This window comes from Callithrix jacchus, chromosome 5 (genome assembly GCF_049354715.1).
Source record: "Callithrix jacchus isolate 240 chromosome 5, calJac240_pri, whole genome shotgun sequence".
NCBI classification, from domain to species: domain Eukaryota; kingdom Metazoa; phylum Chordata; class Mammalia; order Primates; family Cebidae; genus Callithrix; species Callithrix jacchus.
This window is the reverse complement of record NC_133506.1, coordinates 66,907,783-66,967,842: the sequence shown is the minus strand read 5'-3', so window position 1 is coordinate 66,967,842 and position 60,060 is coordinate 66,907,783. Positions and strand designations below refer to the sequence as shown.

The following is a 60,060-nucleotide window of genomic DNA, read 5'->3' as shown; positions in this document are numbered from 1 at the left end:
TCAGCCTCCCGAGTAGCTGGGACTACAGGCATGAGCCACCACACCCGGAGAGACTGTGTTTCACCATGTTGGCCAGGCTGATCTCGAACTCCTGACCTCAAGTGATCTGCCCACCTTGGCCTCCCAAGGTGCTGGGATTACAAGTGTGAGCCACCACGCCCAGCCCATTTATTAATATGTTCAAAGAACAAGACATTTTTTTCTCTCTTCTTTTTCTTTAATTGTAAGAGAACAACACTTATTTCATAGACTATGTGGCGCTTTTTTTTTAATGGAGTTTGCTCGTGTTGCCCACACTGGAATGCAGTGGCAGCAACCTTGGCTTACCACAGCTTCTGACTCCCAGGTTCAGGCGGTTCTCCTGCTTCGGCCTCCCAAGTTGCTGGGATTGTAGGCATGCACCACCATGCCCCACTAATTTTTGTATTTTTAGTAGAGACGGGGTTTTGCCATGTTGGTTGGGCTGGTCTCGAACTCCTAACCTCAAGTGATCCAAAGTACTGGGATTACAGACGTGAGCCGTGGTGTCTGGCCATAGGCCATGTTATTATTCCCAAGTGACAGATAAGTCAGAGACATTAAGAAACTTGTCCAAGGTTACACAGGTACTCTGAGCCTGCTCTTCTTTTTTTTTTTAATTGAGACAGGGTCTCGCTTGTCACCTAGGCTGGAGTGCAGTGGCGTGATCTCCACTCACTGCAACCTCTGCCTCCCGGCTTCCAGCAATTCTCCTGCCTCAGCATCTCGAGTAGCTGGAACTATAGGTGCCCACCACCATGCCTGGCTACTTTTTCTTTTTAGTAGTAGAGATGGGGTTTCACCATATTGGCCAGGCTGGTCTCAAACTGAGCCTGCTCTTCTAACCACTGAACACTGTCTCACCCAGGAAACACACAAGCAATGCTACTTCTAAATGTACGTAGAATCACATATGCACATGCAAATTGGTGTAAAGATAAAATAAATTTATACTGAGTTTACCTGCAGAAAGGGCACTAGGTTAAAGAGTATAGAACGTCACATGAAAATCAGCATTCTCAGGCTGGACATGGTGGCTCAGGCCTGTGGCCCCGGCACTTCGGGAGGCCGAGGCGGGTGGATCACTAGAGGTCAGGAGTTTGAGACCAGCCTGGCTGGCATGGTGAAACCCTGTTTCTACTAAAAGTACCAAGGATTGGCTGGGCGTGATGGTGTGCGCCTGTGGTCCCGGCTGCTTGGGAGGCTGAGGCAGGAGAGTTGCTAGGGCCTGAGAGGCAGAGGTTGTGGTGAGCCGGGATTGCGCCACTGCAGCCTGGGCGACAGAGAGACTCCATCTTGGAAAAAAAAAAAAGTTTTAGTTTAACCTAATATTTATTAATGACAGGTAAACAAATTTTTTGAAAATGTTATAGACCTATTAAATTGTTGAAGATGTTTTTAATTTAAAAATTCTGTTTTTCGGCCAGGCGTGGTGGCTCACGCCTGTAATCCAAGCACTTTGGAGGCCAAGGCGGGCAGATCACCTGAGGTCAGGAGTTCGAGACCAGCCTGACCAACATGGTGAAACCCCGTCTTTACGAAAAAAAAATTTTTACAAAATTTTTGTTTTTCAATGTTGTTTACAGAAATTTAGGTCTCGCCTAATCTGCTAAATGTGTTAATCAGTGTCAGATGCTGGATTCCAATTCATTTTTAGTGTGCCTGTATGACTTACTCCACATCCTTTAATTAAATGTATATTGTTAAAAATAAATAAATAAAAACCAATAAAAATGGATTTAATTCTTAATAGCAATTAAAAGCAGATAAAAAAACTAAGGAAGAAACCTTTACAAGTTTAATAAAAGATATAAAAAATACTACAGAAATGAACATATATAATGACTCTGGAAAGGATACCTCAGTTTTAACAGTCTTTTGAAGATTAATTTTATGCAATAAAATCAGTCTAATTGAAACTGTACCATTTAATATGTTTTGAAACCTCAATACTTTTACAAAAGGAACTCTACTCAAATACATTCAATGTAATCCAAATAAAATTCCCAGTAGAATTCTTTTTGTGGAGATGGACGAGTTTGTCCTCAATTTCTCTTGAAAGACAAAATAGGTAAAATGTGTAAGAAGTATTTGAAAAATAGAAACCATAAATTGGTCCTTTGTCTACCACGTATCAATACATACTTGAAAAACACAATAATTAAAATAGTATGCATTTATGCAGGAATCGACAAAAAAGATCAATTGAGTGAAAACAACTTTAAGATAGTCCTGTGTACATGAAGATTTATTCTGTGATCAAGAAAATCAATGGGAGAAAGGGCATACTACCAGGAAAATTGACATGGAAAAATATTAAATGAAATTTTTACAGTACGAGTAAAATTATATTTTAAATGGCTTAAAAACCTAAACAAATTACAACCTATAAAAATACTCTAACATAAAATAATATTTGTAATTTATGCAAAACTCAGAAACGCTATAAAAATGTTGACAATTTTGACCAGCTAGAAATAGGAAAGTTTTCTGGCACAAAAGGTAACAGAAACTTGAAAAAGAAGTGACAGGCTATAACACGTCTAATAAACACGATATTAAAATTGAAAATTTAAAACTGACAAAGAGCTCCTATAATCGGATCAAAATAAAACATAATAAAAATGTACAAAGAGTATTAACAGAAAATTCATAAAGAATAAACAATATGAGAAGATGTTAACCGGGAAAAAACTTTAAAAAGGCTGGGCATGGTGACTCACACCTGTAATCCCAGCACTTTGGGAGGCTGAGATGGGTGGGTCACTTGTGGTCAGGAGTTCAAGACCAGCCCCACCAGTATGGTGAAACCCCTTCTCTATTAAAAGTACAAAAATTAGCCAGGTGTGGTGGTGGGTGCCTGTAGTTCTAGCTGCTCAGAAGGCTGAGGCAGGAGAATCACTTGAACCCAGGCCACAGAGATTGCAGTGAGCAGAGATTGAGCCACTGCACTCCAGCCTGGGCGTCACGGAGAGACTTTATCTCAAAAAATAAAAAAAAAATGTTGAAAAACTCTAAGAGATTATTGAATGACCACATACTTGGAAAATTTAGAAATGATTGACCTTCTATGGTAATGGCAAGGATGAGGGAATAGGGGACTTTTATATCATGTAACCCCTACCCCAATCCAAATCTAGAATAATTCCATCACTTAATAATTCAATGTGAACCCTTGCAATCAAGCCCTTCCTACCACTAATCTGATTGTTATCTATCTGATTTCTATTACTACAAATGAGATTTGCCCGCTTTTGAACTTCACATAAGTGGAATCATTTAGTATGTGCTCTTGTATCTGGCTACTTCAGCTCCACATAATGTTTTATAGATTTCATTATGTAATTGCGTAGATCAGCAGGGTTTTTAAATTACTGAGTAGTATCTCATTGTATAAATATACCACGATTTGTTCATTCTTTTACTTTTTCATAGTTTTGGGGTATGTTCAGTTTTAGATTATGAATTGTTGAAAAATGCTATCCTTTTCCCCATTGAATTATCTGGGTAACTTGTAGAAAGTCAATTGACCCCATATAGTTGGATCTATTTTTTTTTAACTTTTAAGTTCAGGGGTACATGTGCAGGTTTGTTATACAGCCAAACTTGCATCACAGGAGTCTGTTTTACAGATTGTTTCATCACCCAGATGTTAATCCTGGTACCATTAGTTATTTTTCCTGATCCTCCCCCTTCTCCCATCCTCTACCTTCTGATAGGCCCCAGTGTATGTTGTTCCCCTCTATGTGTACAGGCGTTCTCCTGTACACCAACAATGGTCAAGCAGAGAGCCAAATCAGGAGTGTACTTCCAAATCAGGAATTCACAATTGCCACAAAAAGAATAAAATACCTATGAATACAGCTTACTAGGGAGGTGAATGGTCTCTGCAAGGAGAACTACAAACCACTGCTCAGAGAAATCAGATTACACAAGTAAATGGAAAAACATTCCATGTTTATGGATGGGAAGAATCAATATTATTAAAATGGCCATATTGCCCAAAGCAATTTATAGATTCAGTGCTATTCCTATTGAACTAAACGAAACTAAACATTGACATTCTTCACAGAACTAGAGAAAATGATTTTAAAATTCATATGGAGCCAGAAAAGAGCCCTAATAGTCAAGGCAATCCTAAGCAAAAAGAGCAAAGCTGGAGGCATCACTTCAAACCATACAACAGGGATACAGTAACCAAAACAGCATGGTACAAAAACAGACACATGGACCAATGGAAGAGAAAGAAGAGCCCAGAAATAAGATTGCATATGTACAACTATCTAATCTTCAACAAAACTGACAAAAACAAGCAATGGGGAAAGGATTCCCTATTCAAGCAATGGTGCTGGGATAACTGGTTAGCTAAATGCTGAAGATCAAGACTGGACACCTTCCTTATGCCATAGACAAAAATTAACTCAAGATGGTTGGGTCTGTTTCTGGACTCTATTCTGTTCTATTGATCTATATGTCTCCTACTTAACCTACTCTTCCTAAAATGTTAGAATCATTCTATTTCGGTCACATCATTTTTTCCTGATATATTTTTATAGCTGTATTGTCTTTTCCAACCCGTCCATACCTGAAAGCAATCTTTTTATCTACTTTATTATAGCAGTGAACTTTGGTCTCTGCAATGCTGTTTGCCTTAAATTCAACTTTGTTATTAAAATATAAAGCACGTGGAAAAGGGGAATCTCAATCTTGACGGGGAAGCCAGGTGGGAGGCGCAGGGTGATGAAAGTCATGCAGCTTGGCAAAGTGAGCTTTGCTGATGGCCATTAGGTTGATGATGGGTGTCACCTGGTCACCCGGGGAGAGCGGGTGCTCCTCACTCAGTCAGAGTGTTGCCTTGAACCTCTGGACTTTGTTGGACATCTCGAGGGGGAGGCCAATGTTCCGTGACTCCAGGATGAAGCTGGGGTCGAAGTACTCCTCAGAGGAGATTGCTGTGGGGTTGGTGGGGCTGGCTGCCTTCTGCATGGGGGCCCCAGTGTGGGAGGAGTGCTGCTGGGCCATCCCCAGGAAGGACTGCAACGGAGTCTTCCCCCCTTTGCTCCTCGACTTGTCCTGGTCAGAGAGGTGCTCCATGTATGTGCGTGTCACCAGCTCCACGTTGGTGGCACTGTATACCTTGGCCTCGTAGCTGCTAACAGTTTCCATCTTCTCAGATCGCCAGCCCCAGATACCACATTTATTCCTCTGGAAGGCCACATTCCGAGTGTCCAGGTGGGTGGAGACGATAGAAGTGAGGCAACTGGCCACGTCCTCCTCGCTCGGCCGCATGGCCGCCAGCAGTGCTTCAGGCTCCTGCAAAGTGAGCCCCAGCGTCTCTGCGTGCACCACCTGCTGGTCATGGTCCACTTCCATCACCACGGCTCCTGCCTCCTTCCTGGCCCTTGAAGATGAAGCTCCTCCGGCCCCGCTGCCAGGTCATGTGCTCAAAGCCCAGGAGACTGGTGTCCACTCGCAGGCTCTCACCCCGCTTCCACACGCGGTACACATCGCTCAGGCACCTCTTGGACACAAGGGGCACCCAGCTGGTGAACTTCCACTTCATCTCCACATAGAAATCAGGGGCCTGGCGAAGTTTGCTGAGCAGTTCTGGAATGCCCGCCAGCCTCTGCGTGGCACTCTAGTAGTCCCGATACTGGAGCACCGGCTGCACCATCTCGGGGTCTCCAGTGCTGACTGCCTCCTGCAGGACTGCCCAGCCCTTGCGGTTCTCTTTGCCCACGTTAGCATTGTGCCGAAGGAGCACTCGCACGGACTCCAGGTTTCCCAGAGACACGGCCAGCTCCAAGGGGGCCCGCCCGCGGGGATCTTCCTGTTCAATGTCGTGCTGGCGGCTGTGCACTGCGGCCTTAGTTCGCGGTGCCGGTTCGCCCAGACGAGCGGGTGCAGCGGGAAGGTGGGGCCCGGGCCGGCCATGCTGGGCTTCAGCGCCTCATCCCGGCCCCGCCTCGGCTTCGGGCCTGGGGCGACTCCCTCGCCTCCCCTAGGGGCCGCGCCCCAGCTGCGACCCCCGCGGCCCCCGCAGCAGTGGCGGCGGTGGAGGCGGCGGCGGCAGCAGCGGCGGCGCGGGCGGCGGGGCCTGTAATCCCAGCTACTCGGGAGGCTGAGGCAGGAGAATTGCCTGAACCTAGAAGGCGGAGGTTGCGGTGAGCCGAGATCGCGCCATTGCACTCCAGCCTGGGTAACAACAGCAAAACTCCGTCTTAAAAAAAAAAAAAAAAAAAAAAGAATTTTAAATAGCAAATGAGTAAACTGGTAAACAACAGAAAGGACCCCAGTGTCTCTAAACCTCTTCCAAGAAATAGGCTTCATATTTATGAGGTAGGAGACTGTGAAGTAATTGCAAATCCCTGTTCAAAGTCCCTTAGGTTTAGAAATAATGCTTGCTTGTGATTTGTCGTATCAGTGTCCTAATCAAGATAAAAGGAAAAGCTGTTCAGATGTTCCTATGACCTGTCCCGAGCGAAGCTGTTAAAAATAGAACAGGCCAGGTGCAGTGGCTCACGCCTGTAATCTCAGCACTTTGGGAGGCCGAGGAGGGTGGATCACCTGAGGCCAGGAGTTCGAGACCAGCCTGGCCAACATGGTGAAACTCCTGTTTCTACTAAAAATATAAAAATTAGCCAGATGTGTTGGCACATGCCTGTAATTCCAGCGGCTCGCGAGGCCGACATTCTTATCGCTCGAACCTGAGCGGCGGAGGTTGCGGTGAGCTGAGATTGCTTCATTGCACTCCAGTCTGGTTGCCGGAGCAAGATCTCACAAAACAAAACAAAACAACCTGTTCCATTGCAGCAGTCATCCAGTGCTGCTAGCAGAGACTTAGACGGTAAGTCCAGGGCAAGCAACCCACTGCTGAGTTCAGAGGCACTGAAGCTGTTTGAAGAGGTGAAGAATCTTGGCTGGAAGCGGTGTACATTATACCTGATATTATTGTTGATAAAGAATGAAGGGAGAGCAAAATCTTTTAATAGGATTGTCTAGGGGGGTCCTATAATTTCCATTTTATTGCAATATAGAGAATTAAAGAATGCTTTCATCCAGCGAGAGGATAAGGTACAACCTTGGCTGAGTCTAACACATTATGTTAAGGAAGTAGCCTTTTATTTTATTCTGAACTTTGATCAGGAATTTGATTTTTAAAGATGTCTTTTGCCTCTGATGAGGTAATCCTAAATTTTTAAATCGAACATATTAGCATGAATTTAAATATGAAAAGATGGTTTATTGGTGTTTTAGACAACATTTTGATATCTGTTTTCACAGATAGAATGGGTCTATAATTTTATTCATGTCTTTCGTTTTTATTCTTCAGTAAATCAGGTAGCTATTTTAATTTGACTTAATTTTAGGTTCTGGAATACTGTATAGAGCCTGGGGATTATTCCTTGAAAGTTCAAAAAGGGAATAAGCTTCCCCACCCAAGGACTTCTAAAATTGTAATATAGTGCACAAATCCTTAAGCATACAGCTTGCTGAATTTGACACCTGTCAAATTCGGATTAAGGTATAGAGGATTTATGTCACTTCAGAAATCTTCCTTGTGCCCCCTCCTTGTCAGTCCCTATCCACATCCAGAGGTAGCAACTACTCTGGTTTCTATTACCAGAGATGAGATTTGCCAGCTCATGAACTTTAAATAGATGGAATCATACAACATTTTTTTGAGTCTGGATTCTTTTGCTCAACATAATGTTTTAAAGATTTATCTATGTTGTGTGAATCGGCAGAGTTCAGTCTTTTTCACTGCTACATAGTATACCATTGAAATGATTATGCCATGCTTTATTTATTCCTTCTGCTGATGAACATTTGGATTTCTCAGTTTTAGCTGCTATGACTAAAGCTTCTGTGAAAATTCTAATGCACACCTTCTGCTGGACACTTGTTTTCATTTATTTTGGATACCTCAGGAGCAAAATTTCTGGACTGTAGATTGGGCAAATATTAAAACGTTGGGAACCACAAACAGTTCACAAAGCAGTTTTATTCTTTTTTTTTTTTTTTTGAGACAAAGTTTCACTCTCGTTGCCTATGCTGGAATGCCATACTGCAATCTTGGCAGGGTGCAATGGTGCAATCTTGGCTCACTGAACCTCTACCTCCTGGGTTCAAGCAACTCTCCTGCCTCAGCCTCCTGAGTAGCTGGAATTACAGGCACCTGCCACCATGCCCAGCTAATTTTTGTGTTTTTAGTAGAGACAGGGTTTCACCATGTTAGCCAGGGTGGTCTCAGACTCCTGATCTCAGGTGATCCACCTGCCTTGGCCTCCCAAATTGCTGGGATGACAGCCGTGTCCAGCCAGTTTTATTCTTTTACATTCTTACTAGCAATATATGAGGGTGTTAATTGCTCCACATCCTGACTAACATCTGATATTATCAATCTTTGATTTCTAGCCATCTGGTGGGTATGTAGTAGTACCTTATTATGATTTTAATTTGTATTTTCCTGATGAATAATAATGTTGAGCATGTTTTCATATGCTTATGGTCAGCTTCAAGACTTTCATTAGAGATGATTTTTTTTCAGTTTATTTTATATTGCTCTTTATTTTCCCTTCTTAAATACTTATTTTAATGGTCTATTCAGACATTGTATATATTATTGAGCCAGCTTTTGCTGTTTGTCTTTGCTTAGAAAAGTCTTATTTTGATTTTTAAATTTACTTGAGTTTTAGAAAGATTAAAAATACCTTCTTTTGTTGATTATATTCTTTTTTTAAAACAATTCTGAATGTTGTATCTTTGCCTCGATTTTTTAAAAAATTGGGTTTCCCAATTTTGTCTATTTTGCTGATCTTTGGAGAAAAAACTTTCAAATTATTTTATTAACTTTACTGTTTTTCTGGTTCCATTTTGTTAATATATGTTTTGTTAATCACTTAATCCTATTTATTTGAGTTTTCGCCACTCTTTTTCTCTCCTTTTCAGCTTATACTTTATTGATTTATTTTCCTGTTTAGTTTTTAAGTAAGTCAAGCATTAATTTTTCTTCTGTGATGAATACTATATGTAGTATTTGTAGTTTTTTTTTTTAATTTCTTTTCTTTTTTTTTTTTTTTTTGAGATGGAGTTTCTCTCTTGTTACCCAGGCTGGAGTGCAATGGCGCGATCTCGGCTCACCGCAACCTCCGCCTCCTGGGTTCAGGCAATTCTCCTGCCTCAGCCTCCTGAGTAGCTGGGATTACAGGCACGCACCACCGTGCCCAGCTAATTTTTTGTATTTTTAGTAGAGACGGGGTTTCACCATGTTGACCAAGATAGTCTCGATCTCTTGACCTCGTGATCCACCCGCTTCGGCCTCCCAAAGTGCTGGGATTACAGGCGTAAGCCACCGCGCCCGGCCCTTTTTAAATTTCTTAATGGAGCATTGTTACTTTATTGATTGCTTCTTGGACACAAAGGCTGTTTAGGAGAGTCTTAATATAATTTCACAGCATTATGTTCAGGTAATGTGGTCTTTACAATTTCTATTTTTGGGCTGTAACCTTATAAGAAGTTGTGGTACTTTATTATCCATCATATGTTATGTGGAATAAAGAAGGATGATGATATCATTAAGTGAAGACCAAATGACGTGCAGACAAGCGACTCTCAAGGTGAGGGAGATAGACATGGTCCTTGCCCTCATGAAGGTTCCTCTCTAGAGGCTGCCTTATGTTAAGCAGCCCAGTGAGATTTGAGCTCACAAATTGCTCATTTAGAAGACTGGGGCTGTAATTTCCTGGCTAGAGAAAAAGTGAATGCCAGACCACTGGGAGAAGCCCAGCATTGATCATCTCTTTGGTTTCTTGAGTAAATATAGGTAATTTATGTTATTTTTATCTCTATGAAAATAAATCATTTCATTAAAGTCATCAGATTTATTGGCAGTGTTTTAAGGAAGTTTTACTCTCCTCTGAGTCAATGGTTGTATCTTGTCTTCATGCCTTCCTAGTGGCATTGACGGGTCTTTCCTGTTCTTGGGACCCATTGACCATTCTTCATCCTCCCTCTTCCTGCCTAGGTCAAGAAAATCTCTTTCGCATTTGCTATAAAGAAACTTCACTTCACCTCCCAATTCTGGCCAAGATATTATTTATCTATACCATCAAATTCTGTCTTCCCTCTAGGGCTCAGCCTTTTGGAAATAAAAGCCGGGAGAACGTGTGGACTTTTTTTACATCTTTATCTTATGGCAATGAACATGGAGCTGACTACCTACCTGAACAGGGAGGAAGGAACAGTGGAAAAAAATAAAACAAAATCTTCAACGATTAATGTCTCACAAACGAGTCTGTCTGTAACTCTTTCAAGGTAATCACAAATTGAGAGTTTAAGGACTATGTTTAATTTCCCAATCTGTAAATTGATTTATATGCACCATGTATTTCACAGTATCCAATGCTTTGGGTTTTTTTGTTTTTGGTTTTTTGGTTTTTTTTTTTTGAGATGGAGTTTTGCCCTTGTCACCCAGGCTGGAGGGCAGTGGCACGATCTCGGCTCACTGCAACCTCTGCCTACTGGGCTGAAGCGATTCTCCTGCCTCAGCCTCCCGAGTAGCTGGGATTACAGGTGTGTGCGACCACGCCTGGTTATTTTGTATTTTTAGTAGTGACGGGGTTTAACCATGTTGCCCAGGCTAGGCTTGAACTCTTGACCTCAGGTGATCCTCCTGCCTCGGCCTCCCAAAGTGCTGGGATTACAGGTATCCAGCACCCGGCCTGTTTGTTGTTGTTTTCTCTTTCCTTCTTTTTAGTATTTTATTTATTTATTTGCCACCTTTATTTTAGATATGGGGTACATAGGCAGTTTCGTTACAAAGGCATATTGGGTGATGTTGAGTTTTGAAGCACAATTGAGCCCATCGCTCAGATAATGAGTGTAGTCCCCAACAGGTAGTTTTTCAGCCCTTGCCCCACACTCCTTTCTGCACTGTGACACTAGCAGTCCCCAGCATCCAGTGCTCTTGTGCGCTTCCACCAAAGAAGGATCTTTTGCTTGCCCTCCGGCTATGTTCTCTGACCAAGACACCCTGTAGGTATCTCTCTTTAATCATCAGAGGTGTCGATAAAAAACATTTCCTACTCCTTCCCCGGAGTGCTTCACTCTCAGTACTCATTTTGTCTATGCTACCATCTGTAAGACTCTCTCCTAATAATACATACTAACCTGCAATGTGTAATCAGCCCTAGAATCCCTCCTGGGTAAAAGCAAAGGTCTGAAGTTAGACCATCTGGGCTTAAGTCTAGATTCTTTGCTTCACAGATGGGAGATGTCAGACAAGTTACTTACTGAATATAAATATCGTTTGAAAGATGAAGATAATAGTACCTATCTCATAAGATTGCTATGAAGAGTAAACCTCTGCATGTTAAGCTTTTATCTCACTGTTTGGCAAGAGTAAGCACTGACAAATGTTGCCATCGTCTTATCATCATCTTCATCATGATAGTTATCACCTCCATCACCATCATCATTATTCTGGAGTGCTAAGGATGGTGACTGGTTTTCTAGCTGGTATGCTATTTGCATCCCTAAGCTAGCAGCAAACCAAAGTGTTTTCTTAGATTACTTCTTACCTACTTTCAGACCATAATTATCTAATCCCACCCATGGCACGGTTATGGAACATCCTTATAGAATCCTGGAATACTGTTACATTTGATTCATAACTTTATATGCTCTTGTAGTTTTTCTTTATATAAATATTTATTTGTATACTTGAGAGAGAACAAATAAAGTACTGAAATTAACTCCTGACTTACGGGAATTTAATTAAAAGATCTTTCAGAAAGCTCTGCAATGTATACATGCATGTGTTAGTATATAGGTTTCTACTTTTTTTTTTTTTTTTTTGAGACGGTGTTTCACTCTTGTTACCCAGGCTGGAGAGCAATGGCACGATCTCGGCTCACCGCAACCTCTGCCTCCTGGGTTCAGGCAATTCTCCTGCCTCAGCCTCCTAGGTTTCAACTTTTATATAAATTATTATTAATTCACTTTTCTCTGGGATAGTGACTCTAAAGGCTAAAGTATGTTTTGAAACAGTAGGTGCAATATTGAAGATTAGTAGTGAAGTATTAACAGCACTTAAGCTTGGCACTGCCAATGCAGCCCCCACAGCACGTGCAGGGGGAGTTTTCTCAAGTTTTGCCAGGGGAGAGTCCATTGTGCCTCTTGGCCTTACCGCTGTAACTCAGGTGTGATCTAGCCTAAGGCTTGACATGTCATGGGTGTTCCACGATTATTATTCAAGGTGGAATAACTCACTCTTACCTTGGAGTTTATTGTACTCAAAGAATGTGCAGTCATCCTTAGTTCCCGGAGAAATAAATCCAAAGTCCACAGCCACTTCAGTGTTTTGCTTCCGCCAAATGTATCGGTTCAATGAGGAATATACTCTAATTTATTATGTACATGTTCTTATGGTTTTTTACTCTCCAGGATCATTATTTCTCATCTTAGCAACCTATTCAGCTCTTAGTCTTCTTTTCATGTTTTGACTCTTCACTTAATAATCATATTCTGAAATTATCTCTTCTTTCTGAAGTAAGTGTACAAACCATTTGTTAGATAATAATGAATTACTTGTTTTGATAATGTTCATATTTTGGATGAGAATTCCTCTTTTGAATTAAAAACACACATTATGGAATGAATGAGAGTTCTGTTATACACTGTTTAATTTATAGGCAGTAAAATGGTGGCCCAGAGGATAGATTAAGGTAACATAACAGAATGACTAGAATATATCTGTGACTCCCAGGTAGGTGTTTTTTCCCCTTGGAATATTCTGCTAAAATAATTTGAAGCTTTGTTTATTTCTTTTCTTACCATGTATAAGTGTCTTAAAAACAGGTGCTCTCTAATCTCTGTAATGCCTGGGTCAGTGCCTTGCATCTGTTAAATGTAAAATGAATATATTTCTGTGATCAATGAACAAGATGAAAACCCCTACTATGCTAAAAAATAATAAAAATAAAAATTTATGGATTTAAATACATTTTCATGTTTTAAAAATCAATTTACACATTTAAAAAATCCCATCTTAAAAAATCTTCCTAATAATGCAAATGTTGACTTCATTTCTTCAAAATATTTTTACTGATTACTAAAGTAATACTGGAAAACATCCAAACAACAAAGAAATAAAGCAGAATGTAAGGGGCCCCCACAGTTCCGCTCCTCTCCCTCATAAAGGCAGTCAGAAGTTGAGGAGTATTACTCCAGATATTGCCCATGAACAGACTACCATCACATATAATCAGTAAGTAGGGCTAAGTTATACATGAAATTTTAAAATTGTTTTCATTTAAAATGAATTCTGATTTCATCAATATAAAGAGATGTAACTTCTTTAGAAGCTATACAGTATTTTGTTGAATCAGTGCATTTATCATAATTTATTTAAATCATCTGCTTTTGATAAACATTTGGGTTGTTTTCAGTTTTTAATTATTTTGAACAATGTTCAATTTTATATTTTGGTCCATATATTTTTTGGGGTTTTTTTCTGTGTTTCTATGACACATTCTTAGAAATGGGCGTGTTAGATCAGAGGACACCAACATTTTATACTGAGATCGAAATTGCCAGATTGCCTCCACAAAAGTTCTACTATAAACTCCCTCCAAAAGTAAATGACAGTGGCTGTTTCTTTACAATGTCCCCAACGTGGATATTTTGCTTTCAAAATTTTTGTCACTCTCATATCCAAAATATCAGATTTTCCTATTTTTAAATTGGATATCCGTATGTATCAGTGAAGTCAAATATCTCTTTATATTCATTAGCCACATTTTCTTTCATGTATTATTTGTGCATGTTGCTTTGATATAATGTTTTTCTTATAATGGATGGTGTCACTTTGTCTGACTTATACATGACATTTCTCTCAGCTTGTTATTCATGCATTGGTAGGGTGTATTTTCTCCTTATTAGAGGTTTTAAATTTCAATGTAGATGAATGTTTATTTTTACTCTCTGATTTTTTAAACATGTTTAAAAATGACTTTTTAGATGTTTTTCTATCTAAATTATGTCATCCCGTTTTTTCTCTAGTTCTTGTACAGTTTTAGTTTCTACACCTCTTATTTTTGATTCCCTTGAAATTTGGTTTAATGAAAATTGTCATATTTCTCTTCTCCTCTTCCCCAGCAAGTCAGTTGTCCAAACCTTCACTAATTAAAAAATATTATATTTATATTAAGCATTCATATATATTTATATATACATGTATACTTATATACACACACATATATACATAGGTACGGCTGACACACCGCTGCTGCAGTCATAACACATGGTTCCCAGGAGGTAGCTCTCAGTGATGCCCAGAGCCACTTAACTATCCACCTTACTAAATTCTCATGGTTTTTAATAAGGATTTTCAGTGAAATGTTTTGGGTATCAGAGATTTACAATTCAAAGCTAACAAATTTCTGATAAGTATGCTTACTCCTTTCGAATATTTAGTTATATTCTTTCTCCTTTTCTAATTCCACTAAACACTACTTCAAGAATAATGTCAAGTTTACCTCTGAACTCTATTTGATTGATGTAATTTTATTTTTGTACTAGTACTATGTAAGGTATTTCATAATAGCACATTTTAAGTATCTGTGTGACGAGCCCAGCTCAAAATTCTCTTTCAAAACTTTCTTGACATGTTTATTCTTTCAAATATGCTTAAGATCTATTTTGTTAAATTTCAGTGAAAATGTTTTGGAGAAATTACATTGTATTTTCATCACACTACTGGTACCACACGGAGTTATACATTTATTATGGAAAATTGGCTATTTGTTAAGAAGCATTTGCTATTTATACAGTTGTCTTACAAATTATAAATAAGAAATATTTTGGCACTTACTCAAGCTTTCTTAACTTAGTTGAATTCTGTAAATTTCTTAATTTGGTATGTGTGCATTACGTTCTACTGTTACTCCTCAGTGTCTTACATGTTTAAAGTATGTTAGAAGGGGTTCACTCTTGTGTTTTCTGACAGGTCATTTTTTGTACATAGAAAAGTTACTGTTTTGTATATCACTTTGCAACAATCCACCTTACTAAATTATCGCAGTTTTTAATAAGGATTTTCAGTTAAATGTCTTGGGTATCAGAGATTTACAATTTAAAGCTAACAAAATTCTGATAAGTATGCTTACTCCTTTCAAATATTCAGTTATATTCTTTCTCCTTTTTTAATTCCACTAAACACTACTTCAAGAATAATGTCAAGTGACAGTGTTTCTGACAAGAGTTTAGATGTTGGTGTGGGGCCCTGCCCTTTGTTCTCCCACTCCCAGGTGAGAAGATGATAGAATCTTCCCAACAGTTCTGGTTATTGGAGGATATGGTAGACTTACTCAGCTTGTTTGTGGTACTTTGAGAGGAGAAAGCTTTTCAGAGGAGCTGCCACCACATGGAGCAGCCACGTAATGGCAGCACTTAAGTGTAGACAAGTGTCTAAAATACCACCTCTACCCGCACACACACACAAACGTGACTCTTCTCAACCATCTTGGGCCACGGAGAGCTGAAACATTCTTACACACACTGGTGTAGCCTAGACAGTAGCTAGGAGTCGAGAGCCAGTGTGTCTCCAAAAGCTGTCATGATATGGAATGAGGGGACCTGTGGCAGAGGCTAAGATCAGAGCCCAGGGCCAGAGGGAAGACATGGCTGGGTCTAAGAAGATCAGCAGGACTGGTAAGACTGGGGAAGATCGTCAGCTTTCTCGCCAAAAGAATAGTCGTGTATGGTGCGTGGTAATATAAGAGATGTTCAGTTGTATTAATAGTGGTAATCAGCAAGACAACCCTTTCCCAAAGTCAAGATGAGATATAAGCCTCACGAATCTAGAAAAAGGGCTAGTCTGAGTCCAGTTGTGTTTTACAACCAGTTATAGATTCATTTGTAGTAGAATTACCATTAATTAAGCTAAATGTTGGTTCTTTGGAAATATTAATATAATAGGTAAAACTCTGGCATGTAAAACAAAACAAAAAAGAACAAAGGAACAAGCAGAACTCTAGCAAAGAAAAAGGAACAAAAATGGATACCTAAGAGGCAATTTAAAAATGGAAAGAAAATGTGGGCAAAATTATGTTCTAGGGACTTACGTAATATTAAAACTTAGTAAGATGCAAAAGATTGCATAGACTACAAATCATTGCAGATAAATTTCGTAGACTTACAACTTTGGGACAGTGACCTGGTTTCTCTAAGTCTGTCTTCTCTCCCGTATAATGAGAAAAATGGAACTTTCTGGTGTTCAATTGAGGCATATGAATAGAACACTTAGGACAGGGCCTGCCATGTAACAGTTCATCACTAAATGTTAGCTTTTATCATTTTTGTTGCAAGAATTTCCATTACAACCTTGCAATAGTGAAAAATTAGAAAACCATTAATATTTGTCAATAAGGGAATGATTAAACTGTGGAAAATCCACAGTATAGGACTGTATAGCATGAAGTTAAGAATGAGGGCATTCTATTTTCATCATAAGCAAGGTCTTCTAGATGTATTGTTTCATGAAAAAAGAAAATTGCAGAATAAGATATACATAGAATGATACTGTTTATGTTTCAAAACCAGAGGGAGAGAGCAAGAATGCAAGAGAGCAAGACAGAAATTGAACCGATAATGGGGATGGTGGTGGAGGTTGATTTGGGTGATAAAGAGAATTTTATTTTTAACTATGAATTTTTACAATAAAAATGGTGGATATAGTATCTAGGAAAAGAATTGAAAATTTTTTAAGCCACTTATTTTAAATAACTAGGATCTTGAAGTTTCTCCGAGTCTGCAGGGGCATTCGACAATACCTCTTTAACATCTCTTTCAGATCCTCCCCTGGGCCGGGCGTGGTGACTCACACCTGCAATCCCAGCACTTTGGGAGGCTGAGGTGGGCAGATCACTTGAGGCCAGGAGTTTGGGACCAGCCTGGCCAACATGGCAAAACCCTGTTTCTAGTAAAGAATATACAAAACAATTAGCTGGGTGTGGTGGCGGGCGCCTGCAATCCTGGCTACTCAGGAAACTGAGGCAGGAGAGTCACTTGAACCAGGGAGGTAGAGGTTGTAGTGAGTGGAGATCAGGCCACTGCACTCCAGACTGGGCAACAGAGTGAGACACTGTCTTAAAAAACAAAAATTCTTCCACTGCTTCTCAAGCTTCCTGTCTATGCACCGGGTTGCTGCTAGTCAAACTCTTCCTTCTCCTTCTTTTCTTTTTTTTCTTTTTGCTTCCAGCCCAATTGCTGAAGGGGTTTCTGATAGGTTTGGGCATAGCAAATATAAACAAAGAATATTATGTGGCTTTTTCATCAGTTAGAACAGGTCATTTCATTTCTTTTTTTTTTTTTCTTTAAGAAAGAAAGAAAGAGGAAGAGAAAGAGGGAGAGAGAACAGAAGTCTTCCTCTATTGCCCAGGCTAGAAGGCAGTCTGAAAATGGGTATTAAAAACTTCTTTTATGCCAATAATTGTGCTTGATAATAGAGACAGGAAGGAATAAGGGAGGAAGATAACAAACAAGCAGCCAACCAATATTTCATTTAAACCTCTGAAATGCTTTGCATTTGCTGAGAAGTGCTTTACTTCCAATTATGTGGTCACTTTTAGAGTAGGTGTGATGTGGTGCTGAGCAGAATGTATATTCTGTGGATTTGGGGTGGCGAGTTCTGTAAATGTCTATCAGGTTTGCTTGTTCCAGGTCTGAGTTCAAATCCTGGATATCCTTGTTAATTTTCTGTCTCGTTGATCGGTCTAATATTGACTATGGAGTGTAAAGTCTCCCACTATTATTGTGTGGGAGTCTAAGTCTCTTTGTAAGTCGTTAAGAACTTGCCTTACGTATCTGGGTGCTCCTGTATTGGGTCCATATATATTTAGGATCGTTAGCTCTTCTTGTTGTATCGATCCTTTTACTATTATGTAATGACCTTCTTTGTCTCTTTTGCTCTTTGTTGCTTTAAAGTCTATTTTATCAGAGACGAAAGTTGCAACTCCTGCTTTTTTTTGCTCTCCATTTGGTTAATAAATCTTCCTCTATCCCTTTATTTTGAGCCTTTGTGTATCCTTGCATGTGAGATAGGTCTGGATACAGCATACCAATGGGTTTTGGCTTTTTATCCGATTTGCCTATCTGTGTCTTTTGATTGGGGCATTTAGTCCATTTACATTTAGGGTTAATATTGTTATGTGTGAATTTTATACTGCCATTTAATGCTAGCTGGCTGTTTTGCCCATTAGTTGGTGCAGATTCTTTATTATGTCTATGCTCTTTACCTTTTGGTAAGTTTTTGGGATGACTGATACTGGTTGTTCCTTTCTGTGTGTAGTGCTTCCTTCAGAAGCTTTTGTAAAGCAGGCCTGGTGGTGATGAAATCTCTGAGTACTTGCTTGTTGACAAAAAAATTTCACTTTTCCTTCACTTATGAAGCTTAGTTTGGCTGGATATGAAATCCTGGGTTGAAAGTTCTTTTATTTAAGGATGTTGAATATTGGCCCCCACTCTCTGCTGGCTTGTAGGGTTTCTGCTGAGAGATCTGCTGTGAGTCTGATGGGCTTCCCTTTGTGGGTAACCTGACCTTTCTCTCCGGCTGCCCTTAGCATTTTCTCCTTCATTTCAACCCTGGTGAATCTGACGATTAAGTGCCTTGGGGTTGCTCTTCCTGAGGAATATCTTTGTGGTGTTCTCTCTATTTCCTGGACTTGAATATTGGCCTGCCTTGCTAGGTTGGGGAAGTTTTCCTGAATAGTATCCTGAAGAGTGTTTTCCAGCTTGGATTCATTCTCTCTGTAACATTCAGGTCCACCTATCAAACGTAGATTAGGTCTTTTCACATAATCCCATAATTCTTGGAGTCTTTGTTTCTTTTTACTCTTTTTTTTCTCTAATCTTGTCTTCTCATTTTGTTTCATTGAGTTGATCTTTGAACTCTGATATCCTTTCTTCTGCTTGGTAAATTGACTATTGAAACTTGTGTATGCTTCACGTAGTTCTTGTGTTGTGTTTTTCAGCTCCATCAATTCATTTATGTTCCTCTCTAAGCTGTTTATTCTCATTAGCATTTCGTCAGATCTTTTTTCAAGGTTCTTAGTTTCTTTGCATTGGGCTAGAGCATGTTCTTTTAGCTCAGAGAAGTTTGTTATTACCCACTTTCTGAAGCCTGTTTCTGTCAATTCATCAGACTCATTCTCCATCCAGCTTTGTTCCCTTGCTGGTGAAGAGTTGTGATCCCTTGGAGGAGGAGAGGCATCTGGTTTTGGGTGTTTCCATCCCTTTTGCACTGGTTTCGTCCCATCGTGTGGATTTATCTACCTGTGGTCTCTATAGTTGGTGACTTTCAGATGGGGTCTCTGAGTGGGTGTTCTTTTTGTTGATGTTGAAGTTATTTCTTTCTGTGTTTTTAGTTTTCCTTCTAATAGTCTGGCCCCTCTGCTGTAGGGCTGCTGGAGGTCCACTCCTGCTTGCCTGGGGATCACCTGCAGTGGCTGCCCAACAGTAAGGGTTGCTGCCAGTTTCTTCTTCTGCTATCTTTGTCCCAGAAGGAATCCGCCAGATGTCAGTTTCAGCTCTCCTTTATGAGGTGACTCTTTGGATATATGGAGATTGGGGAGCTGCTTGTAGAGACAGTCTATCCTTTATAGGAGCTCAAGTGCTGAGCTCTGAGCTCCGTTTTTCCATTCAGAGCTGCTGAGCAGGTACATTTAAGTCTGTTGCAGCAGAACTCATAACTGCCTTTTTTTCCCCAGGTGCCCTGTCCCAGAAAGGTAGGGCTTTATTTATAAGTTTCTGTCATGCTGCTGCCTTTTTCCAGTGATGCCCTGCCCAGCGATGAGGTAGCCTAGTCACAGTCTGCCAGCAGAGGCATTGCTGAGCTGCCGTGGGCTCTGCCCAGCTGCCGTGAGAACTTCCTTGCAGTTTTGTTTATAGGGGTATAGTTAGAACAATGGCAGTGCCCCCCTGTAATGGCGGACTCTCTGTGTAATGGCGGACTGCCTCAGTAATGGCAGACTGCCTTGGCAATGCTGGACCACCTTGACAATGGCAGACCGCCTCGGCAATAGCAGACTACCTTGGTAGTGGTGGACTGCCTCAGTAATGGCATATGCCCCTCCTCCACCTAGTTGGACTGTCCCAGGTTCAGCTGTGCTTGATGTAAACTCTCAATCCAAAGTGTTTCAGATTGCTGGTCTTTGTCGGGGTGGGACCGATCGTGCCTGATCACCTGGCTCTGTGCCTCAGACCCGTTTTTTCAGGTGAATGGGCGACTCTGTCTCCTAGACGTTCCAGTCAGCAGTTGAAATGGCACCCAGATTTGTGTGAGATTTTGTACAGAGACCTGCTGCACTGGCTGTACTGGAAGCACTTTTCCACCAGGGAATCTCTTGGCCTGGCTCCTGATTTCAGTCTCCTTTTTTTCCATTGAACAGGCAACTCTGTCTCACAGGTGTTCGAGTCACCTGTTGAAAAGGCACCCAGATTTGTGTGAGATTTTGTGTGGAGACATACTGCACTGGCTAAAACAGCCACACTGGAGACTGGTGGTACTTTTTCACCTGGGAATCTCATGGCCTGACTCCCTGTTTGAGGGGTTTCACAGTGTTGACCAGGATGGTCTCGATCTCTTGACCTCATGATCCACCCACCTCGGCCTCCCAAAGTGCTGGGATTACAGGCTTTAGCCACCGCGCCCGGCCTATACTTGATCTTAACCAAAAGGCCAAGATGTTATGCCTCAACTTTTAAAAAGAGGCTTGATTAGAAAAATAAAATAAAGTTACAGTTATTGAAACACTGTGGTACTAACAAAGACTGATGTAACAGAAGATACAAGTATATATATTTCATTTTTTTTTGGAGGAGGGAAGGAGGAAGGGAGAAAGGCAGGAAGGGAGGTAAGGAGGAAGGGAGGGAGGAAGGAAGGCAAGGAAGGAAGGAAGGGAGGAAAAAGGGAGGGAGGGAGGGGGAGGGAGGGAGGGAGGGAAGGGAAGGAAATAATTCAAGCAATGAGAGAGACATTGCCGACCTGGATCTAGAGGTTTACAAGTTGATTTCTTTTTTTGAGAGAAGGAAAGAAAAAAAATGAGTAAAGGAGAGAAAGAAAGAGGAAGAGAGAGAGAGAGGGTGAATGGAAATATTGCTTTATTCTGAAAAAAAAAAAAGGGTATTTATAATGGCCAATCAATGTTTCATTTAAACCTATGAGTAGGTGTGATGTGGTATTGACAAGAACGTATATTTTGTGTATTTGAAGTGGAGAGCCCTATAAATATTTATTAAGTTTACTTTTTCCGGATCTGAGTTCAAGTCCTTGATATCCTTATTATTTTTCTGTCTCATTTAATCTAAGTCTCTATGTATCTGGGTGTTAGGATCGTTAGCTCTTGTTGTTGTATTGATCCTTTTACCACTATATCTTTGTTGCTTTAAAATCTATTTTATCCTTTACGAGAATTGCAACTCCTTTTTATTTATTTATTTATTTATTTATTTATTTATTTATTTATTTTTGCTCTCCATTTAGTTGGTAAATCTTTCTCCATTCCTTTGTTTTGAGTCTTTGTGTATCCTTGCATGTGAAACAGGTCTGGATGTAACATGCCGTTGGGTTTTGGCTATGTCTTTTGATTGGGGGATTTAGTCGATTTAAATTTAGGGTTACTGCCATTTGATGTTAACTGGCTGTTTTATCCATTCGTTGATGAAAATTCTTCTTTATGTTGGTGCTCTTTGCTTTTTGGTATATTTTTAGTAAGGCTAATACTGGTTGTTTCTTTCTGTGTGTAATGCCTCTTTCAGAAGCTCTTGTAAAGCAGACCTGGTGGTAATAAAATCTCTGAGTACTTGCTTGTTCATAAATGATTTTATTTTTCCTTCAGTTGTGAAGCTTAGTTTGGCTGGATATGAAATTCTGGGCTGAAGGTTCTGTTCTTTGAGGATGTTGAATATTGGCCCCCACTCTCTTCTGGCTTGTAGAGTTTCTGCTGAGAGATCTGCTGTAAGTCTGATTGGCTTGCCTTTGTGGGTAACCTGACCTTTCTCTCTGGCTGCCCTTAGTATTTTCTCCTTCGTTTCAGCCCTGGTGAATCTAACAATTATGTGCCTTGGAGTTGCTCTTCTTGAGGAATATCTTTGTGGTGTTCTCTGTATTACCTGGGGTTGAGTATTGACCTGCTTTGCTAGTTCAGGAAAATTTTCCTGAATAATATCCTGAAGGGTATTTTCCAGCTTGGATTCATTCTCTCCGTCGCATTCAGGTACACCTATCAAACGTAAATTTGGTCTTTTCACATAGTCCCACATTTCTTGGAGACTTTGCTCATTCCTTTTTATCCTTTTTTCTCTAATCTTGTCTTCCTTTTTTCTTTAAGTTGGACTTTGACCTCTGATATCCTTTCTTCTGCTTGAACAATTCGAGTGTTTAAACCTGTGCATACTTCTCGGAGTTCCTGTATTGTATTCTTCAGTTCCATTAATTCACTTTTATTCCTCTCTAAGTTGTCTATTCTCAATAGGATTTCGTCAAACCTTTTTTCAAAGTTCCTAGTTTCTTTACGTTGAGCTACAACATGTTCTTTTAACTCACAGAAGTTTCTTATTATCCATTCCATGAAGCCTGATTCTGTCATTGGGATGCGCTTGTTCTCCATCAAGTCTTGTTCCCTTGTTGATGTGGAACTGTGATCATCTTTAGAGGGAGAGGCATTCTGATTTTGAGTATTCTCAGCCTTTTTACACTGGTTTCTTCCCATCGTTGTAAATTTATCCTCCTGTCGTCTTTGAAATTACCAACTTTCAGATTAGGTCTCTTGAGTGGACGTCCAAGTTGTTAATTCCCAGGGCCAGAACGGCGGCGTTAAGACTGATGGTGCTTTTCTGCCCAGGATTCTCCTGTCTGGCTTCCTTCTTGTGTCCGTAATGGGCGACTCTGCCTTCCCAGGGCTCCAAACCTCGGTCAGAAGGGGATCCAGTCTCGTTTACTCTGCGCCGAGAGCTGCCGCACTGAGGTGCCATCACAGCCACTGCGCCAGTCTTAGGAGTCATGCTGGGGACTTGTGTGGGTCCTCCAAACCTTGGTCAGAAGGGGAGCCGGCCCTGTTTACTCTGCTCCGAGAGCTGCCGCACCGAGGTGCCGGTGAAACCGCTGCGCTGGCTACAAGAGTCGCGCTGGCCACCCGTGTGGTTCCTCCACTGGGGATATTCTGCTCCGTGAGCGACCAGAATTTGTCTGAAAGTGTGGCGTCCTCTAGTTCTCTGGGCTTTGACTGAGAGCTGCAATCCCGAGCTGTTATTGATCGGCCATCTTGGATCGTTCCCCCTCGATTTTTTTTTTGAGGCAGCTCCCTGTCACATCAAAATGTTCTGTACATCAAAAACATCATTAGCACAAATAAGACATATTTTAAATGTGTATATATAATTTGATAAAAGGAGATACTTCAAAACATTTGGAACTGGCTGGGTGGGGGAGCTCACTCCTATAATCCCAGCACTTTGGGAGGCCAAGATGGGTGGAACGCCTGTGGTCACAAGCTTGAAACCAGTCTGGCCAACATGGTGAAACTTGATCTCTACTAAAAATACCAATTAGCCAGGTGTGGTGGCAAGTGCCTATAATCCTAGCTACTCAGAGGCTGAAGCAGGAGAATCACTTGAACTTGGGACATAGAGGTTGCAGTGAGCCAAGATTGCACCACTGCACTCCAGCCTGGGTGACAGAGTGAGACCCTGTCTAAAAAAAATAAAAAATATGGACACAAGCTGTAGAGTTAAAATAAGGTTGTATCCCTTTATCACAACATGTGCTAAGATGAGTTTTAAATATAAAAGTATAAAAACATAAGATATAAAAAATTCATAGAAATTGTAAAAAAGACAATATAAACTTGAGATAGGGAAATAGTTTCAAGCATAACAGCAAAGACATAAAGTGAAATGTTTACATGCTTGACTACATAAAAGTATATACATCAAAAACATAATTAGCATAAGACAAATTTAATGAGGAAAATATTCGCAGCATCTCTGACAAATACTTAATGCGTGCATTAACATAAAAAGAAAATCTCAACCTCACAAAAATAGTGCAAGCTAAAACAACTGTGAAATAGAGACTCACTGATCACATTGGAAGGGTGTTTAAAAATGGCAATACTTAGGGTTGGTCAGGGTTAGGAAAGTGGGCCTCTCGCACTGAATTGGTGGTACAATCTGTCTAGCTGAGAGCTTGTCAATATTCATAAAAGTGTTGAAAATACACACATACATATGGCCCATTTAGGAAAACAGCCGTGTGAAGAACACATCAAATTATGGTTCTTAATAGTGAGAAGCTGGAAACAGCCGAATGGGTGAAGATAGAGGGTTGATAATGCAGTTATCAAATGATGTGTCCATTGCAAACAATGAAGCAGGAACTAAAAGATAAGCAGGCTGTGTTGGGGAGGAAGAAGAGTGGAATTAACAAGAAGGTTCTGGGGTGTGAAGGAGGGCAGAGGAATGCAGTCTCGATAAGCAGATAACAAGCAAATAAAGGGGAGGCCAGCATTGGCAGGGAGACCGACTCAGGCCCCGGCATTCTTGTTTTGAACTCAGCTTCCTGCTAGTAACAACTTGGCTAATGAGCCTTGCTAACCAAAGTACTGAACTCCCCCAGCACTAATTGGCCTCCTCCACTCTCTAAGGTCCCAGTTTCTTCCAGATTAAGGACCAAAAAGAAAGTTAAGTTTCTTTCTGTGCATCCCTTCCCTCTGGCCTTATTAGTGGAGACGCGGAAGACAATCAAATCTCCAGCCTTGAATTGCCTGAACCCAGGAGGCAGAGGTTGCGGTGAGCCGAGATCTCGCCATTGCACTCCAGCCTGGGTAACAAGAGCGAAACTCTGTCTCAAAAAAAAAAAAAAAAAAAATCTCCAGCGCCTCTGCTGCGTTATCTTGAACTCTCATTTGGGAGCTAATTAGGGATGCTGTTTGTGGAATTTGTAAGCACTTAAACTCCCCAGTCCTGTCCCTGGCTGCCTCTGTGGGAACCTTCCTTTTTTTTTTTTTTTTTTTTTTTTTTTTTTAGTATTTCAGTTTCCTCAGTTCTTTTGTTGCCCATGTAGCAAGGGTTTTTGCTTTGTTAGTCTTTGAGCTCCACCCTTAAGTTAACAATTCATGAATCACTGGCCTAGCTTCTACTAATTTCAGTACATCCTTCCCAAATGCTGTACATAAATCCCTTATTAGTCGATGTGGGAACCTTTCTTTGACCACTTGCTCGGTGCTGTCTCCCTAGGCCTCATTGAACTGGGGAAGTTGGCAAAGTTTATCAATGAGTGGCTGCTTATCTAACACGCCAAAATGTACTGAAGTGGTGTGGAGCCCAAGAGATGAATCATGCTCTCTCCCAATGTGGGAGACACTGTGGCTTCTACATGTCTGAGTTCTCCACTGGCTCATTCATGGAAAGAGAGGGCTCATGTGGGACAAAGGGCCTAGCATTGGCGGGAGGGCTAGAGTTTTGGGCCTAGGGAGATAAATTCTTACTCTAGTTTTGATTAGAGAGAAGGCACAACTCTAGAAACAGGGTAACTCCTTCAACTCAAAACCCAGTGAAATCTTAACCTGTTCTACACTATACTTGTCAACTCAGCAATTCTGTACCTCAGTTCATTTAGTCCTCAGAATAATCATTTGAAGTGCATGGTATGATTCCCATTCCTGTCTTATGGATGGGAAAACTGGGGCCCACAGAGAGGAAATGATCTACCCAGTGTCACGCAGCTAGCAAGGAGCAGTGTTAGCCCAGAACCCAGGCCTCCCAACTTCTCAGTCCAATGCTGTGTTCCCTTGACCAAAGTTGACTCAATGCAACAAGGTGCCTGCCACACAGAAGATGCTGGATTTGTATTTATTTGTCCTTATATTCTGGCCTTGACAACTACCCATAAATACCAAAGAAAAGTAACCCTTTCAGACCCCTGATGTCTTTGCACTTCAAGATTTTACAAACATATTCTAAAAAAGAGGTTGTATCTTTTCTGGCTGATGTTCCAAGACTCTTTCCAAAGCTCACTTCTTTCTGTTTCACTTATTGCTACTTCTCAGGCCTTTACATGTCTTCCTGGCTCACTGTCAACACCTCCAATTCAAGCCTCTCTCCAGTTTCTGAAGCCCAAGAAGGAGCTTCTGACTGTAAGATTCACTGTGCACAAATTGTTTCTGGGTTTATGCATCTGTACTCAGCCATATTACCTGTCCATGTAATAGCTCATAGTCTCTTAATCCCTGCAGTTTTTGGCATCCTGTATGGGCTTGAGTATTTGTTACGTAGTGGGTGAATGAAAAAAACCTGAGATACTTGGAAGTGACTAATTTTGCAAATAAAGAATCAAGATTTGAACAGATCTGTAGGCTAAAAATGGCAGAGGCATTGCACCCACAGTCATTATCACTCTGTTTAGTTTTGAATTCTTTGCTGATTAACTGGATGCAGGGGGGAAGGCAAAGTTACTGGACCAGGAGTCAGCACCTGGAGGCTGCTCTACTTTCTAACTCTTTGGCCTCTGGCAAGTCACCTAACCTGTCATCTGTGAATTAAGTGTAATAAAAACTGGCCTTCATATTTTCTAATCCTAGCCCTGGTTGTCATTGTGGGTTACATTCAACTGTGCTACTGAAAAATTCAAATGAGAATGTAGATTTTAAAATTGCTTTGTAAATATTATTATGTACTAATAAAATGATAAAATAAAATATACTATTGTTACAATTCTACTGAGTCCTAATAGAGCTTTTCTCTGGACTGGACACAGATGGTAGGATAAATGTGGGAGAAGGTGGTATTGTTGAGATGTGTGTGAGATCATCTCCAAGTAAACATATGTAGATGCCCATGGCATGTAAAATGATATCTGCTGAGCTTGACAGATGGATTGTGGGTGTACTCAACAGTTCACAGTTGTGTTGAGAACTCACAATGTCTGAAACATGTTTCTTTGAATATGAGCTATCTCAGGACAGCTGGGCAAAAGTATCTTTTGGTGTCAGGAATCCATGGACTTGTATTTGCATAGATCACACATTCATCCCAACCAAGATGAGTCACCACTTTGACTGGAATTCCATATAAAGATTCAAAGCTATGCAACAGGGAAGTGGGTGCTGGGGGAACAGGTTGTTGATGGTGCAGGATGAAGGGTTGGTGTGGAGTGGAGGGTGAAATTTCAGTCTTCAGGGATGGGAGATTGAAAGAGGAAAGAAGGGCTACCAGGGTTATTCTCTTCAGGATGAGAATGTTTGGTTTGACTTTTAACTCAGATGAGGAGAGATATACAGGATGACCAATGACTTCTTCATGTTTCTTCTGGGCCTCTGAATCTTGATCAAGTGCACAGGGTGGCCTTGTGTTGGATACACAGGCAAACTTACTAGTTTTTTCAAAGGTGAGGATGGCAGAGGACACTCTGAAGGCTGAAGAGAAAACACTACAGTTGACTCACCTTACCACTGCCCACTCCATTCTCACCATGAGCACTTTAAAATTTTATTTAGTTAGTTATTGACAATTGGAACCTAATTAAAAAGAGCAGCATAGCAAAAGAAACCATCAGCAGAACAAACAGATAACCTATAGATTGGGAGAAAATATTTACAAACTATGCATCTAACAAATCCTAATATCCAGGGAACTGAAACAAATCCACAAGCAAAACTCAAATAATCACAGCAAGTATATGAACAAGGTGGCTTTGCCCAAGGCTGCATTCCAGTATGGTTTCAAAATGTCTGAGGGCGGAAAGCCAGGTGCTTCAAGGAAATCAATGACAAAGCAGAGCTTGATTGCCAGTGGAAGGTTAGTGCAATCATTGAGAAGAGGAAGAAGACGGAAGCTGTTGGGGTTGAAGTCAAAAGTCCAAAATACTAATCTCTGGTTACAACCAGAGACTCTCCACAAGGATACACTTCCCACTGTTTTCTTTCTCCAGTTTCCAGAGGTTGCAAGATGGACTTTTGTGGATGAATATAAAATTGTATTGTGTAATTTCTTGGTCCCATTAAAACTGGTTAACCTGCACACACACACAAAATCAAATAATCACACTAAAAAATGGGCAAAGGACATGAACGGACCCTTCTCAAAAGGAGACATACAAGCGGCCAACGAACCCTTGAAAAAGTGTTCAGCATCACTCTTCATCAGAGGAATGCAAATCCAAATCACAAGGAGACACCACCTCACACTAGTCAGAGTGGCCACTACTAAAAAGTCAATAAGCAACAGATGCTGGCAGGGCTGCAGAGAAAAGGGAACACTTCCACGTTGTTGGTGGGAATGTAACTTAGTGCAGCCACTGTGGAAAGCAGTCTGGAGATTTCTCAAAGAACTTAAAACAGAGCTACCATTTGGCCCAGCAGTCCCATTACTGGGTATATACCCAAGGGAAAATAAATCATTCACCAAAAAGACACAAGCACACATATGTTCACTGCTGAGCTATTCACAATAGCAAAGATATGGAATTAACCCAGGTACCCATCAATGATGAACTTGGTAAAGAAAATATTATACATATGCACCCATGGAATACTATGCAGCCATGAAAAGGAATGAAATCATGTCCTTTGCCACAACATGGATGCAGCTGGAGGCCATTATCCTAAGCAAATTAACACAGAAACAGAAAATAAAATACCACAGGTTCTCATCAGAACAGAGCTAAGCATTGAGTACACATGGACATACTACTGTGAATAGCTCATTAGTGAATAGCTCAGTAGTGAGTCAGAGCATTGATGAATGAGATGGTGCAGCAAGTGCCCACCAGGGCACCCTGGACTTCGCAGCTCATACAAGGGCTGTAGGTGAGAGGCCAACAGATGGCCAGGTAGTGATCATAGGCCATGGCTATGACCTCTTTTCCAGCTCTCCTGCTCCAGCATCCACCTCAATGGGCAGCTGCCTTTTGTGGGGGCCACCTTCATGTGAGTGATCCCCAGGATCCTTATCTCAATGTCCTATGCCAGTGTCACATCTGCAGTGTTATGAATCTACTCAGCTGAGGGGAGGAAGAAGGCTTTCTCACATGTGGCTCCCACCTCACTGTGGTCTGTATCTGACAGAACTCGCTTCTTCAGTTACATGCACCTGGCATCAGTCTTAGCCTCAGACAAGGATAAGGGGATTAAGATCCTCAACACTACCCTCAGTCCCATGCTGAACCCAGCCATTTGCAGCCTCTGGAATGCTGACATGCAGGGTGCCCTGACAGGTGCTGACAGGGAAGAGGCCCCCAGCATGAGAAGATGGAGTGGGTCTCAAAATACAACCTCCCTCCTTGAGCAACCCCAACTTTCTTACGCTGAAGGACTAGGTGTGGGCAGAAAACATCTTCAGGGTTGGGTCATGGGATGGGAGGAAAGTAGATAGCATTGGTTAGGGTAGAGTGTGGTCCGCCCTGGATGGAGGAGAAAGGCTAAAGCTTAGGTGAGAGAGTGTCTAAGTCACTAACACAAAGTGAATTGAAGACAGGAGAAAATTATGATGTGGGTCAGGTAGTGAGAGATGAACTATTTTGTATTTTTAAAAATTTAATGATGTTCAATTGAAACATATTTAAAATGTTAATAAAAAGGAAATGTCTGGTCTCCTTTTCAGAAAAATTGTATTTTTGTATTTGAGTGGGGGTGTGTGGTTTTTAAAAGGTTCTACTTTAAGAAATAAGTCTAGTATTGTAAAGTTAAATTTGGGCTTGACATATGCTAGGAGCAGAGTGTAGGTACCTGTCAGAGCACCCTGCAAACATCTTCAGAACAACGCTATCAAACACCTGTTCCCAAAACCGGTGGCCCCTTTCCGCTACTTATTAGTAGGGACAACACAGGTACATGGCAGTACATGAGCCGATTCTGACAACTCCCCACCAGAAACATACGAATGTATCATTATATGTTCCCTGAGAAGAAGCATTAATAACTATTTATTTATTTTTGAGATGAAGTTTTGCTCTGTTGCCCAGGCTGGAGTGCAGTGGCGTGATCTTAGCTCACTGCAGCCTCAGCCTCCTGGGTTCAAGTGTTTCTCCTGTCTCAGCCTGCTGAGTAGCTGGGATTACAGGCCCCTGCTACCATGCCAGGCTAATTTTTGTATTCTTACTGGAGATGGGGTTTCACCATATTAGCCAGGCTGGTCTTGAACTCCTGATTGCATGTGGCCTCTCAAAGTGCTGAGATTACAGGCGTGAGCCACCACGCCTGGCTGTAAGTTTTATTTTTAATGGCAAAATACACTGATTTATGTTGGACATTCTGTTCAATATGTGCAGATAATTAGTAAAGGTGAGGAGACTGATAAGAAGGGAAACTAGAGGGGAACATCATTTGCGATTTATCAATGAGTAAGTACTGGAACCTGAGATTTTAACAACAGAGTGAAACTATGGCACTCTAGAGAGAACTAATAGAATGATAGTCAATTTCATGTGCCGTAGTGCCCATTTCTAGAACTTATTCTGTGAATCATTCAGGCACTTTCTGGTCAAGGAGTTGGAAGTCGATAACGGACCTTGCCCGACATGCTTATTAATTATTTGAGGAGGGCAACAGGGAACCCTTAAGGGGCCTGAGATTATCTCAGCACACAGAGGCATCCACAGTCATTCTCCACATCCCGCCAGCCGCGGGTCCCACTGAACATCATGCTGGACTCTCTTATACCACTGTCCTCTAACTGATAGCTGCCTCCATCCAACAGTTTCTGAGCCCTGGGCTCCTCCCTAACTCAGTGCTGTCTACACTGCCCCATTAATCCCCTGGTCCAATGTCTGCTCCATGTCATTTCATCTGCCAAAGGCTCCCAAGTCTTTCTGATCAAATCTAGACCATTTTTAGGTACGCAAGGTCTTCTGTCATCCCTTCCTGGCTTCTCCACTCAATCTTCATCTTTTCTTTTTTTTTGAGATGGAGTTTCACTGTTATTGCCCAAGCTGGAGTGCAATGGTGCAATCTTGGCTCACTGCAATCTCCGTCTCCCGGGTATAAGTGAGTCTCCTGTCTCAGCCTCCCAGGTAGCTCGGATTACAAGTGTGCACCACCATGCCCAGATAATTTTTGTTATTTAGTAGAGACAGAGTTTCACCATGTTAGTCAGGCTGGTTGTGAACTCCTGACCTTGGGTGATCCACTCGCCTCAGCCTCCTAAAGTGCTAGGATTACAGGTGTGAGCCACCACACCCAGCCCAATCTTCACTTTCAACCACAAGTGCTGACTTAGGTGGTTCATGAATCCTTTTGCTTGTATTCAATGTTCTTAATCTCCTCTGAAAGAGTGTGGCCTACACAGTAGGACAGCATCATAATTTTCTCTGTATTCCTCGAGGCTTCTTTTGTTCTCCCCAGCTAAGTTGTAATCTCCTTAAGGATGAGATCTGCATCTTATATTATGTCCTCCAAACACACAACAAAGTGCGGAGGAGAGAGCTGGTGTTCAAGCCGTCTGTGGCTTAGCTGACAACAGAAAGCATGACTTAAAACAAGAGATTTGTCTTCCACATGGGAAGTCACTGAAACTGCCAGATATTCTCAAAATATCCTAAAGGTCCCAATATTAGGATAGTATAAAGATATAAAGAGAATTTCTTTTTAAAAAGAAACTTTCTTCTGATGAAATAAAGACAATCACTGAATTTGACATAACAAGGAGAAGTTTTCCTGACTTTGTGCATGAACTACAATATCATTTCTCCTCAAACAAAAAAAAAATACCCTTAAGCTAAAACCAAAGAAGTATCTCCTTGCAAAAAATTAGAAATAGAGCATTTAATTAGCAAAATCTGAGCATAACACTACAGGTTGGGAAATTCTAAAATATCCAAAGGTTTGGGAGCATATTACAGAGAGGGGAGTAATAATAAATGAATGATCATAAGTTGTGTCAAAGTGTTTGCCCTTCCTTGATTCATCTTCTAAAATGAGTTTTTAACCCTGCTATGCCAATATAAATAATTCATGTTTTACGTAAATAATTTAAGTAAAAAGCATATATTTGTTTAAAAAGAAGAGTGAAGGTATTGACATGAGAAGTTGTATACCCTATATTACGAAATTTGGAAAGTGATGATGATGTAAACAGGGTATGGATAGAAAAAAGTCCTGGAGGAAACTCTTAAGCTGCACGTGATGATTCCCTCTGTGGAGGGGAACAGGACTGGGGAAGGCTGTGGAAAATGAGGAATGACTTTCAGTTTTTACTCCATTTACTCTGGTATTATTACAAGTTAAAAAACATATTTAATTTCTTTTATCAACAAACCATTTTGTGGGAGACACTAGATGCCACCAGGTTAAAGAAATACAATCATGTCGAAGATTCACTAACAGGTTCATCCACCGAACGTCAATGAACAAAGCCATCACAAACAAGGCATTTTGGAATGCAGGAGCAATATTATTAGGCAGTGCTGTATACTGTTCTCTACTTCATAGGAGTACCCTACTAATGATTTCCAGAATGTCTGTGGACACCTCTATCGGTGTACACCCTCTTCCTAACATCTGAAATGTTTTCCTGTATTATTCTGACAAACGTATTGATCTGTTCGTCTTTTAAAACGGACTGCTAAAAATAAATAAAAACAGAGTGTTAGATGAAATTAACCCTCCTCCCGGCTGTATTTCCCCAGGTAAACAGGTATCTCGGTATCTCCTTCCTTGGGGCTCCCCTAGGACTTTACTGATCTTTCTACTGCATCTCTACCATCTGAACTGTCGATAACTGCTTTACACATCTATTCCCTTTGCTCCTACGCTATAGGAACAATCTCGAAAATCATCTTTGTACAAAGAGTCATTATCTATTTCACTCAGCAATTTTTTTACTGAGTCTTGCTATGTGCTAAGCACAAGGATTTAAAGAGGGAAAAGACAGCATGTCAGAGATGTCTTTTCTAGAGATCCTACCCAAGCTGACACTTAAAGAATGAGAGCCAAATTAGAAGGGGTAGGGGGCAGGAAAGGGTGAGAGCATGCCAGGCAGCAACGAAAGGCAGAGAGAGGCCTGAAAGGGTATATGTATTTGCCCACAATCGAGGGATGGGTGAACAGGACAGGACCAGCAGTTCAGTAAGGCCAGAGAAAGAGCATATAGGGGAAGGGGCTAAAGATGGAGAGCTGAGCAGAACTCACGTTATGAAAGCCTTATGTGTAATTTTAAAACACTTGGATATTAATGTTCTCAAGAGTCCTATTTGCATTGACCAGAGAACACTCTCAATGCCAAAACCAACATTCCTAGTGAACACATTTATTAACACAGGTGGTAGCTCACGTGGACACAGCCGAGGAGATACTATGCAGCTAATTTTCTATGATTCTCATTAATCACTGACTTGGAAAATCAATTCTATAATACATAAAGTCATAGACAGGATAGGAAGTCACTTAATATTTGCTTTTGGAAGGTGCCTTTTAAGTTTGTAGTGCATATAGTTATCACTAACAGCTGTGAATTCAGAACTGTAAAAATAAAGCAAAGAAACCAGACTGTGTTGGAGCCAGCAATCTTTAGGTCTCTACTGAGTTATCCTAAATATAAACCAATGTTAGTCCCTAAAATATTTAGTCTCTACATTCTAACTTTAATCCTACTTTCTAAAGAAAATCGTGCTTTCCCCTAATTCTCTGTTATTTAGTTGTCGCTTTAGTTAAAGGAAGAATACAAATGTCCTGCCAAAAGGTATTCTGTTCAGTGCAAAAGGAGAGTAAACACAACGCACATGTTACCAGGAAATACGTTTTTAAAGTTAGAACCATAGCACTATGCGGCCAAACAGGGGCACTCTAGGACTGAATTCTCCCTGCTTCTTTGTTACCTTCTTCGCTCTCTTCGCTTTCTGACAGCTGTGATTGTAACACGTCATGGAGAGTAGTATTCCCTGAGAGAACCGTAACTCCAATGTTCATCTTTTCTTGTTCTATTATGTTCATCTGTCCCAATTCTTTGGTGTCTGACTGTTTTTTAGACATTGATGGTGATACAGGTAGACATTTATCATCAACTTTCAGATTCTTGAAACTCTCACAAGTCTTATCACTATCAGTCATATTAGTAGGATGCTAATCTGAAAAATCCAATAAAGTTTTCATTTATTAGGATGTAAATAAAACAGTAATTTAACTAACTTGTATACATATTTTCTTTCTTTTTTTTTTTTTTTTTTTTTTTGAGACGGAGTCTCACTCTGCTGCCCAGGCTGGAGTGCAATGGCATGATTTCAGCTCACTGCAACCTCCGCCTCCTGAGTTCAAGCAATTCTCCTGCCTCAGTCTCCTGAGTAACTGGGATTATAGGTGCATGCCACCACGCCTGGGTAATATTTGTATTTTTAGTATAGACGGGGTTTCACCATGTTGGTCAGGCTGGTCTTGAACTCCTGACCTCGTAATCCACCTGCCTCAGTCTCCCAAAGTGCTGGGATTATAGGTGTGACCACAGAAACAGTCCCACGTCCTGTGTCTCCCAAAAACACACTATGCATTCAGGGCTTATTGTATTTTATATGTTCTATGCTGGCGATTCATTGAGATAAGTTTTTTTTTTTTTTTGAGACAGAGTTTCGCTCTTGTTACCCAGGCTGGAGTGCAATGGCGCGATCTCAGTTCACCGCAACCTCCACCTCCTGGGTTCAGGCAATTCTCCTGCCTCAGCCTCCCGAGTAGCTGGGATTACAGGCACGCGCCACCACGCCTAGCTAATTTTTTGTGTGTTTAGTAGAGACGGGGTTACACCATGTTGACCAGGATGGTCTCGATCTTTTGACCTCATAATCCACCCGCCTCGGCCTCCCAAAGTGCTGGGATTACAGGCGTGAGCCACCGCGCCCGGTCCCATACTAAAGTTTTATACCGAAAATTCAAATCGGCCTACTGGTAATTTCCAGATAGCTTTTCTATCACAATTTTAAGTATTACTTGCCCACCAACCTTTGAACCATGATTGTGTAAGCTAGACGAACCATTTACCCTTCGGGCACAAGAAATTAAGTCTCAACTGTGACAACAACTTGTAACATAAGCACAATACATGGGTTTGAGAGGCATGTAAAGTAATGTACTCCAATCTGCAATAATCACCTAATTTCTCCACATGGTTTTAAGACTTCTGTGCCTTGATTCTATTAAAAATTTCAACTAGTATGAATGCTAAATCATACTTGTTTATATGTAAACAAGTTAGAAGGCTGTTCTCTGAAATTCTCTAATTAGTTAATACTATTACTGTGCTTCTAAGTGCTTGGCTTCTATGAGGGCTATTTCAACACCAAGTAAATAAAATACGCTTTCATAAAACTATAAAGGAATTTACAAAACTAAGCGGCTAGAAAGGACCACTGGAAATGGAGGGCGATGCTATGAGGTGGGGGTTGGGAGCAGAGAAGAAACTGCAGGAAGGCAAAGTGTAACTAGTAATATACCTTCCGCGATGCTCCAGAAACATGTTGACTGAGATTACCTTGATTGGAGTTTCTTATAAAACAGGCTGATCATCAAGATCCTTGACTCAGGTTTCAGTGAAAAAATTGGAAACTTTAACAAGAAAGATTTGAGAAGCAGAAGGCAGGCCATGAATTTTCCAGATATTATGCTTGCATTTCAAATTCCTGTTTCAGACTTTTCAAGTAGGCATGCACATTCCCAAAGCCATGATATTTGGCTAAATACACAAGGACCCCCGTTGCACGCCGTCCATCTCGCTGCCGGCAGAAACTGCAGTTGCAGACTCCTCGACAAGGCGGGCAATGCCAGTTCATATCCAGCAAAGCATCCCTGACCTCTTCACCAAAACGGTTTCGAAGGCAGGGGCCACAGAACTGTCCTCAAACGCCACAGCAGTCTGGGTTTCTGCAGTTTGTTCTGGTATCAAGTCTTCTGACGGCGTTGATGACAAGTGGAGCCCAGTGAACGGTCATATATCTTCTCTCCAGAGTTGCTGCAGATGTTCTCCAAATCTTCCTCTAATTTCTTCCACTGGGCGAATTACATGCAGAAGGGTCAGGGATGACCTGGAGTGACGACTTCTGGGCATGTCATCTTCGTTCATGTAGCTGTCTATGGTCTTCCTCTTTCTCACCAACATGTACTTATCCTCTTCCTCCTCCATGGGTAGGGTGTCAACGGACCTGAGGATCTGGGACCTTGACCTGGTAAGAGGATGAGCTCTCCGTTCAGGGTTCCTCCTGGACGCAACACCTGGGAATGTACGCCACACCTGGGAATGTACGCCACACCTGGGAATGTACGCCTTCGAGGTCTCCTCGATTGTGAGTTGGAGCCTAGGAGGGAATGTCTTCCAGGGAACGAGCCAGGGAAGCTTTCTAATTCAGACATTAGTTTTGCAAGCATTGCTTTGTTTTGCTTTGTATTTAAAGCCCTTTTCTCAAAAAAATTCATCCCACTTTCATCTTCTGAATCGGAGTTGGAATCAGTCAACTCCGAAGGACTATGGGAGCTCTGCTTTTTTGTTGGTTGCTCCTCTGGTACTTCGAGCTGGAAACTCCATCGCCGCCCTGAGAGGTCCAGAGTACCTGCACTGGCTGCGGGTCCTACAGTCTTCCCGAACTGACTGCAGCCTCGTGTTTGCAAAATTATCAGAAGCAAAGCTGTCACAACTGTCATCAGAGATGATGAGGTTTCCATGGAAATCAACGTCACATATCTGAATTTCTTTAAGTTCTTTACTCTGAGATCGTTCTGCAGCACGCAGCGAGCGTCCATGCTGGCGGCGGGTGCCCAGGCCCATACTTGGAGCTGGAAGAGCGAAGCAGCCGTGTGCTCAGAGGTCCCACAGCAGGAGTAACAGCAGCCGCGCGGCCGGCAGGCGGGGCGCGCCGACCCCACTTTTCTACGTTTTTATGTTTACTACTTACTTGATTCACCCAGCAGTCTCTATTACATATTTTGCTTTCCATTAAGATTCTTCATGGATATAAATTTTTTATAAACATAATTTGTGTCTAACCATTTTAAACTTAAATATACATGACGTCATCGTGTGTATGTATTCTAGATTCTTTGTTACCTTCTTTGCTCTGTTTTCTGGCAGCTGTGATTGCACACGTCATGGAGAGTAGTATTCTCTGAGAGAATTATAACTCCAACGTTCATCTTTTCTTGTTCTATTAATAAAAAACAGACTTACAGGATTTATAAAAAGTCATAATAAATATACTTTAAAAACTATTTTAATTATAATAAGATAGCCTTTCCTGAATGTACCACTATCTTCAGAATTCACTTTCAAATACTTGGATAAACTTCATACATTTCTATGCAAAAATGAGAGCCTTAAGGGACCTAATTGTTCCCATATAAAAACAGGATTAGTCTAGGACCACATTAGATCCAAAGAGCACGCAGTACCATGAGATGGGAAAGGAATACGTAACAAAAATATTTTCCTTTTTTCTCTTTTTTGTATGGAAAAAACAACTTTTTCTAAATTGTTATACTTTAAGTTCTGGGGTACATGTGCAGATCGTGCAGGTTTGTTACTGCTACACAGGTATACACGTGCCATGATGGTTTGCTGCGTCCATCCTCCCGTTATCTACATTAGGTATTTCTCCTAATGTTATTCCTCCCCTATCCTCCCACCCCCTGCTATCCTTCCCCACGCCCCCACCACCTCCCAACAGGCCCTGGTGTGTGTGATGTTCCCCTCCCTGTGTCCACGTGCTCTCACTGTTCAACACCCACTTACGAGTGAGAACATGAGGTGTTTGGTTTTCTGTTCTTGCGTCAGTTTGCTGAGGATGACGGTTTCCAGCTTCATCCACGTCCCTGCAAAGGACATGCACTCATCCTTTTTTATGGATGTATAGTATTCCATGGCAGATATGTACCACATTTTCTTTATCCAGTCTATCATTAATGGGCATTGGGGTTGGTTCCAAGTCTTTGCTATTGTGAACTGTGCTCCAATAAACATACGTGTGCATGTGTCTTTATAACTGAATGTTTTATAATCCTTTAGGTATATACCCAGTTATGGGATTGCTGGGTCAAATGGTATTCCTAGGTCTAGATCCTTGAAGAATCACTACACTGTCTTCCACAATGGTTGAACTAATTTACATTCCCACCAGCAGTGTAAAAGTGTTCTCATTTCTCCACATCCTCTCCAACATCTGTTGTCTCCTGATTTCTTAATGATTGCCATTCTAACTGGTGTGAGATGGTATCTTAATGTGGTTTTAATTTGCATTTCTCTAATGACCAGTGATGATGAACTTTTTTTCATATGTTTTTTTCTATATAAACAAAATTGTTGGGATTTAAATTTTTTAAGACAAGTGAAAGAAAAAAAGCAAAAAAACCACAGAAGTGAAACTTTAAAAGCCATTTCATCATCAAGGGCCCATTTATCCACAACCATATTCAAACTACATATGTATGTGGTTTAAAACGTTGGCTCTAAATTGTGATCTGAGAATCCCTGGAGTTCAAGATCCAGGCAGGGGGTCTAAGAGATCAAATAACACAAAATGTTATTTGCCATTTTCACTTTCATTCTCTTTCAAGTGTACAGTGGAGCTTTTCATAGACATGATGTGTCATAACGGCATAGCTCTAACGGTGAATGGGTCATAGTCCTAATGTCTATTGGGATGTATGGTTGTGCATGCTTGTTTTTTAAATATTTTAGTTTTTATTTCTAAAATAGTAAATATCAATAGATACAACCAACTTAAAAGCTCTTTGGAATCTGCAATCATTTTTAAAATGCAATCATTTCATTTATCATTACGAAGAGCGTTTAACTGAGATCCAGTAATTTGATAGAAAACCAGAGCTTCCTGTGTCAATAAGGACTGACCTCAATAATGTAATGTGACCAGACAAAAGAAAGTTGCAAAATATGTAGAGTGTACAACAATATATATGCACTTTTAGGACATAAAAACAAATTCTACATATTATTTATGACCATACACATATGTAATAAAATGTTTTAAAAGAGAATGAAAATGATAAATGGAAATAATAATTTGGGGTATCAGTTACCTCTAGGCAATAATATTTAATCATATAAAAGAAACTTCAGGCCAGAAAATTTTGGAACCAGTGTTTTAAAAGACTATGTCCACCACATACTCAGTAAAGAGTGATTAATTACTTTCCTCATTCTTGATAATCAAAGATACCCTCCCCCCAACACACACACACACACACACACACACACACACACACTCACACACACGGTCTGCTAACTAGAATATCTGACTGGCTTAAAATCATCAGTATAGCCACAGTATGAAGAAATAATTAAACTTAAAGCACAGCTCACATGTTGGCAGGTAAAGTTTGTCTTATCTGATAAGTTTTGGGCTACACGTTGACCTTACATTCTTTCCACCTTCCTAATACCCACTCTTCCTTCTTCGGAGGTGTTATTTCATTTTACCACCCTCTATCATATGCACCTGCTTCTTTTCCCTTCATTTGCTCCCTACACTCTCTGCCTTCCTCGTTCTTTATTCTCCCTTTTACTCTTATCCTCTTCCTTCTAATCTGACATTGCATATCTAGGGTTCAATAGTATCCACAGTTCCAGGCATTCGCCAGGGGTCTTGGAACATATCCCCCGTGGATAAGGTGGGGAAATGGTACATTTTGTTGTGTCACAACCTAAATTCTCCAGATCTTCAGTTAAAACTGTTCCGTTTAGGAAAAAACACCCTAGCACAAGGAAGCTAGGTCTATGGGTACTGTGCTCTGTCATATGGCAAAACATAGGAAACAGACCAGGGACAAGGATCTTTGCACAGACTTTCACTGCCAGTGGAGAAGAGCTCAAGGGAGATCAATGTATTCGCTCTCACTAATCCTTTTCTGGGGCAGATGCTGGTTATGTTTACTTACTTCTAGCTATTTTCTCTAGCACAAACGAGGCTCAAATTCACTCCCATTTTACCTCCCGTGGAAAGAACCACTGGAAAGATCACTCCCTTAAAGAGCTTATTCACTCTGAGCCATACCACTCATTCAGAGAGAAGCTTAAGAAGAAACACTACCACAGTGGCAGCAGGTTGCCAGGGCGTGCGATCTGATATGAAAAATACATACGAACACAACTATCATCAACTCACTCACACTACCAGAATGTGCCAACAGTTGTTGCTCTCGCTGGCGAAAACAAAATTATTTTTCAGTTCTTGTAAAGCAAAACACTGGCATTTCCTATGACAGGGAATCTAACTGTAGATGAGCCATGTTATAATAATATAGACTGTTTTCAAACTCATCTCTAAAAGGAAGAGAATCGGTGGGGAACATATTTAGTTTCACCTGTCATATTCACTGCCCGATCTTTTTAAATGCCGGGTAAGTATGAAAGACTTTGTGATTCCAGTTTTATAAAGTCCAACTCTTGAGATTATCCTGCCCCATTGCTAAAGTCTCTCTGGACCCACCTCCTGCTGTGGAGTACTGCATGATGCCATTTTTCCCCTCTCCCCATTACATGGCAAATGTCTATAGAAATCACACTTTCTCAGCACGTCAAGTCATATGTCATCAGATCCTATGCTGATGAACAAGACATGATGAAAACAAAGGCAAGGACAAAGAACATCTAAAATGACAGAATGAAATTACCATGGCACTTTATTTTTTAAATGTTCAAAAAGATATCCACTCTTTCATTCCAACTATATGACAAGTCTGGAAAAAGCAAAACTATGGAGACACCAAAAAGACCAATGGTAGCCAGAAACCAGCCGAGAGGAAGAGATCAAAAGGCAGAGGATGGAGGATATTTCGGTCTGGGAAACTATTTTGTCTATGATGCTACAAGGATATATACATGCCATTACACATTTGTCCAACAGCAGAGAATTTACAACACCAAGAGTGAGCCCTAACAAAAACTGTGGACCTTGGGGGTGATGTGTCTGTCCAAGTAGGTTCCTCAACTGTAACTCTCATGGGGGGTCCTGATAATGGGGAGGCTACTCATATGTCTGGGGTCATGGGGAATATGGAAAATCTCTATACCTTCCCAATTTTGCTGTGAATCTAAAACTGCTTGGAAAATAATGTTATGAATTCTAAAAAACATACTGAACTTGCTATTACCCTAAATCATAAAAAGACAATTTTCACCTTGAAAATTGTGAATCACTAAAGATCAAGGTAACAGAATATGAGTATAAGCTCCCAAACTGAAGCATATAAAAACACATAAAGCAATTCATTTAACTGCACACATAGGCAAAAAAATTGATAAAAATGATTGACTATGAAACCATTATTTCACAATTATAAACAGGGATTTAATACAATATGAATCAAAACTGGTCCATCCATGTACATAAAATGAAAGACAATTTTTATTCTAATTTTAAATCAGAACTTATTATGCCCATTTTATCCACAATTTTATTGAAAGTTTAATCAGATAAGGACAAGTTATAATTATTTAATATTGCCATAGTGACTTATGTACAATTACCTGTTAAGTATTCACCAAATGTCACAACTGTAAGCAGCACTGCTACTTAATATGAATGATGCAACTGAAACCAGTACCATGTTATGGTCTACCATTCTATTATTTGCTATCATATTACATCAAATTTTATGATAACACCAAAAATTTAGTCAGGGCCATAGCTGCTGGGCAGCAAGGATTTCATATAGCAGGCACGAGACAGCCATCCTTAGAAAGCTTGCTTGCAAGGCTGGTCCTTGGCTGGTGTTCGGGACCTTGAATTTGGGAGGGCTCCCACCATTCCCTAACTTAGAAGAAGGGAATGGCTCACTGTGCCTAAACTGTTTGTGCAAATGCAAACGTAAATGTGGTTTACTATGAACAGTTCATTTCCTCCTAGGAGTCTGGAATTTTGGTACATGTGAAGGAGAGGAGAGGATGCCTACGTGACTAGCCTCCATCTAAAACACGGGTGCTGAGCCTCTAAAGAAACTCTGGTAAGGCAGACAACATTGTACGTGTGTTTTCAAAATTTGAGGCTGGGGGAATTAAGCACATCCTGGTAACTACACAGGAGGTGACTCCTGTAGCTTGTGCCTGGCTTCCTCCAGACTTTGACACATGCACCTTTTCCTTTCTCAGATTTTGCTTTGTGTCTTTTCACTGTAATAAATCAAAGCTCTAAGAATGACTGTCTGCTGAGTCCTGTGAGTCCTTCTCAGTAAATTACCAAACCTGGGGTGGTCTTGGGAACCCCTGATACAATTGCATCATATAATTTTTTTATTTTTTAAGTTGATGTGTTACATGTGACTGCAATCAGAAGCTTGTTTCACAGAATACCTTTCTCTAATATACTTATTTTTTAGTTTTTGACATTTGCCTTGGAGATTCCTGCACTTTCGTATCCAATAAACTAAAGGCATTAAAAATGCATCAATGATGTCAGAAAGTAATTTTTAAAAGCAACAATCCTATATTAACCCAATTAAAAAATAGAAAATCTTGATGATTGACAGTATGTTCTATAGTATAAAAGTTTCTGACACAAAAAATTAAAAGATCATAGTAAATTTTCTCCAACTCGGTAGGGTTTAATTCACTTTTACAATAAGTGTGCAGCAGGCCAGGTGCAGTGGCACACATCTGTAGCTGCACCTATTCAGGAGGCTGAGGCAGAAGGATTGCTTGAGGCTGGAAACTAAAGCTACAGTGTGCTATAATCACACCTGTTCAAAAAGAAAGACTGCATCCAAAATGTAGTATAAATTATCCATTTCTCCCTCCATATAGTGGAACTGATCAGTAAGGATCAACAGGACTTTTAACTTATCTGGCCAGGAGAAGAGACTTATCTTATACATAGATAGTTAAAAGTGTGATAATCCAATAGACCACATATTCTAGTTAAATCACAGATTACCCATTTCTGAAGAAATGCAATTACCAGAAAAGCACTTCACATTTAAACTATGTCAGATAAAACAATTTGTATTTGACAACCAGAAGACACTTAAAATCTTCGCAGACCATCATCATTGTGTCATTATGGTGCAGATATAAAGAAATATATTTGAAATGTGTTTTAACAGTTTTTTTTTTTAGGAATAAAATTCAAAAGGAAGCAGTAAAAGCAGAAGTATCACAAGGGTAACTGCAAAGGGAACTGCACTAACAAAGAGTCAGGCACTGACTTTTCTACCGATGTGACCAGTGTTCCCCAAATACAGAACCACTATATTCAGCATTTCACTGTACATTTTTCTCCAGGACATCATATTAGTTTCCTGCAATAAACTATTTTTTTAATGTTGGTTCCACTAAAGTGCTGGTCTCTAAACTATTTTTAATTAAAACTTGAAATTTTGTCAAAACATCACAGGCCGGGTGCGGTGGCTCAAGCCTGTAATCTCAGCACTTTGGGAGGCTGAGGCGGGTAGTTCATGAGGTCGAGAGATCCAGACCATCCTAGTCAACATGGTGAAACCCCGTCTCTACTAAAAATACAAAAAATTAGCTGGGCATGGTGGCGCGTGCCTGTAATCCCAGCTACTCAGGAGGCTAAGGCAGGAGAATTGCCTGAACCCAGGAGGCGGAGGTTGCAGTGAGCCGAGATCACGCCATTGCACTCCAGCCTGGGTAACAAAAGCGAAACTCCGTCTCAAAAAAAAAAAAAAAAAAAGTCGCTATATTATGATTCCATGTCAGAGGAGGGGATATATGTGCGTCTGATAGTGGCTTCCAGTTGCTGCTGTCAGATGTTTGTTTGGGAATGCATCCAGAAGACCTTATCAAGAATTTGAGTACAAAACAAGCATTTCCACAAAACAACAGGTAAGAAAGACTACACTCTTCCTCACATAGGACGTTTAGGTTTAGACAATTCTAGGAGAGTGGTGGTACATGAACTCACCAGTCTTGACCATTTTCCCTGATCCTGTATAGGGAGCTGCTGCAGTTACAAAAGTTAGGTAGGACCTTGGTAGGTGTATTCTTCCACATTTGAACCCCAGAAGTACTGATCACGTAATCAGCCAACCCTGCAACTCTATGATTGTTCTTTAGAAGAGAGAGGACCACTGAAAAGCTTTTCTCTCTCTTGCTCTGTTTTTTTTTTTTTTTTTTTTTTTTTTTTTTTGAGATGGAGTCTCGCTCTGTCGTCAGGCTGGAATGCAGTGGTGTGGTCTTGGCTCACTGCAACCTCCACCTCCTGGGTTCAAGCGCTTCTCCTGCCTCAGTCTCCTGAGTATCTGGGACTACAGGCATGTGCCACCACACCCAGCTAATTTTTGTATTTTTACTAGAGACAGGTTTCACCATGTTTGCTAGGATGATCTCCATCTCGTGACCTCATGATCTGCGCACCTTGTCCTCCCAAAGTGCTGGGATTACAGGCGTGAGCCACCGCACCCGGGCCACTGAAGAGCTTTTAAAAGGTTAACTCACTTGACTTTTTAGTAATCTTATCGGTTAGAATTTATACTCCCTCCCTGGAATTCTCACCTTTGTAAGTTTTTGCAACATCCCTTTTGATTCCTCTCCTCTTTCTCTTTAGCCACTGCTCAGGCTTCTTTCTTAACTCCACTGAAAAATGCTGATATTCCTAGGGTTCTCTCACTGGCCCTCTGCTCATTCTATACCTTGTCCATCATGGATAAGCTCACTCAGGTCTATGATTTTGCCTCCGTTATTCCAAGTCTGCATCTCCAACCTCAGAGTTCCATCTCCAGCCATAGATGCCTATTATCCAATTACTTACTGAAAGTATCCTACATGGACATTCCAGTAAACTTAACAATGCTGAGAAATGCTAGTCATGCCTGTTGACCTGCTCTCCTTTACACACCTGAAAACTGCCTACTCCTTCATGTCCCGGTTAGGTGTGAGGGCACAAGCCAGAAACCTGAGAATCATCTGAGATTTCTCCTTATCCCCTATCTTTTTACATTCAATAATTATGAAATCATTTTAACTGTACCTCTTTTCTGCATCCGCTTTATATTTCCACCACCACACATTCATTTTATGCTTATATTTCCTAGTTAAACATGGGTTCTTAAGTAGTGGCTTTTATAGGGAAAAAACAACTAACTATTAATGTTATTTCTTAAATGGAAAAAAAAGTTTAAGTAAAATAAATTAAAAAGGCATCATGCCAAGAATGAGACCGACATTTTTAAATGAGTAACTGAGCTCCTTAATCTTCTTGATTTCACCAGGGCTGGGTGAAAACCTCACAACAGACTGCTACTAGTCTGAGGACAGGACAAGGGAACTATAGCTCTGCTAACTGCATGCTTCCTGTGTTTCCCTGTCTCTTTATATGGTTATCTTCTAGCTGTTCTCCATATGAGGGGGTCAGCAGACTACAGGCCATGGGCCAAATCCAGTCTGCCTTATAGTTTTGTAAATAAAGTTTTACTGGAGCTCAGTTATGCGTATTTGCTTACCTGTTATCTATGACTGTTTTCATACTTCAGTGGCAGGGTTGAGTAGGAATGACAGAGACCACAAAAAATCCCTGTACAGAAAGAGCTTCCCAATCCCTGCTTTATACCATAACCAGAATGCCCTAATACTCCAATCTAATTGTGTGACTCCCAGCTCACAATTCTCCAATGAACCCCTACAGTAAACATTGCTGTCTCCCTACGCGATTCCCTACTCTGTGTTGCTGGAGAAACACACGTCTATTTGGATATTTATCAGACCAATAGCCCTCCCAACTCCAAAAGAAGAAAGGATTATTCTAAGCTTATCACAGTTATTACATTTGCTTTCCCAGTGCCTGGTGTAGGAATGAGCATGTAGCAGCCAATAAAATGTTACAGGAAGTCCACTGCATGCTTCTGAGTCTTCTCCCTAATTAAAAGAAAATGTAAACAAAAGCCACCCTTTCAGCTTCAGATATTGTCAGTGAGACCATGATGTTTGGAGCTGCTGCTAATTAGCCAGCCATGAAAAGAGACATAAACAAAGCACTGTGATGTCACTGAACAGTCAAAACGACTGGTCCCTACTGTTTTAGCCACTGTTAGTTAGGTCATCTAGTATTTGCAGCCCAAAGTATTCCACCTGGTAAATTTCCCATGGCCTACAGGAAAAGATCTACTCATTTCTACAGTATTAAAAAGCCTGGGCAGCAAGTGGTGGCTCATGTCTAATCCCAGCACTTGGGAGGCCGAGGGGGATGGATCACTTCAGGCGAGGAGTTTGAGACCAGCCTGTCCAACATGCCAAAATCCCGTCTCTACTAAAAATACAAAAATTAGCTGGGCATGGTGGCTCGCACCTGTAATCCTAGCTACTTGGAAGGCTGAGGCATGAGAATCACTTGAACCTGAGAGGTGGAGGTTGCAGTGAGCCGAGAGAATACCACTGCACTCCAGCTTGGGTGACAGAGTGAGACTCTTGTCTCAAAAAAAGAAAAAAAAAGATGTCTGTGGTAAGCTTGCCTTAGGTATTCACTTCATTCCCAAGCATTCACATCTCACATGACTTGCACTAGCAAAACTGAACTGCTCATAAACCCTGCAAAGGTCATTCAGGCATCTGACTTTTGCACTTGAGGCTCCTTCTGCCAAACACACAATCTTCTAAGATGTTCTTTCTGCCCACATTATCCTTCTGCCTCTTTACCTAATAAAGTTCTACTTTCTCTGCATGCTTACCTTAAATCCTACCCACTGTTTTACAGCTTTCATTCCTCACCACATAAAGTGTTGGCACATATTTAACACAATAAATTATCATTATACGCTTCAGAGGGCATCTAGCCCACAGTAGTAGGCACTGAATAACTAATTCAGCAAATAAATAAAATGACAATGATAATAACAAGCTCCTGGGTTTTTTGTTTTTTTTTTCTTTTTTGAGACAAGGTCTTACTCTGTTATCCAGACAAGAGTGCAGTGACATGATCATAGCTCACCATAACCTCAAACACCCAGGCTCAAGAAATCCTCCCACCTCAGCCTCCCAAGTAGCAGGAAACACACGCACCTATCACTGTGCCCAGCTAATGTTTTATTATTTAAAAAAAAATTTAGTAGAGACGAGGTCTTGTCATGTTGCCCAGGCTGGTCTCAAACTCCTGGGCTAAAGCGATCCTCCCATCTCAGCCTCCCAAATTGCTAAGATTACAGGCATGCACCACCAAGCTGGCCCTGGCAATATTTTTAAATGTTTGTATTCTGTAACATTAGAAAAAAATGCTTAGTATCTAACAGACATTTAAAAATTGTTAAGTGGACAAGTTAATTATTTCCTTGAAAATTCTGTTGAACAAAACACAGAAATTAAATAGAGAAAGTTCTATTATGACCACCTCAAAGTTTTAGTCTTTCTCTATTTTTGTCTCCAACAACTTGAAAAACCTAACTTACAGAAGTTCTTTGATTAATATGTACTAAATTAAAGGTGTCCTCTTACAATTCAGGTTGTCCAATGCATGAGGCATCACGTCTCAGTAGCACAGTAGCATTCTTGTTATTGTGAAACATTTTTATACTTTTATTATAATCTGTTGAGCCTAGAGTTGGGCTATTTGAATATTTATTATGATAATCTTTTGGCTAATGGTAACAGGATATCTTGTGCTAAGAAAATTATTGTTGTCATAATAACTAACCAGCAGGTAGAAGAACACATCTTGTTCTAATGAAGTAAATATACCTCATTCGATTTCAAATTAAGGGGAAAGTCAATAATAGTGAGACCTTGTTGGTTTGTAAGTATGTAACATAACCTATACTTCTCAACAAGGAATTGCTTTTCTGAATTCTGCACTCAGTAGATATCTTTAAAAATAATTTCCTATTAGTATGTGCACTGGATATGTTTTGCAGGTTTTTTTTTCTTTTGAGACAGGGTCTCACTCTGTCATCTGGGTTGGAGTGCAGTGGCATGATCATAATCATAGTTCACTGCAGCCTCGACTCCCAGGCTCAAGTGATCCTCCCATCTCAGCCTCCCAAGTAGCTCAGATTACAGGTGTGCACCAAAACACCCAGCTAATTTTTTACTTGCTTTTGTAGAGATGTGGTCTCACTATGTTGCCCAGGCTGGTCTGGAGCTTCCCAACGGAAGCAATCCTCTAGCCTAGGCCTCCCAATGTGTGGGACTACAGCTGTGGGCCAGCATACCTGGCCGTTTTGCAGTTCTTATTGCCATTTGTTTATGGTGCCAGAAAAGCAATGTTGATTTTCCAGTTTTGAAACTACTTTGTGTTACTTGAGTGACACAAATCACTATGTAATACTGTAAGCCTTTGAACAACACAGGTTTGAACTGCAGGGGTCTACTTATAGGCAGATTTTCTCCCACCTCAGATAGCAAAGACCAATCTTTCTCCTCCTCCTTAGCCTACTCAACTTGAAGACTATGATTAAGAGTTACATAATGATCCACTTGCATTTAATGAATAGTAAACTTACTTTTTCTTATGATTTTCTTAGTAACAGTTTATTTCTCTAGCTTCCTTTATTGTAAGAATACAGCATATTAATACAGACACCACACCAAACACATCTTAATTGACTGTGTATGTTATCAATAAGCTGCTGGTCACCTTCTTGGGGGAGTCAAAAGTTATACACAGATTTCTGAATGCAGAGGGGATCAAGCATCCCTAAATCCCACGTTATTATGGGTCAACTGTGATTGATATTCATTTACTAAACACAAGCCATTTATTTTAAAAATTAAGTAGGAGTTCCAATTTCATAACAAGTCTAATTCATTATAATGTGACCAGAAAGAAAACATACAACTTACTAACTTAAAAATATCTTTTTCTTCTTTATACAAATATAGCATATAGGATTTTGGGACCATAATTAAGTAATTTCTTTTTTGGACAAGATTGTTTGAGATAATAAGTGACCTGCAATTAACTTTTTACATAATTGTGAAATCTTACCTACCAAGAAAGAAATTAAGAGAAAAATATACAAGCAACTTACACACACAGGGCTTTTAAAAAACTGCTTTTCATGATCAAAACTTCCTTACTCTTACTTTTTTATCTATAGGACCACCAAAAATAATTCACTATCAGAAGTCTTACCTGATTGCTGTTTTTCCTTGCATTCAGAAATTAGTTGCTGAATGCTATGGATAAAAATGTAATAAATGAAACTACTATTTTAAAGCAAATGAAAAATACCAAATATATTAAATTTTTAGAGTATTTCAAACAATATCAGAGTTAATATCAGAACTTTATCCTATATACTAATTTGCAAGTTCTACCAACTTTTCTTTAAGCTTTTAAGGAAGAAAACAGATGAAGTACTCCTAAATTGAAGGGAGTATAGCTCAGTATAAATTAACTCACATTCGCTTGACATAATGGGAAGTGTCCTAGCCCTATTACCAGCAGCTACTTGTTCTCCGACAAGTCGCTTCTCTCAGGCTCAATGTATTCTTCTAGAAAGCAAGGATTTTACTGGCTTATTTCACTAGGTTGTTAAAGATTTAATGAAATAATGTTTTGAAAATGCTCAAACAGTGAAGCAATAAAATAATTTGTTCTTGAACTTTATTGCCAAAACTATCTCCCAATGTGTATTTTTTCAGAGGTTCTAAAATTCCCATTGCAGTTTTCTGAAACTGTTATTAAGTCCTAGTTTTGCTTATCAGTTGTTCCATTCTTTGTGGCTTATAATTCAGGGCATCACAACTATTTCATACTTTGTAACTAAATTTTCTAATAAATATATTATTTCAGCAAACTAGATAACTTCCCTGTCCACTATGACTGAACTCATCAATCACACTAAGGGTAGAAAGCTAACATGTCAAGACCTAGCTTGAACTACTGTTCCAGACTCAAACTCTGAATTGGAAGATCTTTGTTAGAATGATGCTCAATCCCATGTTAACCTCCAGCTGACATGGAAAACAAAATTCTACTTTTATTTTTTCAGTTCCATGAAAGAGATGCAAGTTGACATTCTCTCATTTCTGAGATACATACTAACAATATATTTACACACACATCCCACATGTTACTCAGCTCAATTCTCATTCCATAGATCACCTTACTGCATATTTTGTAGTGAAAATCACAATTTTAATATTAGGTTACACCCAATTTGCTTTGACTCACACTGTTTCTTTGGAGCTAGTCAGCAAATAGTCAAATGAACTTCCAGTGATGGTGCAAAATATGGACCACTTCACAGATCTGTGCATCATCCTTATGCAGGGCCATGCTAATTTTCTCTGCATTTTGTTTCAATTTGAGTATATGTTTGCTGCTGAAGCAAGTACAAAGCTCTCCTTTTCTACATGGATACTCATGAGTCATGAATGAGGCTTAGCTTTGTTAAATCCAACTAACATACTTGAGTCTCTGAATTCTGGTGATGGCTTCCTGCCACAACTCTTGGGAAGGATAATATGGGACCTTCCACGATCTAAGAAAAGGTACTATACTGGATATACAGGGCCCTCAGTGTACAGGTCTGGTAGCAATGAAAAAAGGAAACTCATCTCTTTCTGCAACATTATTTGAACTGAACCCGAGGGCCTAAAGGATAACTTAACATAAAGGTCTTGGCTAAGTCTAAGCTAAGATGTTGGCCCCACCTAGTTTCTGAGTGAGGGGTGAAGGGTCGGTTGGCTCACTATGTGTGTGGATAATGCTAGGAGGCTCAGCTGCCAGAGCAGGATGCTGGGCATATAAACATATGTATGTGAAGCAAAAAAAGTTTAACTTTGAAATCTATGTATGGAACACCAAGAAGACTTGAGGGCATCCTGGTGGCAAAGGTCAACCATTACTGGACTGCAGGACCAGTTTCAGTGCAATGACACAGCAACAGAAACAACAGCAGAAACAACAGCATGATTACAGTGACCTTTTCTTCCCTCCTTCTGACTTGCAAAAGAGGGTTGTCTTCTGAAACTTAAAGAACCCCAGCCGGGTGCGGTGGCTCAAGCCTGTAATCCCAGCACTTTGGGAGGCCGAGGTGGGTGGATCATGAGGTCAAGAGATCGAGACCATCCTGGTCAACATGGTGAAACCCCATCTCTACTAAAAAAATACAAAAAATCAGCTGGGCATAGTGGCGTGTGCTTGTAATCCCAGCTACTCAGGAGGCTGAGGCAGGAGAATTGCCTGAACCCAGGAGGCAGAGGTTGCAGTGAGTCGAGATCGCGCCATTGCACTCCAGCCTCGGTAACAAGAGCAAAACTCTGTCTCAATTAAAAAAAAAAAAAAAAAAAAAAGGACCCCATAGGTTCCGAAAAAAATTCAAGGAAGCGGGTAGAGGAGACAGTTCCCAGAAGACACTACAAAATTTTCTGCTAAACTGGACATTTCAAGACCCAAATACCTAATCAGAAAACCCTAAGCTGTGACACTATTTTTTATCTCATGCATAGGGGTTACACTTGGAAATGGACAATGCTGGGATCCCTAAGGATAAAGGTCTTAAAAGTCCTGAGATAAAGAAGCCTGTACCCTTTGCTACTTTTAACTAGTTTGGCCTTTTGCTGGATTTCAGGTTAATGACGTGGACTAATTCATTGCCACTCCAAAACTACCTGAACCAAACTATAAAATCTCACCTGATGTATACAGTACAATCATTATAATTATTTTAGACCTCAATTTGGTGTTAACTAGCCTTTTAATGTAAACACTTACCCAGTAAACTGATTTAAAACTGCATAGTCTTCTGCAGTCCTCCCAAGTGTATCTTGAGAAAAGATGTCAATTTGTTGCTGCAGAAGAAGGCTAACTATGTTCGCTGATCCACACTGCACGGCGAGAATGAGCGCTGTTCTAAAATGACAGAGCGATAACTTCTCCCTTAGGAACTGTAAAAAGCTATTTAAAAAGCTTATTCAATATACTTTACCAAATTAATAGCTTGCCCATCCGTGTAGAACTAAACATTTACTTGTACTAACAGACACCAGCATCTTGGGTGCTCAAGTGTTCATCTTTGTAAATTACCACCAAGGCTAAACGGAAGGGACAAAGAGGAAGTCTCTTGTCCCAGTGGGGTATGTCATAGTAGAAGTTACTAACTTTCAGTCCCCTGATGAGCAAGAAACTATGCTGAGGTCACTTATCTAAAGTAGGCAAAGATTTAAGTGAAGATTTCACCACTGCTTCCCTAGACCGATAAGCTGTAATTCAAAATCAGCCAGGGGTCAGATAAGTGAGAGCTATCTGCAGGCTGAAAAACAATAATATCAATAACAATGGTAATATTAGTAGTCACAGTGGTTTCAGTTACTGATACTGATAAGCATGTGCTAGGCACTGAATTAAAGGCTACACACACCATCTTTCTTACATACACAACCCTGGAAGGATATATTCGTATCCTCTTTTTAATACAGAAAAACATATTTGGTGATGAGTAATGTTCCCAAGGTCACACACCTAGCAAATGGGAAAGCTAGAAATTTAAACTCAGTCTTGTGTGAATCTGAAGCCTAACTCTTTTCTCTTTATCATCCACCTATGAGTTGCCTTCGTGAACGAAAAAGTTTATCCACTGAAAACTGTATTTTCTCCCTCTGCCCATACCAATTTAAAAAACATCAAAATACATTAGAAGTGAAAAAGGAAACCCACATATCTGGTAATGGCAATTCACAGTCATGTAGAGATAATCTAACATTAATATTCTTCAAAGAAATAAAGCAAAGAGTTATCCAAAAGACAAAATTATTTTTAACTTTATTCATGTTTATTTAACATAGTAAAAGAAAATCATGTGAGGAGAGATTAAAAACTACAATAAAAGGGTTAAGAAATTCAGTATCGAGTCATAAAGTAAAAATTAAAAAGTCCACACTCCATAAACTAATAAACTAATAGGAGACCTCTGTAGCTAATACAAGATCATATGACCCAAAACATCAAATTACAAATAACAAACACCAGTCAGTGTAAGAAGAGAAGATGAATCCTTCTATACACTGTTCATGTTGCCCAGTCCAAATAATTTTCCACCAGATGATTTGTGTTTATATTTTTTACTATATCCCAATAATTTTATTAATCTCTTTATTAATTTCATATTTCTGACTTGAGTGACTGCTTTCACTCCAGAACCACACTGAGGTTTAAAAAAAAAACATACCTTTGACACTTATCAACTGCAAGTAAATTTGCTCCTCTCTCCAGTAAAAGTTCTACCATTTGCTGTCTTTTTCCGCTTATGGCAAATAGAAGCGGTGTGAGGTCATTCTGTAATACACCAACAACAATTTACAATTCACAAAATTCTTATTTCTCAATGGACTGGAAACCTTACATAAGATCCTATAGACTTAAATGTGTAACACAGAAAGTAAATTAAAAATAGTCTCTTCCTTCTCACTCTGTGTTTTCCCATGCGCTGCTCCTTCCCTTAGAGGCCACCTTCCTCTGCCTCACCACATCAACTCTAGTCATCTCCAAAACTCCCTTCAAATATTACTGGTTCCAAAAATCTTTGCTTCTATCATAGCATTTAGCATGGAATATCGTAACAGTGGTATTGCTTCCCATGTAAACCAAGAGCTTCTTGGAGGGCAGGCTCTTTATCACTATATATGTCTCTGTATTTAGCTGCATATTTCCAATCCCTGAGACATACCAGTAAATGCTTCAAGTATTTTTACTAAATTAATGATCTAACGTATTTGCCTTTAGATCAGTGTTTCTTAAACTACATTCCAACAACTATTTACTTTACCAGAAGTTATAGACTGTATATCTTCCCAACAGGAAGATTCCATGATCATCTACATTTGGGAAATATTATTAAACAGCACATTATATATCCAGTATTCACAAAATCTCTTGAATTTTGCCTAATTCCTATTTGGCAATACTTTCTTTGTGGCAAACAGTAACATTTGAGGATCTAGAGTTTCGGGAATACCGTGGTGAGAGCTTTCCAGTAAAGGCGGGTGTGTCCTCCAGGTTACACAAACTTGCTTAGTTCTCTTCTATCAGTGGTGTCAGGATCCCAGATGCCCAATGTCAGCGCCCAGTGTCAGGCCCTTCTACTACAAATGGGTCACTAAGAAAATGGTCTGTGAATTACAGAAATCAGCTTCAAATGAACTTCCATTGCTTATTACTAAAAGGCTCAGGGGTTTTCTCCTACTACAAGAGGAGAGATTTTTATCTTAGATGTTAGAAAGCACAGTATAAAATTCTCTTCTTAATTATAATACTAAGATCCTAATGCACATCTACTGTTAAAATTCTTTGTTAATTTTGTTTCCATTTTTATTGCCTCTTAAAACTATCTTTCATTTTAGGCAAAATGTAAATCAGAAATACAAATACAATGGCTTATCAATAAAACCATCTAATACCGATCTATCTGGATTGTTTCTATAATAATGAAAGCCACTAAGTCACCTGCATTTCTAAGGGACAATGCTGAGGAGAAAAATATAATTTTTTTTGCAGTGTGAATAGCCCAGCCACCTACAGTCAGGAATAACCCAAACAGGCTTACAGGCATGCTAATGGGAAGGCGACTCTTCGTGGTAGCTATAAGGCAAAAGAGTTTGTAAAAAACAACTTCCAAACCCTAAAGTTCAACCCCATTACTAAGGGATATCTATAAAATTTAGACTATATTTTATAAACAAATATAAACTGTTTTGAAAAACTTCAAATCTTTATCAAAATATGCCATGACAGGAGCTGTAAACTCAAATCTTACCAATGCAAAGGAAGGGACCTGAGTGAAGTACCTAGGTGGGCGCAGCAGCAAACCAGAGAACATATACCTCATACGAAGGGGCAACCTAGTCGCAGCACACCGAACAGTGACATGGGCTCAAGGGACAACAGGCTTGATTCTTAAAGAGAAGCCTGAAATCCAGATCTGTGCATGAGTCTCCTAAATTTTACACATTGACACAATTTGTGGAGGCAAATTAAACATATCTGTGGGCCACATTTTGACTACAGCCCTTGTGTTTTTATACTTGTTATAGATGTGTTTCAAAATGGTTGTGTGTAAAGCATTTACATGTAAAATATTTCCTTTAATTTCATATGTTTTACCAAAACAAATCAGGCCCCAACATGTAATAAAAATTGCTATTAAAACTCACAGTTGCTCACACCTGCAAGTCCAGCACTCTGGGAGGCCAAGGCAAGAGGATCACCTGAACCCAGGAGTCTGAGACCAGCCTGAGCAATTCAGTGAGATCCTATTTCTTCAATATAAAAAAATATGCTCACAGGCTCAAAATACTCACACTTCAAGAATTTTTCCAATATTTATTCAATTAAAATCTACTTGTATTTTTCCCAGCTTGTTAACCAAATGGATAATTAGTCCACATGACTGCCGAAACTAAATTATTAAAAGAATCAATATTTGTACTCTAATTTCATGGTTTTCAGTGCTTAAAACTGCCATCTTGATTATTTCAAAACTGTGAACTTAACAGAGATACTGAGATAGTCCATAACAGAGCTTCAATGAAAAAAAAAAAAGGCTAAGTGTTTGCCAGCTCTAATCGAGAAAACTGCTTGTAATAAAGATTAAGCTGCTTGTAATAAACAATAATCACCTGGATGGTAAAAAAAGACAGAAAATCCTAAAGCAGTCAGCCTCTGCTTACTGAAGGGCTATGAGGTTGGGAAGGAAAAGGTATTCTGGAAGCTGAGAGATATTACCAATAATATTCCTTTTAACTTCCCAACCCAGAGATAAAGAAAGATAAAAGTCAGGATAATAGTATTGAAAAGAGACAGATTTAAAGGAAGTAGCACCTATCAAACTCCAACTCCTCTAGAGATTTCTTACGTTTCTGAGAATGGGCATTTACATATTACACCTACCTATTCACTGGCTCTTAACCAGGACTGTATCTGAAGTTTTAGGACTTCACTGCTGTTGTTAGAGACAGGGTCTCACTATGTTGCCCAGGCTAGACTCAAACTCTGGGGCTCAAGCAATCCTCCCAATTCAGTCTCCCAACTAGCAGGGACTTCAGCCAAGTACCACTATGCCTGGCTTCAAGGAAATATTTTAAAACATAAACTTGTTCAGGCTTTATTAGACTTATTATATCAAAAGTATTCAGGGAAGAGCTTGGACTTGTAGATTTGTTTTAATTTCCTCAGGTTACTGTGATGCACAACTCTAGCTGAGAACTAGAACAACAATTACTTCAGTCTCATCTCTCACCCACATGACCAGTTCCCTTTAACATTTGAGGATTTTGTCAAAAAGAGGAAAGAATAAGAGACAGTCATTTGCTAAAAACTCCATTTAGTTTTCCTGGGTAGGAGTAGCACAGGGACTGGTAAACTCAAAATCCAACTTGATTTTGCTATTTCTAAACTCCGCATCGCCCACCTTCCCGTCAGGGCATTCTAGATTTGAGGGCTGAGCGCAGACGCTTATCTAAGTGGCTGTTTCCTACTCATCACCACCTAGTCGCAGCTAATCTTGTTTCCTCAGAGTCCTCCTAAATTGGATTCCTAGGCAAGTGCACAACTCACTCTCTTCCAAACTGAAAACGATGATCCGATTATCCCCAAAACTGAAGAAAACCTTGTCTAAACATATAAACTAGAAAAAAAGAAATAGTAATAACAACAAAACACATTAAAAAAAAGGTCGTCTTGGTATTTTCCCTCAATTACCTAACCTCCAAGCTGGCCTCCATATTTCTAGCTGCTTTTTTTGCCCTTTCCATTTTGCCCTCCTAAGCTTTGCCACTGAGAGTTAACCTGCTTGAATGTGTGTTATTTAAGAACCTGTTTGTTCTTGGAGTTTTAAGATAAAGTCTATTTCCAGGGCAAATTTTGCTTTCTTGTGTTGTTTTTCCTTAGAAAAAAAAAAAATTGGGAAGAAAAAACAATTTTTAAGTATTAACTTTTACAAATTCAGTGTTTTCAAAAATATTTACCATATGTGCATAAAAGAAAGCTGTGCCCTCTAATGCTGCTTTAAAAGTGTCAAGATTTGAAATATTAGATAATTATTTCAAAATATTCTCATTCAGGGGTTCTTGAGCTTCCAAATATGGAAAACTGACAGTTACATATGTCAGTGTTAAATGCATTTCAAATAGTTTGAAAATAAAGTTGGTTGGTCAATACCTCATTTTTTGCCTCCTTGTTTGTACTGTATGAAAGCAGTTTTTCTGCTAGTGATTCGTCTTCATTATGCACAGCATAGTGCAGAGCGGTGTTGCCGTAGATATCGGGAAGGTCTGGATCAGCACCCCCGTCCAGCAAAATAGTTGCACATTCCTCTTTTCTGCATTGTACGGCCTGTCATTATTAGACCAAGAAATAGATTACAAATGCTAGGAATTCAAAATAGAGATTTTGCTAATGAGTTACATTTAAATGAGATGAATTCATTTTTGTTCTGTTGAGAAATGTGAAGTTTATGAATACTGATGAACGCTAAGTGTATGATAGAATATATTGTTTGCTAGGAAGAACAATGGCAAGGAAAACCTAGCAGCTCCACCCCCCCACCACAGAAAACCACTTGGTGCATTCCAAAGTGGCAGGACAATATGTAAATATCATACACCTGTTAAAACTATTCTTTAAGCTATCTGACCCTGCCCCAGTGGCTCCCTCATGAAGAATACATTTTAGGTTGTTTGATCAGTGGTAAGTGGGCACCAGCTGCCTACTTGGTGTGTTTTGTGTTATGAGAAAATACTGAACACCTGTTTGTTAATAATGATCACCTGTTCAGAGAGATTAAATGCGTGGGTCAGAGTCTACCTGGGGCCTTCAGCCTGGAATGCTGTCAGCCCTTGAGCCTCTCAGTTTGGAAGGCTGCTGGCCCCCGTGCTTGACCCACTTTGCTGTTCTATCTGGGTGTTACTGGTGCCCCACACATTCCGGCCTGCTTCCTGCTTTCCCCGACACCCGGAGAAAACTCCTTGGCCTACAGGTGGCGCTGCAGCTCCGGCACCGGCCTGCGCTGGGGGGTCCTTCCGGGTGACGGCTTCTCTACGGCCGAGCTGGTTCTCAGTAATTCTACGTAATCAGATCAATCTCATGCTGAAATACTTGGTTACTATATACCTTTATCAGAGCTGTCCTCTTATAGCTGTCAAAAATTAAGTTGACATAGTCTGTCCACCAGGAGATTTACCACTGCTGGATGTCCACGATCACACGCCAAGTGCAAAGCAGTCCTATGACAGTAAGAAGACTTTAGGAAATTGTACTGTACTATCCGAAAACACACAATGATTCACATATATCCATAGCACTGGATAGAATGTTAGTCCTCTGTCTTTAAAACAAGTATTTAATTTTCCTGAGAAGAAAGCACAGTATTTACCAGCTCTTATTATTCACTACATTAATGAAATGTAGCTTATTTGAATAGAAAATGCTTCGCCTCTGCTCAGCCTGTAATCCCAGCAGTTTGGGAGGCCAAGGCGGGTGGATCAAGAGGTCAAGATATCAAGACCATTCTGGTCAACCTGGTGAAACCCCATTTCTACTAAAAATACAAAAAATTAGCTGGGCATGGTGGTGCGTGCCTGTAACCCCAGCTACTCGGGAGGCTGAGGCAGGAGAATTGCCTGAACCCAGGAGGCGGAGGTTGCGGTGAGCAGAGATCCCGCCATTGCACTCCAGCCTGGGTAACAAGAGTGAAACTCCGTCTCAAAAAAGAAAAAGAAAGAAAAAGTAAATGCTTCGCCTCTGGATTCAGTTCACATCGTAGTGAAATCCTACTTTAAGATGTCACTTCCTGTTTCACCATGTTGACCAGGATGGTCTCGATCTCTTGACCTCGTGATCTGCCCGCCTCGGCCTCCCAAAGTGCTGGGATTACAGGCGTGAGCCACCGCGCCCGGCCTGCAACACTTTTGCAATAGAAATAACCATTTATATTTGCTCCTGGCTCACGGAGAGGCCTGGGCCCCCGACCCTTCCGAGGTTTCTCCATCCGGGGTACCGTGGAACCTGTGGGCACCGGAAAGCCCGGGTCCCCGACAGGATGGCGCGCCCGCCTCCTTCGCCTGGCCATTACCTATTCTCACTGTCCCTCTCGTTCAAGCCAGGGCCTTCGGACTCCAGGACGCGCTCCAGCCCGGGGACGTCGCCCAGCCAGGCAGCTCTGTGGAGCTCCCCGAGATCTTCCAGGTGGACGTGATAGTGAGGCGGGGGGAGGATGAAGTAGCAAATCGGGTTGAAGGCGTCCGCTGCATCCTCGCTTCCGCTGTCCGAGCTGTCAGGCGGGCTCCAAACTCCGTATCTCCTCCTCATGGCGGAGACTGCCCCCTTCGGAGACCCCCTCAGCCCCTCCCCGCACCTCCCCGCTTTTCTCCACCTCAGGAGGCCAACAGTAGGAGTTACTGCCTTGGCCACAACCTCCCAGGAGGAAAGTCTGAGGTTTCCAATCACTGAAAGGACTACGGCCGAGCCAAGTAAAAAACGTCAAGCCAAGCGACCACCGCCAAGCCAAGCGATCACCTCGAAGCCTCACGGACAACGAACGCCAAGCCACACGGGTAACGGCCTAGTCACGCGGGTAACGGCCAAGCCCTCGCGTGTGACGTCATCGCACTTGCTCATGCTCCTGTGACATCACTGCACCTGCGCACACCTCACTGGTGCCGCACACATTCCGGCCTGCTTCCTGCTTTCCCCCCCCCGACACCCGGAGAAAACTCCTTGGCCTACAGGTGGCGCTGCAGCTCCGGCGCCGGCCTGCGCTGGCGGGGGGGTCCTTCCGGGTGGCGCCGTCCAGCCTGCCTGTCATCAGGGAGTGCCGCTTCACAGCGCCGCCGCGCACCTGCTCCTCGGCTTGCTCAGTTCAGGCGTGGAGACCGGTTCCCGCCCCTGTGCCGCCATCGCTTGGCCGCCCCGGGCTAGCCACCGCAGCGGAGTTGCCCCAGAGTCATCGCTGCCAGGACACAAGCCGAGTCAGGCGGCTGGGTCAAAGCGAGCTGCCCGCCCCGCGGGAAGAGCCTGCCCGACGCCACTGCCCACCCAGCTCCTACTCGGCTGGCCCCCAACCCAGGGGACCAGTTCTGGGCATTCCGCTGCCTGGGGATGGGGCCGCACAGCGGCTCCCG

At 40.8% G+C, this 60,060-nt stretch overlaps 1 protein-coding gene, 1 long non-coding RNA gene, 1 other non-coding gene and 2 pseudogenes across 3 annotated transcripts; 1 reads left to right on the top strand and 4 right to left on the bottom strand.

Annotated features, from left to right (window-relative positions):
* Positions 1-4,482: 4,482 nt before the first annotated feature.
* Positions 4,483-6,133, bottom strand: LOC144582539 (ankyrin repeat domain-containing protein 13D pseudogene; annotated as a pseudogene).
* A 621-nt stretch (positions 6,134-6,754) lies between these two features.
* On the top strand, positions 6,755-10,295 carry LOC108591983 (uncharacterized). The gene is made up of 2 exons (XR_013535440.1): positions 6,755-6,865; positions 10,152-10,295. It is a non-coding gene; the product is annotated as an uncharacterized LOC108591983 (long non-coding RNA).
* A 23,591-nt stretch (positions 10,296-33,886) lies between these two features.
* On the bottom strand, positions 33,887-58,109 carry LOC144582540 (uncharacterized). The gene is made up of 7 exons (XM_078372496.1): positions 58,052-58,109; positions 57,101-57,274; positions 53,115-53,221; positions 51,662-51,799; positions 49,073-49,116; positions 37,093-37,189; positions 33,887-34,135 (listed from the first exon to the last, which is right to left on the bottom strand). The coding sequence occupies exons 3-7, from the start codon at positions 53,171-53,173 to the stop codon at positions 34,120-34,122; spliced, it is 354 nt and encodes a 117-aa protein (XP_078228622.1). The 5' UTR covers positions 53,174-53,221; positions 57,101-57,274; positions 58,052-58,109; the 3' UTR covers positions 33,887-34,119.
* Positions 35,515-36,928, bottom strand: LOC100406454 (cell division cycle-associated protein 7-like; annotated as a pseudogene).
* LOC118154267 (U6 spliceosomal RNA) lies at positions 50,171-50,274 on the bottom strand. Its single transcript, XR_004744150.1, has one exon. It is a non-coding gene; the product is annotated as a U6 spliceosomal RNA (small nuclear RNA).
* Positions 58,110-60,060: the final 1,951 nt, after the last annotated feature.

What these genes read in the sequence shown, in the direction of transcription:
- LOC144582540 (XM_078372496.1), bottom strand. Translation starts at nt 53,173, where the DNA reads ATGGTAGAACTTTTACTGGAGAGAGGAGCAAATTTACTTGCAGTTGAT. An exon ending in GTTTTAAATCAGTTTACTGG is followed by an intron (nt 49,117 to 51,661) that starts GTAAGTGTTTAC and finishes TTTTATCCATAG; the next exon opens with CATTCAGCAACTAATTTCTG. An exon ending in CAAGGAAAAACAGCAATCAG is followed by an intron (nt 37,190 to 49,072) that starts GTAAGACTTCTG and finishes TTTTATTAATAG; the next exon opens with AACAAGAAAAGATGAACGTT.